Below are 71,260 nucleotides of genomic sequence, written 5' to 3' on the forward strand. Positions count from 1 at the left end.
ACTGCTGATGGATTGCCCCACTCAGGCCCATGCCCGCCAGCCCCCCTCCCCATCCCCTTGGCTTACAAGGATTTTACACCCATTAAAAACCCGTGTTTTTTTTTATTGCCCAGAGGCAGAAAAAATGGCAAGAAACGACAAACGTGTTTTTCCACTTTCGGGTGCCATCCACGAATGTGGCATAGCTCCCTATGTGACGCCTTACACAACTCAGCTACAGATGCCTCAAAACGCTAGGTAGCCTGGTTACAAGCTATGTTTCTTCCTAGCGCCGGACACACCAGTGAGCCTGAGGCATGGTCTCGAGTTATTTCAATCTCCTCCTGTATGTTCCAGCTTCACTAGCGATACTCTATCAATGCACCAATCAGAAACAAGCGGAGGTATACACCCCCTCCTCAGCCCTCTGAATTATACCTTTGATGATCCTACACTGAGTTTTAATTTCAAATTTCTCTGCATTATATTCGCACCACATATTGCTCTCCTACATGACATCTCCGCCGCCTTCATCCGCCTTCTCGCTGCAGCATTGAAGACCCATAATCTGGCATATTCCTTTTTTCATCTCCATAGATAAACTTTAGGGTATTCATTAGGGATTATCTAAAAATTGCAAATAAAAATCTCATTATAAAATACATACAAGTTTTCTTACTCACTTTACGCATCAGTAGAATTTTTTACATAAATGTGACAAACAGTATATATGCCACGTCTACGACCCTATGCTGTAATTTCTACAAGATTGATGGACTGAACACATCGACTCCAGGCTGAGGGACTGATTACCTCAAACTCCTCCTCTCCTTACACCTTTCTGCTTTATATTGGACAGATGAAGCCACTGTGTGGCGAAAAGTTTACTCAATAAAGATTCCCATATGTTGCATAAGTGTCTCAATCTTCAACTTGTCGGTTTTTTAAACAATTTATCATATCTACATATTATATATGTACTTCTCTCTTACATATTTAATTCATTCTTATTTCCTCTTAACAAGTTGTTCTCCAAATACCAGAGAAACCTACATAGGTGAGTCGTATCCCGCAAAATAAACAAGAAACAATAAGATCCTTAAATAAAAAACGAGGACCTCCTACCAGACTCGGACTTTAAATATTAACGTTTATATTTCCCGGACAATATTGTAATCAGACCTACAATTTTTTCTGGTTATGTAATACCGATAAACTTACAACAATACTTAGCTACAATATCGGAATACAATATTGAGGAGTGTATGAAAAGTACATAGTCATCTCACACATTCCTTGTTTAAAGTATATTGACTGTTGCATTTAATTTACCCAGAATACTCCCAATATATATATTTTAATACCATATTACTGAATATTATTTTTAATAATTAAAAAGCATATCGTATTCTACATTACACTTCACACACACACACACACACACACACGCACACACACACACACACACACACGCACACACACACACACACACACACACACACACACACACACACACACACACACACACACACACACACACACACATGTATGTGTGTGTGTGCACACACTCGCTAGCTAGATAGTGGTTGTATCTGATGACCTTGTTATTACAACTATTATTTTTTTTCCGGGAAACTCGTCAACAGTCTCGAGCAATTTGTCCAGCATCACAAACATGGCTCCTCTTCAGCGTCCAATCCAATCAGACTGTTTACATTATTTTAAACTAACGCATATATAAAAAAAAATAAACAGCATAGTGTTCCATATGTAAATAAAGAACAGGGAGGAAAACACCGAATGTGGAGTGTGTGAGATACTCGTTGGCAAAGGATAAAAATCTCTATCTGGAGTTTATCTGGAGAGAGTTTCGGGGGTCAACGCCCCCGCGGCCCGGTCTGTGACCAGTCCTCCTTAGGTCAGTGTCCCAGGATGCGACCCACACCAGTCGACTAACACCCAGGTACCCATTTTACTGATGGGGAACATAGACAACAGGTGGAAAGAAACACGTCCAATGTTTCTACTCTGGCTGGGAATCGAACCCAGGCCCTCACAGTGTGAAGCGAGAGCGTTAACCACCAGGCCACCAGAGCCCTAATTATATCATAAACAATTCACCTATTTTTTCAGACTTGCTTCTCTGCCATCATATACTGAAGGAAAAATGCGAAAAATATTTTGTATTCATGATGAATTAAACGCATATCCTGTTTAAAGCTGAGATTTACACAGGATATATATATATGTATATATATATATATATATATATATATATATATATATATATATATATATATATATATATATATATATGTCGTGCCGAATATGTAAAACTGGTCAATTAGCAAGAACTCATTTAAAATTAAGTCATTTCTAAAATTTTCTCTTATACGTTTAAAGATATATTTTTTTCATTAATGTTAATGTAAACATTTTTAATTTTACTTCAAAATGAACTTAGAAAACTTACCTAACCTTATTACAACAAGAACCATTTATTTTAGCCTAACCCAACTAAATATATTTTAGTTTTGTTTACAATAATTTAATACTAAACAAACACAGTGAAATATATTTTTTTCGTTAGGTTCAGAATGATTTTGGCGAAATTATTGCATACACAAATTTTCACTTGTCCTATATGGCAAGATGAGCGTTGCTATATAAGCCAAGATCGCAAGTTCTGCCTATTCGGCACGACATATATATATATATATATATATATATATATATATATATATATATATATATATATATATATATATATATATATATATATATATATATATATATATATATATATATATATATATATTAATGCATCGACGAACATGTGGTTGCGTGTAGTTGTACTCACCTAGTTGTGGTTGCAGGGGTCGATTCACAGCTCCTGGCCCTCCCTCTTCACTGGCCGCTACTGGGTCACTCTTCCTGCTCCATAAGCTTTATCATACTTCTTCTTAAAGCTGTGTATGGATCCTGCCTCCGCTATATCACCTCCCAGACTATTCCACTTCCTGGCTACTCTGTGACTGAAGAAATACTTCCTAACATCCCTGTGATTCATCTGAGTCTTCAACTTCCAACTGTGACCCCTTGTTGCTGTGTCCCATCTCTAGAGCATTCTGTCTCTGTCCACCTTGTCAATACCTCTCAGCATTTTATATGTCGTTATCATATCTTCCCTATCTCTCCTATTTTCCAGTGTCGTCAGGTTGATTTCCCTTAACCTCTCCTCGTAGGACATAACCCTTAGCTCCGGGACTAGTCTTGTTGCAAACCTTTGCACTTTCTCTAGTTTCTACGTGATTGGCTAGGTGTGGGCTCCAAACTGGTGCTGCATACTCCATTATGGACCTAACGTACACAGTGTACAGGGTCCTGAACGATTCCTTATTAAGATGTCGGAATGCTGTTCTGAGGTTTGCTAGGCGCCCGTATTCTGCAGCAGTTATTTGATTGATGTGCGCCTCAGGAGACGTGCCTGGTGTTATACTCACCCCAAGATCTTTTTCCTTGAGTGAGGTTTGTAGTCTCTGTCCCCCTAGACTGTACTCCGTCTGCGGTTATCTTTGCCCTTTCCCGATCTTTATGACTTTGCACTTGGTGAGGTTGAACTCCAGGAGCCAGTTGCTATACCAGGCCTGCAGCTTGTCCAGATCCCTTTGTAGTTCTGCCTGGTACCCGTCCGATTGAATTCTTCTCATCAACTTCACATCATCTGCAAACAGGGACACTTCGGAGTCTGTTCCTTCCTTCATGTGATTCACAAATACCAGAAACAGCACCGGTCCTAGGACTGACCCTTGAGGAACCCCGATCGTCACAGCCGCCCACTCTGACACCTCGCCACGTACCATGACTCGCTGCTGTATTCCTGACAGGTATTCCCTGATCCATCGCAGTGCCTTCCCTGTTATCCCTGCCTGGTCCTTCAGCTTTTGCATTAATTTCTTGTGTGGAACTGTGTCAAACGCCTTCTTACAGTCCACGAAAATGCAATCTACCCACCCCTCTCGATCTCTCTTGTCTTACTGCTGTCACCCTGTCATAGAACTCCAGTAGGTTTGTGACACAGGATTTCCTGTCCCTGTAACTGTACTGGTTGTCGTTGATAAGTTCATTCCTTTCTAGTGCTCCACCATTCTACTTTTGATAATCTTCTCCATGAACTTTGCATACTATACATGTCAGTGACACTGGTCTGTAGTTTAATGCTTCATGTGTATGTGTGTGTGTGTGTGTGTGTGTGTCTGTGTGTGTGTGTGTGTGTGTGTGTGTGTGTGTGTGTGTGTGTGTGTGTGTGTGTGTGTGTGTGTGTGTGTGTGTGTGTGTGTGATATTCCTTGCATATTTCAAAGATTTTTCACAGCTCGTCTCACCAATTTTATGCCAATAAATTATATTAGGAGTGTTTCTGGTTCAAGTACAGCCAAGAGGTGAGAACTTTCTGGGCAGCTCGTCACGTGATCTTGTGTCACGTTGGTGTTGGTGAGGGTGGTGGTGAGGGTGGTGGTGAGGGTGGTGGTGAGGGTGGTGGTGAGGGTGTTGGTGAGGGTGGTGGTGAGGGTGTTGGTGAGGGTGGTGGTGAGGGTGGTAGTGAGGGTGGTGGTGAGGGTGGTTGTGAGGGTGGTGGTGAGGGTGGTGGTGAGGGTGGTGGTGAGGGTGGTGGTGAGGGTGGTGGTGAGGGTGTTGGTGAGGGTGTTGGTGAGGGTGTTGGTGAGGGTGTTGGTGAGGGTGGTGGTGAGGGTGGTAGTGAGGGTGGTGGTGAGGGTGGTAGTGAGGGTGGTGGTGAGGGTGGTGGTGAGGGTGGTGGTGAGGGTGGTGGTGAGGGTGGTGGTGAGGGTGTTGGTGAGGGTGTTGGTGAGGGTGGTGGTGAGGGTGTTGGTGAGGGTGGTGGTGAGGGTGGTAGTGAGGGGTGGTGTCGATGGTGTTGGTCATTGTTGATTAGAGACTGTGAATGTTGGTGAGTCTTAACGAGGGTGTTGGTGAAGAGGGTGTTGGTGACAGTATGGGGTCAGTGTGTCAGTATGGGTGTTAGTGCTGGTGTTTGTGACTGTATTAGTTAGGGGTGTTGGTAGTGGAGCTAGTGCTGGTGAGTGTGTTGGAGAGTGTTAGTAAGAGTGTTGATATTACTGCTAATCGCAATAGTCCTCTACTCACAAGGCTTCCTCACCCACTGTGTGACCTGTAAATCATCCACGTGTTTGTCCTTCAATAGATCTGAATTAGATCAGCTCATATGCAAAAAGAAAAAAAATTAGGTTATGCAGGTGTCACAAGTAGAATCTTCCACATCAACAACCTCCACCTGTAACATTGCTTTATTGGTAACGACTTATTTACAACCACAAAGAGTCAGAATAAATCACCTATCAACGTCACTGTCAGTAGTGGTATCGACGATTTCAAGGGGAGACTTACGAAGAACCTTGCAGGGAAAGCCACAGAAAGGGCACAGAGTGACTTTGAACTGTTTATATAATACTGAGCCACATGTAAACAACGTGCAGTTATTAAATTTTCGAACGCGAGACTTGTGTCCTAGACTTGATTTGTAGTAGATAAATTCTTATTTGTTATTACAATAATTGATTACCTAATTGTAATTATAGGTACATAATTAATTTAGAGTCACAAGCTTTGTTTCTATTAATAAATTAATAATATCTGTCTCTAAGATTTGCATTTTAAAAGTTGTGGTTTAATTATCTCTGTACTTATTTTCTTGTATTTTGCCCAAGAGATTGGTTTGGAAATAGGGTAGTTGATGAATGGAACAGTCCACCTAGTTGGGAGATTGAGGCTAGGACTTTGGGTAGTTTCAAACTTAGGTTGACCTGTGGCATTTTGCCAAGAATAGGTGTTGGTAATGAATGGTTGTCCAGAGCAATTGGTATTAATTGTTGGCTGGATAAACACTGTAAGGATAATGCAGTACCATTCATTGACAACTGGGACAACTTCTATGGCCGAAATGACATGTATGCCGGGGATGGGGTTCACTTATCCAGGGCAGGTGTGGGTTTTCTTGCTAACTCAGTTGAGGGGGTTGTTAGGACTTTAAACTAGGATTAGTTAGAGGTATGGGTTTAGAAATGATAAATAATGAGTATGGATATATTGACTTATGCTCTGATATTAAGAATCTTAATAGTAACTGTCATGGAGTAACTCTGGGTAATGATAATTTCAGAAATTGTGTAAAAACAAAGATGAATAGGAAAAATGTGCAGAAGAAAAAACATATGATGGTATTTTATGCTAACAGTCGAAGTGCAAGAAATAAAATTAATGAACTACGTTTGGTAGCATGTGCTGGGAACTTTGATATCATTGCATTAACTGAAACGTGGTATGATTTAAAGAGTCGGGATATGACTGCTGAGTGTAATATTCAGGGATTTAAGTTGTTCAATGTGGATAGATGTAATGGGAAGGGGGGAGGAGTTGCATTGTATGTTCGAGAAAATATTAATTGTTGCATAAAACAGGTAGATGTTAAGTGAATGTATAGGAGCCTTTGAACCAAGTGAGAGAGTAATTGTGGTAGGGGACTTGAATGCTAAAGTAGGAGAAACTTTTAGAGAGGGTGTGGTAGGTAAGTTTGGGGTGCCAGGTGTAAATGATAATGGGAGCCCTTTGATTGAACTTTGTATAGAAAGGGGTTTAGTTATAGGTAATACATATTTTAAGAAAAAGAGGATAAATAAGTATACACGATATGATGTAGGGCGAAATGACAGTAGTTTGTTGGATTATGTATTGGTAGATAAAAGACTGTTGAGTAGACTTCAGGATGTACATGTTTATAGAGGGGCCACAGATATATCAGATCACTTTCTAGTTGTAGCTACACTGAGAGTAAAAGGTAGATGGGATACAAGGAGAATAGAAGCATCAGGGAAGAGAGAGGTGAAGGTTTATAAACTAGATAGAGCAGTAACAGAGTCTGTTTGGGTTACAGGAAAGTGGGTGCAGGAGGGAAGAGGAGCGATTGGTGGAATGATGATGTAAAGAGAGTAGTAAGGGAGAAAAAGTTAGCATATGAGAAGTTTTTACAAAGTAGAAGTGATGCAAGGAGGGACGAGTATATGGAGAAAAAGAGAGAAGTTAAGAGAGTGGTGAAGCAATGTAAAAAGAGAGCAAATGAGAGAGTGGGTGAGATGTTATCAACAAATTTTGTTGAAAATAAGAAAAAGTTTTGGAGTGAGATTAACAAGTTAAGAAAGCCTAGAGAACAAATGGATTTGTCAGTTAAAAATAGGAGAGGAGAGTTATTAAATGGAGAGTTAGAGGTATTGGGAAGATGGAAGGAATATTTTGAGGAATTGTTAAATGTTGATGAAGATAGGGAAGCTGTGATTTCGTGTATAGGGCAAGGAGGAATAACATCTTGTAGGAGTGAGGAAGAGCCAGTTGTGAGTGTGGGGGAAGTTCGTGAGGCAGTAGGTAAAATGAAAGGGGGTAAGGCAGCCGGGATTGATGGGATAAAGATAGAAATGTTAAAAGCAGGTGGGGATATAGTTTTGGAGTGGTTGGTGCAATTATTTAATAAATGTATGGAAGAGGGTAAGGTACCTAGGGATTGGCAGAGAGCATGCATAGTTCCTTTGTATAAAGGCAAAGGGGATAAAAGAGATTGCAAAAATTATAGGGGGATAAGTCTGTTGAGTGTACCTGGTAAAGTGTATGGTAGAGTTATAATTGAAAGAATTAAGAGTAAGACGGAGAATAGGATAGCAGATGAACAAGGAGGCTTTAGGAAAGGTAGGGGGTGTGTGGACCAGGTGTTTACAGTGAAACATATAAGTGAACAGTATTTAGATAAGGCTAAAGAGGTCTTTGTGGCATTTATGGATTTGGAAAAGGCGTATGACAGGGTGGATAGGGGGGCAATGTGGCAGATGTTGCAAGTGTATGGTGTAGGAGGTAGGTTACTGAAAGCAGTGAAGAGTTTTTACGAGGATAGTGAGGCTCAAGTTAGAGTATGTAGGAAAGAGGGAAATTTTTTCCCAGTAAAAGTAGGCCTTAGACAAGGATGTGTGATGTCACCGTGGTTGTTTAATATATTTATAGATGGGGTTGTAAGAGAAGTAAATGCGAGGGTCTTGGCAAGAGGCGTGGAGTTAAAAGATAAAGAATCACACACAAAGTGGGAGTTGTCACAGCTGCTCTTTGCTGATGACACTGTGCTCTTGGGAGATTCTGAAGAGAAGTTGCAGAGATTGGTGGATGAATTTGGTAGGGTGTGCAAAAGAAGAAAATTAAAGGTGAATACAGGAAAGAGTAAGGTTATGAGGATAACAAAAAGATTAGGTGATGAAAGATTGAATATCAGATTGGAGGGAGAGAGTATGGAGGAGGTGAACGTATTCAGATATTTGGGAGTGGACGTGTCAGCGGATGGGTCTATGAAAGATGAGGTGAATCATAGAATTGATGAGGGAAAAAGAGTGAGTGGTGCACTTAGGAGTCTGTGGAGACAAAGAACTTTGTCCTTGGAGGCAAAGAGGGGAATGTATGAGAGTATAGTTTTACCAACGCTCTTATATGGGTGTGAAGCGTGGGTGATGAATGTTGCAGCGAGGAGAAGGCTGGAGGCATGGTGAAAGTTTTTCTTTTTCGGGCCACCCTGCCTTGGTGGGACTCGGCCGGTGTGATAATAAAAAAAAAAAAAAAAAAAAAAACAGGTATAAAAATAGATGGAGCAGTAACAGAGTCTGTTTGGGTAGAGTTCGTGGAGGGTCAAGAAAAACTAATTCTAGGTGTAATATATCGACCTCCAGGCTTGGATCACGATAGAGGGAGACTTCTTTGGGACGAAATTGTTAGGGCTTCTGGACACAGTAACATAGTCATAGTAGGGGACTTTAACTTTAGTCAAATTGACTGGAATTCTTTGACAGGTAATCTAGAGTCCAGTGACTTTATGGAAACAGTTCAGGACTGTTTTCTGAAACAGAGCGTAACTGAGCCTACCAGGGGTAATAATTTGCTAGACCTAGTCTTGTCAAATAAGGAAACACTCGTGAATAATCTGGAGATCACTGAAGAGCTTGGCGCAAGTGATCACAAATCCATCACTTTTAGCATTAATTGGGAATGCAAGAATAATGATAATACAGTAAAAATCCCTGATTTTCGTTCTGCCGATTATAATGGACTTCGGGAACATCTGTCTAATCTTGATTGGGGTTATGTAGCTAATGATTTTATTGACGATAATCATACTTATGAATATGAAGGGATCTGCTTTTATGATTATTTTCTTAATAATGTACACAGTGCCCAGAGTATATACATTCCCTAGAGAGAAATTAGGTCTAATAATAACGATCCCAAATGGGTTAACAGGAGGCTAAAGCATCTATTAGGGGAGAAAAGGGGAATTTATAGGCGCATCAGAAGAGGAGAGGTTAACCTTACTGACCAATATGTTCAGCTTAAAAGAGAAGTAAAAAAGGCGATTAGAAAGGCTAAACGTGACTATGAAATTAGAGTTGCTAATGAATCAAAGACTAATCCAAAGGGGTTCTTTCAAGTGTATAGGACGAAGGTGAAGGAAAAAGTAGGACCTCTGAAATCTGGGAATGGACAGCTGACGGATAATGAACTGGAAATGTGTTCCTTATTTAATGACTATTTTTTGTCAGTTTTTACACAGGAAGATGTAAATGAGATTCCAGTAATTAACAATTATTTAGTTCCTGATGAATTTATGTTAACTAATATTACTGTCACGAGGGACATGGTTATTAAACAGATAGACAAACTGAAACAAAATAAGTCCCCGGGACCCGATGAGTTGTTTTCAAGGGTACTTAAGGAATGCAAGATGGAGCTTAGTCAGCCATTAACGAGTGTATTCAAAGCGTCCATCCTTACCAGTGTTGTGCCAGAGTTGTGGAAGATGGCTAATGTGGTTCCTATATTCAAATCAGGAGATAAGTCCACTCCTTCAAATTACCGTCCAATAAGCCTGACATTTGTGATGAATGGTTTGAAAAACCGACAAGTTGAAGATTGAGACACTTATGCAGCATATGGGAATCTTTATTCAGGAAATGTTTCGCCACACAGTGGCTTCATCAGTCCAATACAAAGAGGAAGGCGTAAGGAGAGGAGGAGTATGAGGTAATCAGTCCCTCAACCTGGAGTCGATGTGTTCAGTCCATCAATCTTGTAGAATGTACAGCATAGGGCCGTAGACGTGGCTTATATACTGTAGTGAGGTGAGGTGAAGCAGGTGGAGGCGGGGTCATAGTGGTACCATCCACTAGTCGAAGTAGGTCTTCGTCCATAGGTTGAACAAGTGTTGAAGAATTCTTTGTAACAAGATCCCATGATGCTGCAGTGTCTGACAGTTGTGATGAATGGTTTGAAAAACCGACAGGTTGAAGATTGAGACACTTATGCAGCATATGGGAATCTTTATTCAGGAAACGTTTCGCCACACAGTGGCTTCATCAGTCCAATACAAAGAGGAAGGCGTAAGGAGAGGAGGAGTATGAGGTAATCAGTCCCTCAACCTGGAGTCGATGTGTTCAGTCCATCAATCTTGTAGAATGTACAGCATAGGGCCGTAGACGTGGCTTATATACTGTAGTGAGGTGACGTGAAGCAGGTGGAGGCGGGGTCATAGTGGTACCATCCACTAGTCGAAGTTGGTCTTCGTCCAAAGGTTGAACAAGTGTTGAAAAATTCCTTGTAACAAGATCCCATGATGCTGCAGTGTCTGACAGTTGTGATGAATGGTTTGAAAAACCGACAAGTTGAAGATTGAGACACTTATGCAGCATATGGGAATCTTTATTCAGGAAACGTTTCGCCACACAGTGGCTTCATCAGTCCAATACAAAGAGGAAGGCGTAAGGAGAGGAGGAGTATGAAGTAATCAGTCCCTCAACCTGGAGTCGATGTGTTCAGTCCATCAATCTTGTAGAATGTACAGCATAGGGCCGTGGACGTGGCTTATATACTGTAGTGAGGTGAGGTGAAGCAGGTGGAGGCGGGGTCATAGTGGTACCATCCATTAGTCGAAGTAGGTCTTCGTCCAAAGGTTGAACAAGTGTTGAAGAATTCTTTGTAACAAGATCCCATGATGCTGCAGAATATAAGCCACGTCTACGGCCCTATGCTGTACATTCTACAAGATTGATGGACTGAACACATCGACTCCAGGTTGAGGGACTGATTACCTCATACTCCTCCTCTCCTTACGCCTTCCTCTTTGTATTGGACTGATGAAGCCACTGTGTGGCGAAACGTTTCCTGAATAAAGATTCCCATATGCTGCATAAGTGTCTCAATCTTCAACTTGTCGGTTTTTCAAACCATTCATCACAACTGTCAGACACTGCAGCATCATGGGATCTTGTTACAAAGAATTCTTCAACACTTGTTCAACCTTTGGACGAAGACCTACTTCGACTAGTGGATGGTACCACTATGACCCCGCCTCCGCCTGCTTCACCTCACCTCACTACAGTATATAAGCCACGTCTACGGCCCTATGCTGTACATTCTACAAGATTGATGGACTGAACACATCGACTCCAGGTTGAGGGACTGATTACCTCATACTCCTCCTCTCCTTACGCCTTCCTCTTTGTATTGGACTGACGAAGCCACTGTGTGGCGAAACGTTTCCTGAATAAAGATTCCCATATGCTGCATAAGTGTCTCAATCTTCAACTCTTGGGTATCTTTTTTTGAGGAAACGTTTCGCCACACAGTGGCTTCATCAGTCCATACGTAGGACAAACTTGAAGAACAGGAGGAGAATGAGGTAATCAGTCCCTCAACCTTGAGTCGATGTGTTCAGTCCATCAATCTTGAGTAGGATACGGCATATGAGCGGAGAAGCAGCTTATAAACCGTATGGCAGGAGAGGTGTAGCAGTCATAGGTGGTGTCACATTTGTTCAATGTGGAAGTAGGTTGTGCCCAAGAATTAGGCAAGCGAAGAATTCCTAAGTATTAAGATCCCAAGAAGTTGCAGTGTCTGACAAGTTTGTAGATGGATGGTTCAGAGAACCGACATGTTGATAAAATTAGACACATGTGCAACTCTTGGGTATCTTTTTTGAGGAAACTTTTCGCCACACAGTGGCTTCATCAGTCCATACGTAGGAGAAACTTGAAGAACAGGAGGAGAATGAGGTAATCAGTCCCTCAACCTTGAGTCGATGTGTTCAGTCCATCAATCTTGAGTAGAATACGGCATATGCGCGGAGAAGCAGCTTATAAACCGTATGGCAGGAGAGGTGTAGCAGTCATAGGTGGTGTCACATTTGTTCATTGTGGAAGTAGGTCGTGCCCAAGAATTAGGCAAGCGAAGAATTCCTAAGCATTAAGATCCCAAGAAGTTGCAGTGTCTGACAGGTTTGTAGATGGATGGTTCAGAGAACCGACATGTTGATAAATTTATCAAAATTTATCAAACTACTGTCATTTCGCCCTACATCATATCTTGTATACTTATTTATCCTCTTTTTCTTAAAATATGTATTACCTATAACTAAACCCCTTTCTATACAAAGTTCAATCAAAGGGCTCCCATTATCATTTACACCTGGCACCCCAAACTTACCTACCACACCCTCTCTAAAAGTTTCTCCTACTTTAGCATTCAGGTCCCCTACCACAATTACTCTCTCACTTGGTTCAAAGGCTCCTATACATTCACTTAACATCTCCCAAAATCTCTCTCTCTCCTCTGCATTCCTCTCTTCTCCAGGTGCATACACGCTTATTATGACCCACTTCTCGCATCCAACCTTTACTTTAATCCACATAATTCTTGCATTTACACATTCATATTCTCTTTTCTCCTTCCATAACTGATCATTCAACATTACTGCTACCCCTTCCTTTGCTCTAACTCTCTCAGATACTCCAGATTTAATCCCATTTATTTCCCCCCACCGAAACTCCCCTACCCCCTTCAGCTTTGTTTCGCTTAGGGCCAGGACATCCAACTTCTTTTCATTCATAACATCAGCAATCATCTGTTTCTTGTCATCCGCACTACATCCACGCACATTCAAGCATCCCAGTTTTATAAAGTTTTTCTTCTTCTCTTTTTTAGTAAATGTCTACAGGAGAAGGGGTTACTAGCCCATTGCTCCCGGCATTTTAGTCGCCTCATACGACACGCATGGCTTACGGAGGAAAGATTCTTTTCCACTTCCTCATGGACAATAGAAGAAATAAAGAAGAACAAGAGCTATGTAGAAAAAGGAGAAAAACCTAGATGTATGTATATATATATATGCATGTGCATGTCTGTGAAGTGTGACCAAAGTGTAAGTTGGAGTAGCAAGATATCCCTGTTATCTAGCGTGTTTATGAGACAGAAAAAGACACCAGCAATCCTATCATCATGCAAAACAGTTACAGGTTTCTGTTTCACAGTCATCTGGCAGGACGGTAGTACTTCCCTGGGTGGTTGCTGTCTACCAACCTACTACCTACCTATCAATCACCACTAATACCGTACCGGAGGGGTTCAAGGAGGCCAGAGTTACTCCTATCTTCATGAAAAATAGTAGGTCTGATGTAAGCAACTATAGGCCTGTTTGTATACTCAGTATAATATCTAAAATTCTAGAGAGGGCGGTGTATCCTCAAGTAGTTAAGTACCTTAATGACAACAACATTCTCCATAGCTATCAATCGGGCTTTAGAAGATCCTACTCAACCGACGCCTCCCTTATTAATCTGATGGATTACCTGAGAACTGAAATGTCAAAGGGGAACCTCATAGGTATGGTAACCTTAGACCTGCAAAAGGCCTTCGATACTGTCAACCACAATATATTATGTAATAAACTTCAAGCTATCGGTATAGGTTCTTTAGACTGGTTTAAGTCCTACCCTAGCAACAGGAGACAAATAGTCAAAATCAACAAAACAGAATCAGAACCCCTGCCGATAACATGTGGAGTTCCCCAAGGTAGTATTCTGGGTCCCTTATTATTCTTATGTTATGTCAATGATATGCCTATCAGTGTCAAGTGCAAACTCCTACTGTATGCAGATGACAGTGCTCTGTTAGTGTCAGGTAAAGACCCACAAGATATTGCTGATGTTTTAACACTGGAACTGGAGTCCTGCAGCAAATGGTTAGTAGACAACAAACTATCATTACACCTAGGGAAAACTGAAGCCATTCTCTTTGGCACGAAACATAAACTGAGAAGGGTAAATAATTTTAATGTTCAGTGTAATGGGGAGCCCAACACTTTGGTTTCATCAGTAAAATATCTGGGAATCCCCTTTGACCCATGCATGTCAGGAGAATTGATAGGGAACAGTGTAGTAAAGAAAGCGAATGCCAGACTGAAGTTCCTGTATAGACAAGCACAGTGTCTACCTACTGAGGCTCGCAGGACCCTATGTCTAGCCCTTATACAATGCCATATGGATTACGCTTGCTCTTCTTGGTACTCTGCCTTGACAAAAAAACTGAAAGATAGACTGCAAATCACCCAGAACAAAATCGTAAGATTCATCCTGGGGCTGGGACCAAGAGAACATGTAGGCCAGGATGAATTACAGCAGTTGGATATGCTGAATGTTGAAGACAGAGTAAAACAATTGAAGATAAATAATGTTTATAAAATTGCTCACAAACAGTGTCCAGAATATCTTGCTGTCAATTTTGTCAAGGTTGGGAACCAAAGCAATCATAGTACTAGGGGGAGAGAGCACAACTTTTTAGTACCCACAGTCATTGGCCAGGCTTCAAACACCTTTTATTGTACAGCAATAAAGGAATGGAACAGACTGCCCGCACATGTCAAAGCCAGTCATAGCATGAACCAGTTCAAGAAGAGTGCCAAAAGGTGTCTGATGAATGTAGCTACAGAAAGGGAGGGGAATGATTTTCTATTTTTTAGCTAACATACGTGTAAATTTTACCTTATTCCTAGTAATGACCCTCGTATTGTAGATAGTCTTAATGACCCTCGTGTAGTAGATAGTCTTTTTAGTATGATAATAAGATGTTATCTTCATTGTAGAATAATAAGAAAATATTATAACCTTCATATTATAATAATAAAGTAAAAGGACCCCAATGGAAATAAGTCACTCTGTCTGACTTTTTTGGGTTATCCTAGGTTCTCTACACATATGCTGCTATGTATGATAATTCTATGTAACTGTATTTGTGTATACCTGAATAAACTTACTTACTTACTTACCTTAGGCTTTGAGTCTGCAAAATGTTTGGTGCAGTGTCCCTGATGTTCTCTTGCGTATATAGAAAACTAAAGATGGTTGTTATCTTAAAGAACGATGGCGTGGAGAGGCTATACTATTGGTAAAGGTCAAGTTTCGGCTTTTAAGCAAGTTTATTCAGATATACACAAATACAGTTACAAAGATTATTATACATAGCAGCATTTGTGTAAAGAACCTGGGATAACCCCCCCCAAAAAAAAAGACTCAGAAAAAGTCTTTTTGTTACTCTTATTTCCTATTTCTTTTCCACGTTCATTTTGAATTTTCTTCTACATTTTATTTTTTATTAACACACCGGCCGATTCTCACCAAGGCAGGGTGGTCCGAGAAAGAAAAATTTTCATCCTCATTCACTCCATCACTGTCTTGCCAGAGGCGTGCTTACACTACACTTATAAAACTGCAACCTTAACACCCCTCCTTCAGAGAGCAGACACTGTACTTCCCATCTCCAACTTCTCTTCAGAATCCTTAAAAAGAATGATGTCACCAGAAAAAAGCAACTGGGCTAGCTCATACTTTCTGATTCAGTATCTTTCATTCCCACTTCCCTTCCCAACACACTAGTATTAACTTCTTTCACAACACCATTTACAGATATGTTCAACACCTCTGGGTAGGATGACCATCCACCTCCGTGGCGCAACAAAAGACCCTTGTGATATCTCAGCGGAATAACGTTGCCTTCTACCTCCAGTTGCTTTCTGAGATGGAATATGAGGGAACCAATTATGAACAGTTGAAAAAAACCATACCACGGATGGGGTTTGATCCCGCGGTCAGAGAGTCTCAATCGTGTCATTACGATTTCGTGAGTCATGAACAGTTTTGTAGTATGAATTAAAAACTTACAAATTTAGTCGCCTCTTGAAATACGTCGTTACGGATAGTTAGCATAATGTCACAATTTTAGAGTGATCTTTCGGTTTATGACTGTACTCAAATACCTCCAGTTTATTTAACAGAATATCGGGGCCCAGTTCCTCCACACACTACAGTATGTATTTGTCTCTGCAAATGGTATACAGTTACCGCCCAAGAATGCGATACAATACAGTCGACAAATACTTAGGCACTTATTCAATGCTAGATGGGAAAAGTGGTAGGTTTAAGAAGACTTGTTAATACGTCTTGCCCTCGCGAAGATTAAACCCAAGCCTCTCGACAGTGAGTCGACATGAGTTCAAAAAAATCGCAGCATCCCACAGGACGGATTAGAGGTGCATAAGAAATTTATGAAAAGCAATGCGAATGAACATGGAATGAAATGCAAAATATATACAAAGTGGAAAAGCAAAGTAATTTACCGAGCATATACACCTAGAGGGATGTATTTCCAAGTGAGTAAACATAGATTTTACTTTGAAAGTTAATTAAAAAATAAAGTAATCATGATGCTAGTGTACAGATAAACTGGGGATTAAATAACTCTTGTGTAGTCTATAGGGTTTAAACCTTACCAACTAACTCAGGTTATTGAAAAGAGAATCAGTAACACAGAGCATAAGAGTATGAGTTTTATCAATTACTTGCAAGGTGTCATTCTTACCATACCATAGGTAATGTATCATGCCAGGTTGATATAAAAAGAGGAAGAACAAGATGAAGATGCAGAAGAAGAAGAAGAAGAAGAAGAAGAAGAAGAAGAAGAAGAAGAAGAAGAAGAAGAAGAAGAAGAAGAAGAAGAAGAAGAAGAAGAAGAAGAAGAAGAAGAAGAACAAGAAGAAGAAGAAGAAGAAGAAGAAGAAGAAGAAGAAGAAGAAGAAGAAGAAGAAGAAGAAGAAGAAGAAGAAGAAGAAGGAGAAGAATCAATAAATTAGCAAAACTTCTGTCAGACTTATTTGTCCTCTCTCTGTCTGTGTCTCTGTCTCTGTCTGTCTGTCTGTCTGTCTGTCTGTCTCTCTCTCTCTCTCTCTCTCTCTCTCTCTCTCTCTCTCTCTCTCTCTCTCTCTCTCTCTCTCTCTCTCTCTCTCTCTCTCTCTCTCTCTCTCTCTCTCTCACTACTACTCACTGAGTGTTCCTTGGTTTTAGTTATATAGCATACAAAAGGATGAAAAAATATTTGCAAGTTTTTACTAACTCGTTTCAGAGAATAAATTTAGAAGCAATTCACTCCGTCAAGTTCCGTCATTAACACAGAGGGACTTGTATGTGCAACCTAAAAGAAATTATACGATGTTATTTTCCGTAATCAAGGGGTTTATGTGTGTGCTCTCTTGTTGACGTCATAACGTGGCTGAGAGGTCACCATGGCAACGACAGAAGCTCCTGTTGACATCCAGGTGAAGGATGGATCGCTTCAAAGCTTCCGGATTTTGGCACTGGATTGTTGATTGTTCTAATTTTTTGGTGTGTGAGATTATTGTTGCTGGTATTATACGCGATGGAAAGCGCTAAACTCATAGGGATCCTACACCACCTTGGGACTGGTAAGTAATCAGGCTGAACTCAGTGAAAGGGAAGAATAGGTCTACTAAATCAAGAACCTCTCATCGGGCATTAAGGCATCTCTAGTGACAGGTGATGTGTGAAAGCACGAAAACAAAAATGAGTAATATAAATATTTTTCATTTCGGTTTCACTATTTCGTACATGACGTCTCAGTTCACTATCTACTCTGCTATGTCTTGCACTCAAGCAAAGCGACCATCTTCTAATCTATCCCAGTCCAAGTTTTTCAGTCAACTGGGACCTTACTTAGTTCTCGACTTCTTTTCTTATAATTAACCTGATTTTGATAAAGGAATAATTAAGCTGCTTTTTCAACTAATGTTCGACGTTTAATTTTATTACGAGATTTGGAGACATAAAAGTTAGGGGAAGAGGTCATATTGGTCAATGTTTATGTCAGAGTGTTAAGGAGAATCGTGTAAATAGCAGAAAGTGGAGAGAGAAGATCCATCCAGAGAATAGACTGAACCTAGGTGACTCTATTTTGTTTTTATTCTTTCATGTTTGTGGTACGGTAGTTAATTTGCTGGGGGATCTTTCAGCTTCCAGCTCGAGTCCTAATAGTACTTAATATCTTATAGTAGCAAATTTTTACATAAAAGAGGAACGTAGTACCCTACTGTCAAACAGCAGAGGGGAAATATAACCGTCCTGCAGTAAAGCAGATGGAAGCATTTTCGTCCTGTGGGAGAATGACATTTACAAAAGGAAGATATATATGTCTTAACTTTGCTTATGTCTTTTACCCACAAGCTATGTGCATTAATATTCCTGTACTTGTAGTTTTATCGCCATTTCATCTAAGAGAATAATGAAACATGTTAGAAGTTAATTAGTATTACACAAAAGACAAGTGCTAAACCCATATGAGTTATACAAGTTTGTTCATCTTTAGTTTCTGTATCACGATGGAAGATGGAAGACATCCTACAAAACTACTTAATATTCAACATACACGTATTATTACCTTCCCGTGTATCTTAATAGTTACTGGGCTTCAACTTTCCAATTCACCTGAGAAAAATATTTAGACCTTTTCATTGCCCATAAGCAATGCGTGTCATTAATTACAAGCGACTATTGAACGTAAAAGTGCGTCACCACAGTTGAGCTATTGGGCCATGCCAGTAGAGTTTCTTTGAAGCTACAGCTATGAGTAGCTATAAGAATGACTGGACAAACTCTTCAAGCACCGGGAGGCCTGGTTATGGACCGGGCTGTGAGGGCGTTGGTCGCCGGAATACCCTCCAGGTAGGTAGACTAAACGTAGACCATTTTTATAGCTTCCCAAAAGTCTAAGCTTCAGAGATTCTCCACCGGCATAGCCCAATGAACTAACTGGAGTGCTGTACTTAGCTTCTCACCTGACCTGTCACTCCTATATAAGCATCCTCCTTCCTCTAGTGTTTATACTACTGATAAGGACTCCATTTAGAGGTCGAATATCCGGGCTACAAATACGTAAAGCTCTCATAAAAAATTATGAGAATACAGAAAGCTTAACTCTATCATGATGTGAAGGATAATAGTGCACATAAAAACATTTATGAAATAGCTAATGATTTAAAATACCCAAAACATTTAGGTGATAAAATGTTTTAAAATTGATAGAAATATTTTTTAAAACTCTAAAATAAACAAACAATCTCATTCAACTAAAAATATGTTGGTTTTACCTTACCATTAAAATTTTCTTGATACACATCTACTCAAGAACTTTAAGGTGTATAAATATACCTAGTTGGATGAGTCTTATTGTAGCCAGCCGGCCCAGTGGCTATATATATATATATATATATATATATATATATATATATATATATATATATATATATATATATATATATATATATATATATATAAACCATACCACGGGCGGGGATAGAACCCGCGATCATAGAGTATAAAACTTACCTCCTTTTTCCCGACTTACACACAAAACCATCCTTGTGGTTGATTTTAGAAAGCAGGGGATTAACCACACTGATCCTTCTCGACTGATTTACCTGGTCGAAGGCTTGGGTTGGCACAGGAAGAAGTTTTTGTAGGTACTGGAGCAATTATTTTTTTGGACTTGCTGATAAAGCATTCAAGTAATTGGAACTTCAGTTTTTATTCATCTTTAAATTAGATTAGCTGTTTGATGTCACGTGATTATATAATCATTTGCGGATTATTTTTATTTAATTAAAATCAAGTTTTTTTTATTTATTCTTTGTAATTTTTTGTATAATTCTTTGAAAGAGGAAATTATTACAATATGCATTTACATGTAGTGCCTTCCGTGTGACCTGCTGGCCTTAGTGCCATCAGCTTGCCACACATACACACAAACTCTCACACTCCGGCAGCACACAGTCAGGGCGGAGCCTCACTAACGTATTTAAGAGGGGACATCCATCTCGCTGCATTAGGGATCTGCTCACCGTTGGTGCTGGAACACTGGTGCTCAAGGTGCTACTGAAATCACAAACATTTGTATTATGTGAACAATCTCTGTTGTTACATAAACGAAGAGTTTTAGTCCCCCAGTTACAAGTGAACTTTTCAATGGCGATGACATCTAGCAAGAATGGGCTCAACTACAGAAGCACTACTTACCTTTTTAATGACAACTTTAAAAATAAAGCAAGATTCTCTCTGAGGAGAATGAATAGTTTTGACTGCAGCTACGAAGATACAAGTATGAGGGTGGAGAGAATCAAGAGGGAGGCGTCTGCGGAGGGCCGACTACGAGGAGACCACTTCCAGTACACACACTCCTCTACGGGCTGCTTGGCTCCTGGACAAAAAATGTTGAGGTTTTCCGATGAATGCTGGTGTGGGCCCGCAGTGGAGCACAGCTGCGACTCACCAACCAAGTTAAAACAGAGAACAGTATCCAAGCTGAACTCTGGTGCAAGTGTAGAAAGACGGACAAATAGTCAACGGTCCCTGACTGAGAGACGCAGCCTCAGCCCTGCTAACAGTAAGGATGTTACTCACCGTCACAATCGCTCTTCAGACAGACACTATTGCAAAACTTGCTCCATTATGGAACGACGAAGACAGTTTTGTTCCTCTGTCAGCCTACCCTCAACTTCCAAACCACCATATGAAGCAGTCACCCCCGTCAGCAGCACACCAGCACCGTCTACTGCAGTCTCCACAGAGGGTCGCAGGCGTCGCTCTCAGTTCCGGAGGGCGTGGTCACTTTTCACTATATCGTGTGATAAGGATGTTCAACGCCGCGAGAAGTCACCGCAACCGAGCATCCTACGTGCACCCACCCGCCACATATACCGTAGGGGACTCTCTGGCCTTCCCATCCAGTGCTCCTCAAACACACTAGGCCTAGCCTACTGACTTTCTCTTTTCCCCCATCCTCTCTGAATTTTTCCCCGTGATAATGGACACATCAAATTACGTTTACAAATATTGCTATTATAGTGTTTGTGGTGTGTGGAAAATCACTGGTGCAGAAAAATCACTGCTACAGAAGAATCACAGCTGCAGAAGTGGCACTGCTGCTGATAAATCAACAACGGAAAAGCATCACTGCAGCAAGAGCAGCAAAGATGCAGAAAATCATTGATTCTGAGAAATCAACGATGGAAAATATTCACTGTTGCAGATGAATCACTGTTACACAAGAATCATTGCAGCAAGAGAATCATTTCCTACAGAAGAAGCACTTACAAAAGAATCACTGTAGTATAAGAACCACCGCTGTAGAAAAATCACTTATACAAGAACCCCTACAGCAAAAGAATCACTCCTACAGAAGAATAACTACTGCAGAAGATTCGCTGTTGTTGAATCTCTACTGCAGAAGAATCGCTGCAGCAAAAGAATCACTGCTGCTGAAGATTCACACAAGAATCGCTGCTACAAAAGAATCACCGCTACAGGCTGTTGTCGAATCACTGCTACAGAAGGAGCTATATTTTTTAATCACACGAATGTATTCAAGGTCACTCCCAGTGAAAGACTTATTAATTATTAATTATTAATTATTAACATGATATGATTTACCTAATCTCGTTCACCAATAATTTCACAATATTCTTATTTCCTTGATTTCACCCTCTTGCCGACTGCTAAATTGTTGATGTTTGTTTTATAACATATACTCTGAATAAATCAACGAGTTATGTAATACTGAGAAATATCTATACAATATATTTTTGCAAATTTAACTTAAAAGGTCCAAGAGACTACGAGTGTTGTCGTTCTCTCGGTACGAACGCTTCAGGTTCTGTGATCAGAGAATACTCTTTTACATAGGTATTTCGTAAATGTGGTAAATATTACATTATTTTTTTGTATGCTCAACGATATTTCTTAATCCTTGCTAAAAGAAGTTTGTATATTTTTGCAAATCTTGTATTTGACACGACATTCACATAAAATATATGGTAATATAAAAATTGTGTTTTCTTCCTGAAACATTTCTTCCCCAATTGAAAAAAAAAAACACTGTATTGAATTTCAATACTTGCCGATAACTTATGTATAAAGACAGTGCCTGAAGAGAAAGTCGATATTTACAGACTACGTTTCGCTTTAAATTATGTTTCATCGAGTAAGCTGATTGATGAAGCTCGATGTAGAGCGAAACGTCGTCTGAAAATAAAGGTTTGTGAATGGTGTGTGAGTTTGACAGTTTGTGTACCTGTGATGTGTGTGTCTGAGAGTTTGTGTACCTGTGATGTGCGTGTTTGAGAGTTTGTGTACCTGTGATGTGCGTGTTTGAGAGTTTGTGTACCTGTGATGTGCGTGTGTGACAGTTTGTGTACCTGTGATGTGCGTGTCTGACAGTTTGTGTACCTGTGATGTGCGTGTCTGACAGTTTGTGTACCTGTGATGTGCGTGTCTGACAGTTTGTGTACCTGTGATGTGCGTGTCTGAGAGTTTGTGTACCTGTGATGTGCCTGTCTGTCAGTGTATATAAACTGTTTATGTCAGGATGAGTGCTCATCTTCCGCTTGTTTGCATCAACGTGTGTGTGCTCATCAGAATGTTTGATTTTATGAGTGTGCAATTCAATACATACAGCAACTTATAATACCCACTTGATTACTCAAAATAGCATGAATTACCGATAAGAAACATATTCTCTCTCTTTCTCTCTCTCTCTCTCTCTCTCTCTCTCTCTCTCTCTCTCTCTCTCTCTCTCTCTCTCTCTCTCTCTCTCTCTCTCTCTCTCTCTCCCTCTCTCTCTCTCTCTCTCCCTCTCTCTCTCTCATTTATTTTTTTTTCAAACTACGAGATGTTATTTTACTTGAGTCATTCTTAAGCTCTCAGTTGCACCCTTCAGTGCTTTATATTTCTCTGTCACCACTGACTGGTCAATGTTTAATGTATATGATCTGTCCTTAAGTGAATATGACCTGACCTGACTAGGTTGGGTTATTGGCTTCAGCCGGTAGGAGACTTGGACCTGCCTCGCATGGGCCAGTAGGCCTGCTGCGGTGAGCTGCTACGGTTTATAATTGGTGGGAACACCAGCAGTGAGCCGCTCCGTTATTATTTATAAAGTTACGTGGTGGGAACATATAGAATATACAACCTGCTCTATTCTATATCTATATTGTGAAAATACTCATAGTTTGCTGCTAAACGATTTTCTATAAAAGTTACATAATGGGAAAGAAAGCAATGTGCACAGAGGATATTCTTTACAATAGTTGCATTACCAGGATTAATGTTTGGAAGGTGACCCTGGAATATTGCATCACACAGGATGAGCTTCACTCGTGATATGATAAAGTTTATGAGTGAGAGAATTTAGGTAGATGATAAGGATATCGTCAGTTATCCTCATGTGGGTTCAGCGGCTACGACAACTTCAAAGATTTCCTTCCAACATAGCTGGAGTTGCTCTTACATGGTAATTACCACCTCTCAAGACACCCCACTAATTATAAAAGATTGGAACTGATCAATATTTCTTCATGCACACACACACACACACACACACACACACACACACACACACACACACACACACACACACACACACACACACACACACACACACACACACACATGACATTTGAGGGTAGGAGGGATAGGGAGGACATGATAGTCATAGGAATGTTAGGAAGTATTTCTTCAGCCGTAGAGTTGTCAGGAAGTGGAACAATCTGGAGAGTAAAGTAGTGGAGGCAGGATTCATAAGTAGCTTTAAGATGAGGTACGATAAGGCCCTTGGAGTAAAGAGAGAGAGAATGGACCTAGTAGCAGCTAACGAAGAGGCGAGGCCAGGAGATAAGAATCGATCTCTGCAACCACAAACAGACGAGCACAATTTGGTGACAACACACACGAGCCACGGGTATGTTAGGAAATATTTTTTTTCGGTGTTAGGGCAATGATAGAAGATTTAGATTTAGATATTTGCCTCCAAAGTTATTAATTTACTTTGCACCTGATATCTATTCTGAACTGTTGTACAAGATCATATGGATGCACGATAAACCTAGAATTAGTCCCCTAAAGGGTTAAAAGGAAGACGTCTGGATCTATAACTACAATTAGTTTTAACAACTATGAACAAATTTACGATACTTGTTTAACATGTCAAGTATCATATTTTCATTTATACGATACCTTGACATATCACATCGTTTATTATATTATCTCTATATTCCTCAGGAAGTGCACAACCGTGCACATAAAATTAAAGGAAAAAGGTAACTATCGTGATAACCACATATTTCACATATAGTTTGATGATCATCTGTACTCCTGCCAAACTACCAGAAGTACTTATAAGCAAGCCTAAGCCTGGAGTCAGGCTACAACATTAGTCTGTTCACATTATAAGTTGCTCCGTAATATACTTATCTATGTTCATGTTATCAAAGTGATCTATAGATTTACTCAGGCTTCTAACTGCATTATTATGACTCAGATTCATTATTTATTTTTCTTCTAATATTATTCCTAATGTGGAAAAAAAAACACTTATGTACAGTTCAAGATATTTATTAAAGGAAACGTTTCGCCACGAGTGACTTCTTCAATCCTAATACAGAGATTTAGATAGATTTTTTTTATACAGAGAAAAGTAAGAAAACGAGTATATATAATGGCAGGAGTCAGGTGGAGAGTCGCGTGGGTAGAGGTAATAGTAGTAGTTGAACTAATGTGGTGAGATTGGTGGATTAGAGAGGGACGTGTTGACATCATGTTACAGTATTCTCCAGAATGGGTAACATCTCACCACATTAGTTCCACCACTAATGTGGTGAACTAATGTGGTGAGATTGGTGGGTTAGAGAGGGACGTGTTGACATCATGTTACAGTATTCTCCAGAATGGGTAACATCTCACCACATTAGTTCCACCACTATTGCTACTACCACCTCTACCCTCGCGACACTCCACCTGTCTCCTGCCACTATATATACTCGTTATCTTAGTTTTCTCTGTATTAGGACTGAATAATTCACTCGTAGCGAAACGTTTCCTTTAATAATTGTCCATAACTGTTCATAAGTGCCTTTTTCCACATCTTGTAGGTATCACCATACCATTTCTTCATTATTCCTAATGCTTGACACAGATATACTCTTCAGGGCATTTTGGCAATTTTTTTATCTTTATTATGAAGGAGTAATTCGGTGTGCGATGGAAATCATAAGAAGAGTACATGAATTTTCTATTTTTCAGATGTTTTTAGCATCTGTACCTGGTTTCTTTAATGGCCATGCTGTTAGTTATTATGGTAGTCAAATGCCTACAGTGATGATAGAAAAATCGGTAATAATCAAAGAGTCAAGGTCAGTGTCAGAAGTTAAGTTTATTTGACTCACGAAATCGTAATGACACGATTGCAAACAAACCATACCACGGGTGAGGTTAGAACCCGACGCGTTAGCCACTGGGCCAGCTAGTAACGATAAGATTCATCCTATTAGCTTTGTGACTCTGATCACGGGTTTTAACCCGTGCCAGTACGATGGTAAACAATTCAGTTTGTAGTGTAGAAGCCCAGAGGTTATTTATTATGCCTACTCAACACAGTTGTTATAGTTCTTATCTATGGAATTGGCAACAAGAGCAAATACAGAAACGTAGAAGAGGTAAACTCAGCACACGGTTTCAGGAGTACGTATGATAGGGCTCATGAGACCAGGAACCAACAATTCCGTCGATTGTTGTTAAACGACGCGGAGCCGAGAGATGAGATTCAATCCCATCAAATGCAGCTTGGTGAGTATACACACACGTATATGGACGTACACACATACACACACATACATACACACACACACACACACACACACACACACACACACATACACACACACACACACACACACGCACACACACACACACACACACACACACACACACACACACACACACACACACTCACACACACACACACACACACACACACACACATACACACACACACACACACACACACACACACACACACACGCACGCACACACACACACACACACACACACACACACACACACACACACACACACACACACACACACACACACACACACACACACTCAAACAAGAAAATACACACATCCACAAGTGCATAAGTTCTCGCACGAATAAATTCACAAATCGGATCATAAATTCAGCGGACTGGATACACACACCGAGGTAGTCTTGACTGTTGGTGAAGAGGTTACATGCAGCTTAAATGACCCTCGTGTAGGTAATATTTTTTAAACCCAATTAACCAATCAGCCAATCATTAACTCACACGTACACGTGGCTCGCCGGCACGCAGAAACACTCACAAGACGCGGTGTGTAAACAATGGCATAAGCAGACAAGTGCTAAAAGAGAATCCTTTTATGGTGGTACTTGAAGCCCAGGCATGATCGAAACGCTATATAGAAAGGCAGAAATCTAAAGTCATGACACCAGTGCTCATGTGTGCGCAACAAGGCTAAGAGATTACTAGGATAGATTTCTGCTACCAGTGTCTTGGTTCACATTTAGATCAGTGATGCACACCTGGCGCCTCATGAGTAACACAACTGTGACCCTCAGTGCTCTGTGTAGGAAAATAAAATTCAAAACACAGTGCGAATCACAATCCTGAAAAAAATATGCAGGAAAGACTTGATGTCTTTATGGCGCTGGTTAAACCAGCGCCATAAAGACATCAAGAACGTAAAGTTACTGTAGCTGTTGAGCGAACCTGTTTGTTATATAAATGTTTCGGAAAATCGGTAAGATTATGAATGAGACACTTGTGAAACATTTGGGGATCTTTATTCTGGAAACATTTCGCCAGCCAGTGGCTTCTTCAGTCCGAGGAAGGGTGACCCAAAAAGAAAGAAAATCCCCTAAAAGAAAATACTTTCATCATCATTCAATTCACCTCACACATAATCACTGTTTTTGCAGAGGCGCCCAGATACAACAGTTTAGAAGCATATATAAAGATATATAACATATCCCTCCAAACTGCCAATATCCCGAACCCCTCCTTTAAAGTGCAGGCATTGTACTTCCCATTTCCAGTACTCAAGTCCGGCTATATAAAAACAACCGGTTTCCCTGAATCCCTTCACTAAATATTACCCTGCTCACACTCCAACAGCTCGTCAGGTCCCAAAAACCATTCGTCTCCATTCACTCCTATCTAACATGCTCAAGCACGCTTGTTGGAAGTCCAAGCTTCTCGTCCACAAAACCTCCTTTACCCCTTCCCTCCAACCTTTTCGAGGACGACCACTACCCCGCCTTCCTTCCCCTACAGGTTAGGTTAGGTAAGGTTCGTCAGGAAACAGGACAAATGTTTCCTGACGCGGGTCTTAGAGTCAGATGATGACCCGCCTTTGGAGCTTTTGGTCATCTGACCGAGGCCTTCCGCTGGCTTACCGGTCCACCCCTTTAAAAATTATGGTCATTTATAACCATTTACAGTATTATTTTTACTTCCCCTACAGATTTATGCGCTCTCCAAGTCATTCTACTTTAATACATTTTCTGTAAATGGCCAAACCACCTCAACAACCCCTCTTCAGCCCTCTGACTAATACGTTTATTAACTCCTCACCTTCTCTTAATTTCCACATTCCGAATTTTCTGCATAATATTTACACCACACATTGCATATTTAATTCATCTAAAACAAACAATTGAAGTACTTCAGAAGACGCATAGTCAAGATACTTTACAGAAAGCAATACCAAACAATTTTAAAAATAAAATGAGCAAACCGACACCAACACACTAATTCAACAGCAATCCCAACTTTTTTTCTAAATGTTATTACTAGAGTTGAAAGTATGAAGCCGATGAGAAGATGCTGTCTCAAGTTATCGCATGAAAACCTGTACATACCAATAGTTGCATAAATCTCTTCAAAGTTACGGTGCACCAGCGTTGAGAATTTGAAATTTATTAGATGAGTTGGCGACTGTAAAACGAAAATCTTGGAGAATATTAAAAAATAATTGTCAGTCACTTAATACCTCTTCGGAGATGCCCAACAATCCTACCAATAACTACATGGTTTCAGTCACTGGGCTACGCAATGTACACAAAAGGAAAAGGTAAGTGTAGCATACTTTTTTAATGTATTTCAATGTTATTAATGAAGATTTTAAACAAATCAGAGGGACCACAATTTATCGTGAGGAAGCTAATACCTTAATAAAATGCTTAATTCACATTTACACAACCAAGAAACAATTGCTGCTTCTATTAAGGGTTAATGGTAAACCAGAATAGGCATTCCTTAATTGTAGCACAGAGATGATTCCGAAAATAATCCATCACTTGAATTAAAAACCACACACAAATTGCATTCCTGAGTTTTCGTCACTGAAGATTTAAAGCGGATCTGATGAGGCATTCACAAATTATCGCATAAAAACCAACTCACAGGAAACCGAACGTTTAATTTATAACCAAATTTTCAATAAAACTGACAAATTAGCTCATACACAACTTAAAATCCACCCAAATCTTTGTTTAATTAAGATACACTGTTGTTAGGGGTTAAAGCCTATTAGAAGAAGTATTCTGGTGTTAACAGTCACAGCAGTGGTAGTCGCAGCAAATGTAGCAAAAATAATCAAATTCAGCAAGGAAAAAAACTACTGAAACCTAGTTTTGTTTCACGAGTGGTATTAGCAACTTCCAAGAACAGAAAAACCATTGTAACTCTTTTCTGCAAGAATAAAACATGCAACAGAAATGTTTTACAGATCTAAAACAAAGAAAAAAACAGCAGATGCCCCTGAAATTAGAACTAAAATAGAAGAGCTTATAGAAAAACCGAAAGTTAACAAAGGAGAATATCGTAATTTTGAATCATAAATTTAAAATATAATGTATTCAACAAAAGCATCAACATGAGCGAGTTATGGATTCCCGTGTATCCACTGTGTGGATTTTTATCTTGTTTGTGTGTGTTAAACAAGTGTTGGTCATTTAGCGCATTTAGCGTGTGCGAGACGCACACGCTGTCTAACGAAGCATCCGAAGGATCCCTGTCCGCTGTGAGAAGCAACAAGTATCCACCGTAATGCCTCGACTCTGGCCAGTATGCTGCTGCATCAATGAGTTGCGCGCACACGTCAGTGTGCTAGCGGAGTGTAGCTGAAGGAATGCAGCAGAGTGATCTACTTGAGGACAAAGAAAATACATTTGAAGAAGAATTTTAAGATACAGCTTTAGGGATCGATGGATATAAAATAAATAGTTAAATAAATGATAATTTCCCGCAGATGAGACAATTATTTGAAATTCAACTTAAAAGAGTGGTGATATGTGCTAGGAGTGTTTAATAGAAGAGCTCGTTCTCTGTTAACACTAATAAGACTGAGAGAGCATGTAGGCTAGAACAGTGTCACACACTGGTAACTCACACCACGCAGGGGGCGTGGCTCCCGCCAGGCACGTATATAGAGACGGGAGCAGCTGGCACGCTCAAGAGAGCGTGCTGTGAGTTAGCAGTCTGCCGCTGGCTTCGTGAGAATTTCTGACTCAGTTACTCCAGAAAAACTATAGACGTGTGTGAAAGAGGGGCGTGTTGGTTTAGTGACACGTATTGCTATCATGGCTACGAACAAGATTGCTATGAAATTTAGAAGCATTACTTATCCTAATCACGAGACTTCTAGTCAGAAAAAGCAACGAAAAAGGCTACAGAGAATGCAGAGCTTTGACTTTACTCAGAGCGAGTCTCCGATGGTGCCACCGAAGTCGAGCGTCAGCAGGAGGGAGGTCTCAGCAGAGGGTCGGCTGCGAACACAACAGTTTCAAGATACACACTCGGTCTCTGCTACCTTAGCTCCAGGGCAGAAGTTACTGAGGTTTTCTGACGAATGTTGGTACAGTCCAGGAGAGCAGCCAGGCCGCTCACATGAGGCAAGCGTGAGCTGCCTTACCTCACCCAAAAGCAAACCAGGAACCGCCGTCAGGATTGGCGTGAGCAGCGTGGAAAGATTGGTAGACTGGCAGCGACAGTCCCCAGAGAAACACACCATCAGCTCAAGCAACAGTCAAGACCACTGCCAACGACACAGCCGTTCTAAAGAACGTCGTACCGATCGCGATTCTCTAAGCAGCGAGCGACGTAGCCACTACTGTACTTCCGTCAGTCTTCCACCTCCAGCCAAGTCGGCCGAGCAGACTACCACCGTCAACACACCGACAACTCCAACAGTTACCTCTGAGAGCAGAGGACGACGTTCACAATTCCGTCGGGCGTGGTCACTCTTCTCTCTTACCTGCGACAAAGAAGTTGATCGAGATCGCAGGGAGAAGTCTCCTCAGCAGAAGATCCTGAGGCCACCCACACGCCATTTCTACCGCAGAGGTCTGTCAGGTCTCCCCATTGAGTGCTCTACTAGATACCTCGGACTTGCCTACTGATTTTCAGCCGAGGCGGACCCATCGAGCCGCCCTGGACCGTGGACACGTTGAACTTGTGAGAAAGAAGCTGGTCTTCGCGCACATCGACTTTTTTTTTCCCCCGCACTCTGTGCACATGGAAGAATTACATCGAACAATGTTGAGTGCTGCCCTGCACGCAAGTTGTAGCTGCTTGCCACAAAAATAGTGTGTCTGAGGCATACTAAGTGGTGTAGTATTTCTCGTGTTGGGTGGTTGACCGCCTCGACGCTGAAGGAACACTGGAATTGTTTCCCGTGACATCGAACTGATCGATCATGCATTTCAGTCACTTCGATGAGTTGGCTGTGTGAGTTAGTTTTGTGTTTCCAACCTGAGCTCACCAAAGATATCTGTGACCATTGGCTAGATAAGTTTTTATTGTAACATAAAATGCATCTTGTCTTCAACCTTTAAAATCCTTTACAAGAACTTTTTCAGTCTTAATAATAATAATAATAATAATAATAATAATAATAATAATAATAATAATAATAATAATAATAATAATAATAATAATAGTATAATTTGGAATAAGCGTTGATAATTGGCAATATATAACATGTTCCAACTGGGCATTCTGTAAACAAGTCTTACTGTGATTTTTCAAACATTCTAAAAACAGGAGTTTCACAAACAAGAAATGTGATGCTCCTTGCCTTCTCTTGGTGTCTTCTAGCAGGTGGACTTGTATAAATATATAAGTGGCCTTCTACATGCTTGATTTTTTTCACTAAACCAAATACAGTTATTAGTATTTGGAGGACATAGGACGTGGTCCTACCTTGTACCTTGACGGTATTCTCTGCTGTTAATATAATGATATACTATGTATGGATAACTGCATATGTGTACCATGTATGTGTTTCTAAAGTTTTGTATATAAACATTTAATATAATCGTTGAATAAAATTTGACACCAAACGCATATTTTAAATTCTCCTCAAATGAACAATTTTCCATGAATGCTAAATACAATATTCAGCACTTCAGAATTTCGTTTGCAATAATATGGTGAACGTTCAAGACTAGAAATGATGAAGTTCGTTAAAATCACACCTGAAGAATTTTGTCAACTGCGTCAGTGACTCTTCAAACAAACACTAATGACCAATGATCTGTCGAATTACATGGTAAAAAAAAAAAAGGGGGGGCGGCACCATTTTATTTCCAACGAGGCAAATTGTCCTTATTTCATTTATTTATTGAATTTAGGGTAAAGCGCTAAACCCGTAGGGGTAGGTCATCGGGGGGGGTCATGAGGTTTCAATCCAAGGAATAGGAAGGAAAATTTTTCCAGTTTCTTTGATCAAGAGTCCCCTACGCCAGCATCAAGGAACCTTCCTACAGACTCTTTGTTCACTGTGAATAGGAAACCTGATGACATGATGCCAGAGATACATTTCTCGTGGGTGTAAAAGGTGACCCAGTAAAGCTGGGTACAAGAGTCGTGTAATTACGGTATCAGGTAGCTGCACGACCAGGTAGTCACTACACCTGGTAGTTCATTCAGAAGGTAATTAGAGCACCAGGTAGTTACATTAATAAGTAGTTCCATCAACAGGTAGACACAACAGCACAAAGTTAATTCAACAGGTGCTTAAAGCAGCAATGAACTAGAACACAAGACAGATGCTACACCAGGTAGCAACTACTCAAGGTAACTGTAAATAAAGGAACTGATGACACTAAGTAATTATAACACCAGATACCTGTTACACCATGTAGTTATAACACAAGGTATCTACAACGTAAGGTACTAATAACACAAAGTAGTTATATCGCCAATTGTTGATAACACCAGGTAGTTACAATACCAGGTAACTACTACACCATGGATGGTAATTACTTCACGAGGAATTTACTACGCCATTTAGCTTCAAAACTTGCTGGTTTAAACACCATATACTACACCAGGTAGTTACAACAATTAAATATTACATCAAGGAGCTACAATACAATTAGTACCAAAACCAGATGGTTACTACACCAGGTAGCTACACCACGTAGTAACTACAACAGTTAGCTACTACACAAGGTAGTTACAACACCAGGTAACTACTACACAAGTTACAACATCAGGCAGTTACAATTCCAGATAGTAAATACACCAGGTAATTACTACACCAGGTAGTTGCAACATCATGTAGTTTCTACACCTAGCTACTTCACCACTTAGTAACTACACTAGTTAGTTCAACACTATGTAATTACGACATCGGGTAGTTACTACACCAAATATTTAAAACACAAGGTAGTTACTAAACTAGGTAGTTCTTATACCAGGTAGTTACTACACCAAGTACTAGTTACAACTCCAAGTAGTTGCAACATAATGTAGTTATTAAGCCACGTAGTTACAACACCAGGTAACTAAAACAGGCAGTTACATAACTAAATTGCTACTACATCACGTAGTTACTACATCGCGTAGTTACTACATCACGTAGTTACCGTAGAAGGTGCTTACAACGCTAGGTAACCACTACTGCAATCTCGTAATTCTATACATTAATGCAAGCATTTTTCTCTTTGGTGTTACACATTTTTTGTGTGTGTGAGGGAAGGCACAGCCATTACTGGCGCTCTCATCCATTATATAAACTACTGAAGTTTGTGTTACCACTTTACCTCAAAATCCACATAAAAGCTCGTAGACTTAAGAACCTTTTTAATTAATATTTCCTTTACATGTTAAAGGATACTATAAAACGTGCCTGGCTCTTCTGCCACAGCAGGATGAGATTATCCGTCTTTAAACAGGAGAGGATGGGTGCAGCCACCTTGGTGGTGATGGTGTTGTGTATGTACTCACCTTTTTTGGTTGCAGAGGTTGATTCACAGCTCCTGCCCCCATGTAAGTGTGTGTGTGTGTGTGTGTGTGTGTGTGTGTGTGTGTGAATAAATTTGATACTAAGATCAAACAATATTTGAGTCTTCCTGCTATTTATCGCTGGGAAATCTCATAACTGGGTTTCTCTTCCTCGTTTTTTTTTCACCGTGTTTTTCTTGTTCACTTTTCACTACTTTAGTTGTGTATGTGACGTGTCTTAAATCCCACTTAATTTTCACTCATTTTTTTTTTTGCACTTTTGTTAATCTTTTAAAACATGGGTCCGAATTGCAATTGGGCAAAAGTTTTTTTATTTTCGGTAAATTCATATAGCACCTAGAGAATGGAAGGTAAACAGGTAATGGGAGGAAACGAAATATTGTTAGAAATGTCTGAGTCACGTACCATGAGTATTAAAAATTATTTGTTGTGGTCCTGAAACAAGAATAATTAAGAGCTCCAGTAAACACACCTCACAAATGCTATGCCAGAAGCAGAAGTCTCACAGCCTTGTAGCCCCTCAAGGGAGGTTCCTTGATGCTGGTGAGGGGCTCTTGATCTAGGGAATTGGATCTGTGCTCCAGTTCCCTGAATTGAGCCTGAATGCCTCCCATCCCCCCACATGCGCTATATAATCCTACTGGTTTAGCGCTCCCCCATAATTATAATTATAATAATCACAGTCTTGTTCTCTGGTAAACAAAAAGAATAATTCTGAGTCAATTTTCTGAAAGTCTAGAATTTATTTTTTTGTGTATAAATTTCCCAAAAGCAGCCAAAAATACCGAATGATTATTTTGATAACCCTCTCCTATTTTATAACTCGTAATGTGTCTGTATTACGTTGTAATTATTTTCACTACCTTCACAAATAAGATACAAAGCTGTAAATAATGGTATAAGTAGTCCCTCCCACTGCAAATTATAAAATATTTTTATAATAACGTGTTTTTAAATATTTACAATTATAAAACACTCCTTAAAAATGTAGTTATTAAATATTTGGGAACCTCTTTTAAAATTAAATGAATCACACACATCTGCTGATCAGTGGCACGAGAGAAAGAGAGAGAGAGAGAGAGAGAGAGAGAGAGAGAGACAGACAGACAGACAGACAGACAGACAGACACAGACAGACAGACAGACACAGACAGAGAGAACGAGAGATCATTGTAAGGAATTAAGTTGTAACCATGTTTTCAAAATCCTTGTATAATCACTTGGTTTTATGGGCAGCGTTTAGTGAGACTGATAAACACTCGTCGGTTCATCGTCTCTTCTCTGCCTACAAAAGGAAATCCCCGTAATTAATTACTCTTCAATTAAAATATATGTTTTTCGAATATTCGGTGGCTGGTTCAAAGGAGTTTTATATTTATATTTAGTAATCCCACATTTTAATTATTTTATAAGTTGGGAGAGAGAGAGAGAAATAGAGTTAACTCTCTCTTGTGATATGCCTGGTTAAGGGGCAAAATAAATGGGAACCGGGTATCCATTACTCAGTCAAAAGGGTACTAAAAAAAAAGGTCTCATTGAAGCACATTTAAATACCCTGTTTAGTGCAAGAATTATTCCAAAATTTTTTTTTAGTTAATTTCTTAATAAAAATATTCAGTACGTGTTTTAAATGGAACATTGTGTAATATAATTTATCTTAAGTATGTGGATGCTTCTCTGTGCATATGTAACATTGCTTTATGCATCTAAAATGGCTGTCTAGATTCATTCATCTCATTTATATAACTTTGTATATGTGTAAATATATTACTCGATATACCAATAATTCTGCCTCGTGCACCAACAATATTACGGTAAAATCACTCTGCGTTTTTATAATTCACTCTGCAGCTACAATTTTCATACGTAGTTTAAAGCAAGAAATACACTGCGACGGGTCGGAAAACTGGTTAAACTCTTAATTACACCACTATGCCACCATGGCATGATGGCATAGTGGTCTGACTCTAAGGCATCAGGAGTTTAGTTTCTTGGGAAGCTGTACGACAACTAGCCTCAATTCCCAGCCAGATACAGTATGCTCTTCGTAACTTTTTGGTGATACACCTATCTGGTGTTCTAACTTCCCGGTGACGTAACTACCTGTTGTTGTATCTTCCCGGTGTTGTAAATAACGTGTGAACTAAGTATCTTGTCAAGTAACTTCCTGGTTACAACCTGGGGTTGTAACTACATTGTAAAGTATGTGATGCAGTAACTTCTTGGTGGTGTATCTGGTGTTCTAACTGCTCGGCGGAGTAACTACTTGCTATTGTTACTATCTGAGGTAGTAAATAACTTGTAATATAACTACCTTATGTTGTTACTTCCTGATGATGTAACTTGATAAATTAGATACATATGCAACACTTGGGTATCTTTATTGCGGAAACGTTTCGCCACAAAGTGGCTTCATCAGTCCATAGAAAGGAGAATGGTGAAGAGCAGGAGAAGTTTGAGGTAATCAGTCTCTCAGCCTTTCGTCGATGTAGTCAGTCCATCAATCTTGAAAAGAATACAGCATATGTGCAAAGTAGCAGCTTATATACTGTAGGCAGGAGAGGTGCAGCAGTCGTAGGAGGTATCACATTTGACCACTGTGGAAGTAGGTCGTGCCCAAGGGTTAGGCAAGTGAAGAATTCCCTGTATTAAGATCCCAAGATGTTGCTGTGTCAGACAGGAATGTATGGACTGATGAAGCCACTGTGTGGCGAAACGTTTCCTCAATAAAGATACCCAGGTGTTGCATATGTGTTTAATTTATCAACTTGTCGGTTCTCTGAACCATTCATCTACATGATGTAATTTGCTAGTGATGTCAATATCTCATGCAGTAACTATTTGTGTGTAACTACCTGGTGATGGAAGTTCATGATGTTGTGATTCACTAGTGTTGTAACTAACTGGTGTTATAGCTAAGCGGTATAGTAACTGTCTAGTGTTTTACCTACCTGGTGCAGTAACGACCTTGCGATGTAACTACCCGTTGTTGTAACCTCTTAGTGTTGTAACTTTTCAAAGGAAGCACCTAGTGTTGTGACTACATGGGGGCAGTAACTGCCTTGTGATATAACTACCTGATGTTGTTTCTTCCTGGTGTTGTAACTACCTGGAGCAGTAACAACTCAGTAACATAGACCGTTATTCCGGAGAGGAACAAATGGTCACCTTGTGGTCCGTCCTGGGCTACTGCTAAGTAGCGAGAAAATAGTAGCCACTAATGTGACATGTTACTGTGGCAACGTTTTGCTCTCCAGGAGCTTTGTCAAGCTTCTGACAAAGCTCCTGGAGAGAGAAACGTTGCCTCAATAAAAGTTACATTAGTGGCACATATTTCCTTTTACCGAACGTATTTATTTTTAATAAAAGAGAGACATCATAAGATACCAAGCTAGTGAAGGGGAAACTCTAGAGTCCAGACAAAAAAAATAATCTTTCGTTTTTGCATCTGGTGAGAAAATAAATCAGATCAAGAGCAGAAAGAAAAAGGAAGAAAATCCCATAATTGAGATGATAAAATGTTTAGAGAAATTCTGTATTAAAGCCTTTGGAGTGGAATATACGAGAACCGGAAAATATGAGAATGGTAAAATCGGACTGCTGAAAAATAACGTTCACACATGTTAAGCAACTGTAGCAATGGCTTTAGAAAGCTTGTAACATAAAGAATCTGTAAGAGGACAAATAGATTAAATATCACCTTTCAAAAGAGGACAAGTAATTTTAAAGGAATTTAAAAGGTGAGGAAGAGAAAATGATTTACAGGGTAACGAGGCCAATGCTCTCTGACAAGTGGTTTCTCAAAGATACGAATATGGGATAGTAACAAGACTAAAAGGAATGAAAATACAAAAAGAAACAATTATACAAACATATTTAAAAAATATATATACTAACACAGCTGGAGTAATTTGGAAGAGACTGTGGCTAAGACACATTATTCATTAAATGAAACGTGATATTGTCTAACTGAAGCTGAACTGGGAAACCATATACTTAACGAGGCTGTTTTCGATGTGACTGGGAGAGAAGGAAGGCGACTGCCAACTCAAATAATGTGGAAATTTTAGTGGTAGAAATCCAACACCTAATAAGACTTGGGAGAAATAAGATTTTGAGTATCACTCAGATCTAAACCAATCGAAAAAAAAGAAAGGCGGTCAGGTTTGAGCCTAGTAAAAGGAAGAGGTATATCCAAATCCTTAGATCAAAAGCTCTTCACTAACATCAAGTTACCGCCCCATAGAATACAGCTGAGGCCACGATCTAGATTCCAAACTCCGGCAGTTACCGTCGATGAGAGGTAGACTTCATTTTATGCAAATGACAACTGCTCTGCATTGATGATAATAAAAGTAAATGCAATTATATTACAACAAAATGTAACAATAATAATAATAATAATAATAATAATAATAATAATAATAATAATAATAATAATAATAATAATAATAATAATAATAATAATAATAATAATAATAATAGTAGCAGTAATAATAATAATAGTATTATCATTATTAATGCTAATAGAAATAGTGTCAATAAAGAGATGAAGCAGTCAATTCACAGAATGAAAAAATAAGTGAAAATCCGACATGACTGGACCACCAGGATGCACTCCACACTTTAAAGTGTTCAGTGTTCTTCTTCCTCATTTGTCTCAACTTTGTCATTCCAGGATGTGCAACTCGGTCTAGTATCTACGCCCTTAAAAAAAAAAAAGGTCAGCTTGAATACACCTGGGTACGTATTTAAAAATTATATTTTATGAGACAGTGTACTGTATAACCGTTTCAATCTCGAAATTTGTACAGAGAGGCCACAGAGTTGCATTACAAAATTCACACACACACACACACACACACACACACACACACACACACACACACACACACACACAAACACACACACACACACACACACACACACACACACACACACACACACACACACACACACATACACACACACAAATAAAGATCGTTAACAAGCTACAAGCAATATCAACGTATAAACGATGTTTGCATAAGCTTCAGTGCATGTTGACATAGTATGCTCTAATTGACATGGTATACCACAAGTGGCGCTTTTTTCATTTCATTGTCCACTGTTTAGCATTTGACACAGTTTGCCGCTGCGTCGTTCAACCCAGTCAACCACAGCCATTTGTTTTTAATGTGTGTTGTTTATTTTTTGCCTGATTTTTATGAGGCTTTTGAGGCGTTGTGACCTTTGGTTTTACCAAGGTCACTTCTCGTGTGGTGAGGTATGGAAACAGTGGAGAGAGAGAGAGAGAGAGAGAGAGAGAGAGAGAGAGAGAGAGAGAGAGAGAGAAAGAGAGAGAGGGAGAGAGAGAGAGAGAGACAGAGACAGAGACAGACAGACAGACAGACAGACAGACAGACAGACAGAGCCAGAGAGGAGAGATAGACAAAGAGGGACAAAGAGAGTCAGCTACGAAGAGAGAAAGAGAAAGGGAGAGAGAGAAAGAGAGAGAGGGAGAGAAAGAAGAAAGAGCGACTGAGTAGAGGAGACAGGAGGTCAGATTGGCTAGCCAGGAAAGATCGATTATAGTGTAAGTATCCACCGAAAATGAACCGCGATCCTGAACTTCACTTCATCGTGCCCTAAACACTCTCTTGTCAAGCTACAACAAAATTTAAATAACCCTTAAGATTGGTTTAGGTTTTTCTCCTTAAATATAATAATACATTGCTCTAGTTATAAACAAGAATGCGTTACTTTCACAGTAAGTAAAACTTCAACCTGAGTTTTGGAGGCGAGACGTACGGTATATATACATAAAGGATTGTGGGGATATTACGGTTTGTTAAGTCTCTGGGTTGTTACGTCCGTGTACGTTATTGTGTATGCCGAGTGCATATATCAGACCCTATTCAGCTTCAGTGAACATAGACGAGTGAGGAATGGACTGACCTCAAGTTATTCTAGGATCTGATTTCCAGTAGTGACCTAACTTGCAAATATTTTACAAGAATTACCACCTACTTGATTGTTTATTAACCTCCAGTAAACTGAAGTTTTGGGGCTGATGTAAGATGATTTGATTCAACAATTCTCCTTTTTTTATAGAATTGCAATATTTAAACTCTAACCTGAAAACATAAATTTCTATATTATGGGTGTAATATCTCACAAGACAGATAACAGAACAGTGCTCACTGCGTATTCTATTATCCCTTCTTTTTCCTCTAAAACCTCTTTCAAATTTCTTCTCATTTAATTTGAATTAAAAATCTGCTGATAATGTTATTTAATACTTTGAGACAAATCTGTTATCTTATTTAGCCTTTAACTAGCAGCAAAATGAGACTGTGAAATGAACCAGTGCACATGTTACATATTCATACATATATAATTCTCAGAAAAGTGAAATAGTACAATTTCGGTACAATTTCGGTGGGGATGCCCGGGTGTTGTGCATGTGTCATTTCATCCTGTCGGTATTATATACAATTCTTGTACTACTACTACTACTACTACTACCACTACTACTACCTCCACCTCTTCCTGCCTATATATAGCCGTCCTGCTCCTCCTCTGTTAGTGTGACTTTGTCAATGGTCCAAGTCGGACCGAAACGTCGTCGTAAGCTTCTGTCTTTTATGTGCGGGTTATTTGTGTATCCTGCTGAATTTGATTAAGTGAAGATCGTTTAATATATCCATGGAGGTTGTGAGGCGCTGTCCTTCAGGCCTCATCAGCAAATTTGATCAGGAAGTAATATCAGCTGCAATAATTTAATCTCAAAGTACACCATAAATGAACTGGCTAAGAAAAAACTGAGACTTCCCATAGGAACTCAACAGGTTTGCTTATGATAAGTACTGTTGAACGTAAAGATGTTGCCTGTAACATCACCTGATTATCTCATTTAATCTCTTGCTTGATATAGATGCTGGTTGGACGAGACTATACTGATAAAGTTTGATTGTTATCTGTATATTATTTAGAAATTCGGTCTTCAGGAAACAAGTTGTACGTCAGAGAATTTTACATAATCCGAAGAAGAAGACTTTAATATTTGTAGTTTGGGTAAACCATACATGTAGAGTTAAGACGCATTCTTAGTGTTGAATTTTGCATCTAGTTTAAATTTCCTTCAAACTGTATATAAATATTTGTTAAAATATTTAACTTAGTATTTTGTAGGTCTGCGATATAAACTTTTATGCGACCCCGATATCACTGAATAATCTTATACATTTGCGTTGTAAACTGTCTAATCTAAAGTTACTAACTGATATGTTTTGTGCGAAATAATAATAATTTCTCTTTATTTTTAGGTCCTTAAATGCAAACTGGAATGAAGAATAAAGCCATAATACCGTGGCTGCTCCCACTCACCAAACATCCGCACTGAGGAGAAAAATGTTTGGATAGCGAGTTGGTCTGTCTTGGACCATTGTCAAATTACAACTTGTGATTTGACACAGGACTGAAACACAATCCTAAAGTTTTTCTTCTTACCTGGAGAGGGTTTCGGGGGTCAACGCCCCACGGGGCCGGGTCTGAGACCAGGGCTCGTCGTGGATCAGGGTCTGATCAACCAGGCTGTTACTACTGGCATCACGCAAACTGACGTATGAACTACAGCCGGCTGGTCAGGTACTGACTTTAGGTGCCTATCCAGTGCCTTCTTGAAGACAGCTGGGGTCTATTGGAAATCCCCCTTATGCATGCTGGGAGGCAGTTGAACAGTCTTGGACCACTGACAGTGAGTTTTTTTTTTAGCAAAATGGAATCTTTTCGAAATGGAACACAGTAGAACTGTAAGATAAATTAAATCGTCTATTATGTAGAGATTGTGGATGAAACGCATAAAGATTTAACCTAGAGAAATACCATTTACATCAGTCCTTGTATATAATTGACGAGATATAATTTTAAAATTGAGACCTTTCTCAGCAAGTAACGGTGATTAATTGACTTCGGTTATCAAACTGGTTTCACTGCCACCGTATTATTTTAAGGCAATGAAAGGCAAGACAAATAAGTGACCTCAACCAATATCTCTAAAAAAAAAAAAAACGCCCTAAATATTTAAAAAAAAAATTTTAATGTGGGCCAAACGAGAACACAAATAGCCTAATTAAATGAGAGTATTTTTTTAGGAAGAAATACACCCAATTACATTTGCTAGACTGGGTGGAACAGCCGAGTAGAGATGCTCCACACATACTAACAAACAATATTTTACTAATGGCAAGAATTCACAGATCAGCCACCCGGAAAACCAGGTAAATTTAACGTAGTTACCCTTTTTGCAACCTTTCCAAATAACACAAAATGGATGAATGTACTAAGAAAATGGTACGTAACCTTGACCCCGACTAAAACTAATAACTAATATTTAGAAAGCAGTACAATATTTTCTAAGAAAATATTTCTAGTTTTCTGTTCCCACTTTTTGACTATAATTTTCACTATTATAGGCTATTATTCAAATTCACATTCTTCTGAATTTCGTGTTTTAAGAGGGATGAGTTCCAAAAATTATGCTGAGTATGTTCGAAGTCAACTGGAAGTTCCATACTTCACAATTGCAAAAACGAGTTCAATTCCCGTTCAGAGTGTCTGTCATGTTCATGTACTTTTGAGCTATCCTCATGAGTCTTCCGTTATTTCCCTATGCAGATATTAACGTACGAAAATGTAAAATGAAAGAGTACAAATTTCTTTTTCAAACACGAGAACTGGAAAGAATTAAAAATTGTTGCTGTTCTGTAACAAGTCAAAATTTTATTGCAGAGTCTACACAATAATATGCCATAACCTGCATTGTGTATCTTATTTGCATAAAGTCAGTCCACTCCCATTGTATTACAGTATAGTAAGACACTGAATGACTTTTAAAGAGTTTGGCCCTTTTACTTGACTACCCGTTGAGGGTGCAGTTGAAAGGTTCTTGATGCAAGGAAGTGGAGTTACCCTCCTCCTCTTTCCTGAGTCAAACCTGATTGCCTCCCATTTCTCAGTAGTATGGCTCCTAATGGGGGTTAGTATATTCAAGGGGGGGGGGATAGGCAATGGCTTGAATGTATGTTTGTATGTCCTTATTTGCTCCCTAAATAATTATTTAAAATATATTAAAAGCAGGAAATTTTAATTTTTAAATAAGGAGGACTTTTTTCATTTTTGCATTTAGAATTTTATGCAAAGGAAGGACTGGGGCGTTAAGATAAGGACCAACTGAGATATGGGGCGCCACCTGAAATAAGTGTAAGAACCACAGGCTTAGCGGATCCCGTAATTATTATTATTATTTCTCTCGAATAATAATAATAATAATAATAATAATAATAATAATAATAATAATAATAATAATAATAATAATAATAATAATAATAGTTAATATCTGCTAAAAAGCCTGTAAAAAAGCAAATCATATACTTCACAGCATTTTGTAAGCATTTCAAGTTGTGAAGGATCCTTTCCATCAATCGACTATATGTATATTACAAATAGTTTATGGACCCAAACAAACGAGGAGCTGCCACTGGTGTTATAATGAGGTTTAAAGTGATTCTCCTTCAACACTGAGCATGAAAGTGGATCGCGGCGTCAGTGACGTCAATCTTCGTCAAGTGCTCTTTACACCAGCATTTATCGTACTCACTCAGGCCAATTACGACGGCTCGAGAATTGTAAGTACGAACGAATTACGAGGCAAAGCTAATGAAAGGAAGATAAATATTTAGTAGTATAAATTATTTATTTTTTAAAACAAGTATTAATTTTTCGTAGGAAAATAGATTCAGAAGAGAGTTTATCTATATACTTGCCTATATTTGGTTGCAGGGATCTAGTCTTAGCTCCTGACCCAGCCTCTTAACGCTTGCCAGATTCATCTTCCACTATACCTGCTCATAAGACTATGAACGGAGTCTGCCTCCACTTCTTTTACAAGGTTATTCCACTTCCTGCCCTCCCTGAGGCTGGAAAAGTACTTCCTGACATCAATTTGACTCATTTGCGTCTTTAACTCCCAGCTATGTCTCCGTTATATCTGTTTCTCGCTTCTCAGACATCAAACAGTCCATACCTGTCTATCCTATCGGTTTCCCTGAGAATACTGAGTGTGTCATGTTTCCCTTTCTCTTTTTATTACCGTTGTCAGAATCAAATCCACTAGCCTCTCCTTATACTTTATACCCTTGAACTAGGATCAAACTTACTGCATACCTCTGGACTTTCTCCAGTTTCTTGACATGCTCAAGGTAGACTGACATATGTTGCATAAACATACGTGATTGGCTCCTTGTTCAAATTCCTGAAGACTTTTAATCTCAAAGTGATACAGTAATATTTTACGTTATATAACTGGGTAATACTTTCTGAAAGGAGGTTGCCCTGATGCTGGTGAGGGGCTCTTGATCCAAGGAATTGGAAGTATCCTCCTTTTGCTTGAATCAGATCTGAATACCTCCCGCCCCACAGGGATGATATGATTAAAATAAAACATTTGGGAACGTCATCAACCCCTTCATGACGGATGAAATGGATGAAATGTTTCTTAGGTATAGGCTATGTAGGTGCAAATTTTGATGGATTCTGTGCAGTAATTTTATAATGCATTTCATGGTTAGATTTAAACTTTTCGTGCTAAAGTGTTTTCTTCACAAGAGGCTTCCTCTTGATTTTAGATTGTTCAGGGTATAATGTACAAATTTTAATATTCAAATTGTTTCTGTTCAATCACTGGAGAATGTTTATGATCGGTAATACGTCACGGTGTTTGACTTTACTGGGTTATTTTGGGTTAATTCGACATAATGTACTTTTATATGAATAGAACACCTGTATACCCTCATGACCATTGTAAAAAAAATGTAAGTTCAAAACGTATATGTAAGTTCAAAGCTTAAATAAAACTTACCTGAAAACTGTTAAGCTTAAAAGCTGGCAAGTGTTACTGGTTCATCTCTCTTCTTGTCGCGTCCTTAACATGATGACAAAATGTTTTCTCTAATCACCTCCATTATCTTAGCTGTCCGTGTTTCAGTTCTCTGATGTCGGTCTTAGTTCTCCTAGTCAATTTCTTTGTGGCTGAAATCACTTATGAATAATTACTTCCCTTATCTCTATGAGCTCTCCTTTGCTGTTCCCACTAAGGTGTAAACCATTGCCTTGATGTTTTTATATTCCTTTCTGGTCTTCTACTGTTTTGTGGAGGAATGTAAATTACTATTACCACTGCTTTCGGTACCCCGGTCTTGACTGTACCAACTAAATAATCAATTGGTTCACTTCCAGTTTTCTTTATCATTTCGTTAAACCCCATTGATGTTTGTCTAGCAAAGCCACTCCTCCACCTCCTCTGTTTCCTTTTCTTTCCTTATGACTTGTATCCTGCTAAGAATATGGTATTAGCTATTATTTCAGTTAGCTTTGTCTTTGTGATATCTATGGTGTCTGGGTTTACATTTGCTACCCGTTTTTAAACTTATCGTTCTTGTTCCATAATAATCCATCCGCATTTATGTACCACACTCTATGCGCACTCCATATCCAAGCTCTGCTTACTGTTGTCTAGTCTTACTGTTTGTCGAGCATCTGTGTGGAGTGGGGTAGGTAAAGTGTTAGGTTGAGTCTTGAGGTAGTGCTATAGGAGAGCGGTTGTGAGTGAGGTCTAGAGGAATTTCTTCAAGCCTAGTGTTCCTTAATCCTGCTTGTCTTTCTTCCTCTCTGTTTCCTGTGTCAGACGGCATTGTATGTACTCTCTCCGCTGTTTCCTCTCCATCTTAGTTTTGTACTGATTCTGACAATCATAATCATATTGTTTTAAAGGGGTGGATCGGTAAGCCAGCGGAAAGGCAACAGACAGAAGACCAAAAGCTCCAGCTGTGGGTCATCATATGACAATGACCCGAGTCAGGAAACACTTGTCCTATTTCCTGACAAACCTTACCTAACCTAACTGATCCAGGAATATACGTTAATAACACGTATCTCTCAGGCTTGCCTCGCTGACTCAGGACACTGTTCCGAGCTATATTTGGTTACAAATCAAGCCTGAGCGGACGTTGTTTGTCGCACGAGTACCTACAGAGCCTCTGAAAAATTTTCATCTGCTCAATTTCTTCTCCTGTCCTCCTACACACCCAGTGATCGATACAAGCTCACGTTCCTCCTCGTTCCATTCCCTGGTTCCCTCCCTCATCAGCCTCCTGGAGTCCATAGATCATTGTGTGTGTGTGTGTGTGTGTATGTGTTTACACTTACCTTTATGTGGTTGGAAGGGTCGAGTCGCATCTTCTAGCCCCTGTGTGTGTGTGTGTGTGATTGTGTGCCATGTGTTGGCGTGTGCTAGTTAGTTGCTAGTTGTCAAAGGCACCTGTCGATCGACATTAGGCCTTTTTGTTTGCGCTTGTGTGTGTGTGGAGTTGCTTTTTTCGGTGTAAGTGTATATGTACTCACCTAACTGTGGTTGCAGGGGTCGATTCACAGCTACTGTGTGAGAGAGTATGTATGCATGTGGACAAACTCGAGTCATGGATAATAAACAAAGTGAAATTGTGGTCATAAAGTCCGTAGACTACTTGACGGTTCCTCTTGCCTGCAGCACACTGGTCATGTATCTAATTTTGCTAAAAAAAATAATATATATAAAACCATTATTATACTCTACAGTGTCTGGAGGCCATTGAAGGGCTCTTCTTCCAGGGAATTGGATCTACCATTCACTTGGATCAAACTTATTTGCCTCTTGTATCCCTACCGGTTTAGCGTTTCCCAGTAAGTATAATATTTATAATGATATGGAGTATTATGTATCCACCTTAATACATTATTCATTGCCTTGATGCTGCTAAAGGGCTCTTGATCAAAGATACTGCAGATATTAGTTCCTCGGATCAAACCTAATTACACCTCACCACTTCTCCCACCCCAGGCGCTGTATGACCCTCACATGTTTTGTGATGGGCCAGTAATAATAATAATAATAAAATGTATATGCAGTGATGACCAGAAAAAAACAGGATAGATTATAAAAACGTCCAAAATAAAGGAAATAATGCCAATGGTGACACTGTTCAAATTATACTCTCTCGCTTAGAGTATTGTTTGACGTTGACGGCTCCTTTCAGAGCACGAGAGACACAGGGCCAATAAGCCTTCAAAGCACTGGGAACACATCGAGGTACTCGGACTGAACTCTCTGGCGTGAAGAAGAGATACCAAGCAATACATACATGGAAGATACTTGAGAGTCTAGTACCAAATCTACACAGTTATATAACATATACCGAGCGTGTATGTGTGTGTGTGTGTGTATATGTGCTCACCTATGTGTGATTGCAGAGGTCGAGTCACAGTTCCTGGCCCCGCCTCTTCGCTAGTCGCTACTAGGTGACTCCTCACTCCAAGAGCCTTATCATACCTTTTCTTAAAGCTGTGTATGGATTCTTCCTCCACTACTTCACTCTCCAGATTGCTCCGATTCCTGATAATTACTGATACTCATTCGAGCTTTCAACTTCCAGTTGTGTGCCCTTGTTCCTGTGTTCCATCTCTGAAACATTGTGGCCCTGTCCACCTTGTCAATACCTCTCACTATTTTATGTCATCATGCTGAATTCCATTAGCTCTACTAGTCTTGTTGCAAACTTTGGTACTCTCTCCAGTTTGTTGACGTGTTTGACCAGGTGTGGTTTTTATACTGTTGCATACTCCAAAATGGGCCTGACGTACACTGTGTGCACTGTCCTGAATGACTCCTTACTTAGCCGTCGAAACGCTATACTCAGGTCTGCCAGGCGTTCATGAGCTGCAGCAGTTATTTGGTTGATCTGCACCTCCGTATAATGCTCACCACAAGATCCTTTTCCTTAAATGAGGTATGCAGCCTTTGGTCCCCCAGGCTGTACTCCATCTGTAGTCTTCTTTGTTCTTCCCCAAGCTTCATGGCTTTCCACTGTTTTGTGTTAAACTCCAGAAGCCATTTGTCCGACCAGGCTTGCAGCCTGTCCAGAGCTTCTTGTAGTCTTACCAGGTCCTCGTCCGTTTGCATTCTTCTCATTAGTTTCACATCATCAGCGAACTGGACCTACGACTGATTCTTGTGGAACCCCACTCGATACATGGGCCCACTCTAGCACCACATCACGTACCACCACTCGTCGCTTCCTTCCTGTCAGGTATTCCCTTATCCATTGCAGTACTTTCCATACTATTCCTGTTTACTACTCTATTTTGTGTGCATGTGTGTGTGTGTGTGTGTGTGTGTGTGTGTGTATGTGTGTGTGTGTGTGTGTGTTCGTGTGTGTGTGTGTGTGTGTGTGTACTCACCTAGTTGTACTCACCTAGTTGAGGTTGCGGGGGTCGAGTCCGAGCTCCTGGCCCGGCCTCTTCACTGATCGCTACTAGGTCACTCTCCCTGAGCCGTGAGCTTTATCATACCTCTGCTTAAAGCTATGTATGGATCCTGCCTCCACTACATCGCTTCCCAAACTATTCCACTTACTGACTACTCTGTGGCTGAAGAAATACTTCCTAACATCCCTGTGATTCATCTGTGTCTTCAGCTTCCAACTGTGTCCCCTTGTTAATGTGTCCAATCTCTGGAACATCCTGTCTTTGTCCACCTTGTCAATTCCTCTCAGTATTTTGTATGTCGTTATCATGTCCCCCCTATCTCTCCTGTCCTCCAGTGTCGTCAGGTTGATTTCCCTTAACCTCTCCTCGTAGGACATACCTCTTAGCTCTGGGACTAGTCTTGTTGCAAACCTTTGCACTTTCTCTAGTTTCTTTACGTGCTTGGCTAGGTGTGGGTTCCAAACTGGTGCCGCATACTCCAATATGGGCCTAACGTATACGGTGTACAGGGTCCTGAACGATTCCTTATTAAGATGTCGGAATGCTGTTCTGAGGTTTGCTAGGCGCCCATATGCTGCAGCAGTTATTTGGTTGATGTGCGCTTCAGGAGATGTGCCTGGTGTTATACTCACCCCAAGATCTTTTTCCTTGAGTGAGGTTTGTAGTCTCTGACCCCCTAGACTGTACTCCGTCAGCGGCCTTCTTTGCCCTTCCCCAATCTTCATGACTTTGCACTTGGTGGGATTGAACTCCAGTAGCCAATTGCTGGACCAGGTCTGCAGCCTGTCCAGATCCCTTTGTAGTTCTGCCTGGTCTTCGATCGAGTGTATTCTTCTCATCAACTTCACGTCATCTGCAAACAGGGACACCTCAGAGTCTATTCCTTCCGTCATGTCGTTCACAAATACCAGAAACAGCACTGGTCCTAGGACTGACCCCTGCGGGACCCCGCTGGTCACAGGTGCCCACTCTGACACCTCGCCACGTACCATGACTCGCTGCTGTCTTCCTGACAAGTATTCCCTGATCCATTGTAGTGCCTTCCCTGTTATCCCTGCTTGGTCCTCCAGTTTTTTGCACCAATCTCTTGTGTGGAACTGTGTCAAACGCCTTCTTGCAGTCCAAGAAAATGCAATCCACCCACCCCTCTCTCTCTTGTCTTACTGCTGTCACCATGTCATAGAACTCCAGTAGGTTTGTGACACAGGATTTCCCGTCCCTGAAACCATGCTGGCTGCTGTTGATGAGATCATTCCTTTCTAGGTGTTCCACCACTCTTCTCCTGATAATCTTCTCCATGATTTTGCATACTATACATGTCAGTGACACTGGTCTGTAGTTTAATGCTTCATGTCTGTCTCCTTTTTTAAAGATTGGGACTACATTTGCTGTCTTCCATGCCTCAGGCAATCTCCCTGTTTCGATAGATGTATTGAATATTGTTGTTAGGGGTACACATAGCGCCTCTGCTCCCTCTCTCAATACCCATGGGGAGATGTTATCTGGCCCCATTGCCTTTGAGGTATCTAGCTCACTCAGAAGCCTCTTCACTTCTTCCTCGGTTGTGTGCACTGTGTCCAGCACTTGGTGGTGTGCCCCACCTCTCCGTCTTTCTGGAGTCCCTTCTGTCTCCTCTGTGAACACTTCTTTGAATCTCTTGTTGAGTTCTTCACATACTTCACGGTCATTTCCTGTTGTCTCTCCTCCTTCCTTCCTTAGCCTGATTATCTGGTCCTTGACTGTTGTTTTCCTCCTGATGTGGCTGTACAACAGTTTCGGGTCAGATTTGGCTTTCGCTGCTATGTCATTTTCATATTGTCTTTGGGCCTCCCTTCTTATCTGTGCATATTCGTTTCTGGCTCTACGACTGTTCTCCTTATTCTCCTGGGTCCTTTGCCTTCTATATTTCTTCCATTCCCTAGCACACTTGGTTTTTGCCTCCCTGCACCTTTGGGTAAACCATGGGCTCATCCTGGCTTTTTCATTACTCCTGTTACCCTTGGGTACAAACCTCTCCTCAGCCTCCTTGCATTTTGTTGCTACATATTCCATCATCTCATTAACTGGCTTCCCTGCCAGTTCTGTGTGTGTGTGTGTGTGTGTGTGTGTGTGTGTGTGTGTGTGTGTGTGTGTGTGTGTGTGTGTGTGTGTGTGTGTGTGTGTGTGTGTGTGTGTGTGTGTGTGTGTGTGTGTGTGTGTGTGTGTGTGTGTGTGTGTGTGTGTGTGTGCGTGTGTGTGTGTGTGTGTGTGTGTCTGTGTGTGTGTGTGTGTGTGTGTGTGTGTGTGTGTGTGTGTGTGTGTGTGTGTGTGTGTGTGTGTGTGTGTGTGTGTGTGTGTGTGTGTGTGTGTGTGTGTGTGTGTGTGTGTGTGTGTGTGTGTGTGTGTGTGTGTGTGTGTGTGTGTGTGTGTGTGTGCGTGTACGTGTTCGCGATTACCGCAAATCAATAAGTGCCAGGTGTCGGGGTCGTCCCGCCAGGTGCAGCAGACAGGAGCAGCGAAGAGACATCCGCGAGGGGACCTGACCCATGCTGTATTCCCCTCGCTGCTATTGTTACTCCTCTTCTTGATGCTGTTGCTGTTACTCCTACCCTTGTTCCTGTTGCTGTTACTCCTTCTCTAGCTCCTGCTATAACTCCTACTCGAGCTGTTGCTGTTACTGCTGTTTACCGTGTTCCTTGTCCTGCTCCCTCTCTGTTCCATCCTGTTTCTGCTCTTCTTTCTGCTCCTCCTCCTCATCCTTATTCTTGTTCCTCTTAGTCTTTCTCTTTGTTTTCCTCTTCTACCTCTTCAATTTCGATTTTCTTTCCCCCTTCTTTTTTCTCCTCCTCCTCCGCCTTCTCCTCCTGGTCCTCTTCCTCCTCTTCGTACTGCTCTTATGTCTACTAATTTGATTATTGTTGTTCAGGAAATGTGAGAACAAAACATCAACACACACGCAAGCATCACAAAACATCAACATAAACGCAACCATCACAAAACATCAACACACACTCAAGCATCGCAAAACTTTAACTCACACTCAAGCATCACAAAACTTCAACACACACTCAAGCATCACAAAACTTCAACACACACTCAAGCATCACAAAACTTCAACACACACTCAAGCATCACAAAACTTCAACACACACTCAAGCATCACAAAACTTCAACACACACTCAAGCATCACAAAACTTCAACACACACTCAAGCATCACAAAACTTCAACACACACTCAAGCATCACAAAACACCAACACACACTCAAGCATCACAAAACATCAACACACACTCAAGCATCACAAAACACCAACACACACTCAAGCATCACAAAACACCAACACACACTCAAGCATCACAAAACATCAACACACACTCAAGCATCACAAAACATCAACACACACTCAAGCATCACAAAACTTCAACACACACTCAAGCATCACAAAACTTCAACACACACTCAAGCATCACAAAACTTCAACACACACTCAAGCATCACAAAACATCAACACACACTCAAGCATCACAAAACATCAACACACACTCAAGCATCACAAAACATCAACACACACTCAAGCATCACAAAACACCAACACACACTCAAGCATCACAAAACACCAACACACACTCAAGCATCACAAAACATCAACACACACTCAACCATCACAAAACACCAACACACACTCAAGCATCACAAAACTTCAACACACACTCAAGCATCACAAAACTTCAACACACACTCAAGCATCACAAAACTTCAACACACACTCAAGCACCACAAAACTTCAACACACACTCAAGCATCACAAAACTTCAACACACACTCAAGCATCACAAAACTTCAACACACACTCAAGCATCACAAAACTTCAACACACACTCAAGCATCACAAAACTTCAACACACACTCAAGCATCACAAAACATCAACACACACTCAAGCATCACAAAACACCAACACACACTCAAGCATCACAAAACACCAACACACACTCAAACATCACAAAACATCAACACACACTCAAGCATCACAAAATTTCAACACACACTCAAGCATCAGAAAACATCAACACACACTCAAGCATCACAAAACACCAACACACACTCAAGCATCACAAAACACAAACACACACTCAAGCATCACAAAACTTCAACACACACTCAAGCATCACAAAACACCAACACACACTCAAGCATCACATAACACCAACACACACTCAAGCATCACAAAACACCAACACACACTCAAGCATCACAAAACACCAACACACACGCAAGCATCACAAAATTTCAACACACACGCAAGCATCACAAAATTTCAACACACTCAAGCATCACAAAACACCAACACACACTCAAGCATCACAAAACACCAACACACACTCAAGCATCACAAAACATCAACACACACTCAAGCATCACAAAATTTCAACACACACTCAAGCATCAGAAAACATCAACACACACTCAAGCATCACAAAACACAAACACACACTCAAGCATCACAAAACTTCAACACACACTCAAGCATCACAAAACACCAACACACACTCAAGCATCACATAACACCAACACACACTCAAGCATCACAAAACACCAACACACACTCAAGCATCACAAAACACCAACACACACGCAAGCATCACAAAATTTCAACACACACGCAAGCATCACAAAATTTCAACACACTCAAGTATCACAAAACACCAACACACACTCAAGCATCACAAAACACCAACACACACTCAAGCATCACAAAACACCAACACACACTCAAGCATCACAAAACACCAACACACACTCAAGCATCACAAAACACCAACACACACTCAAGCATCACAAAACATCAACACACACTCAAGCATCACAAAACACCAACACACACTCAAGCATCACAAAACATCAACACACACTCAAGCATCACAAAATTTCAACACACACGAATCTATGAATCACTGAAGTAAATAAGCTCTTATTACCAATGTTTCCTATTAGTGTATCTTACAAGTAACCACTAAAACTATTCTACACTGCATTTTCCTATATATTCCTCAGATATATATTTTTAGGCAGCTTACATAGCACATCACTTACGTTTTAATATTGTTTTTCTCATGCTGCATCACCCTTGAGTCCCCTCTTAAAGAGGGTAGACTGGTAGCGCCTGTTAGTCTTGCCTCAGATACGATACAAGAAGCATGTACGAGGGAAATTTGAAGTTAAAAAGTATATGTAATAGAAAATCGAGAAGAATAAGTAACCGAAATCGTTAACAACACTTCCTGACAACACTATGTGTTGTTTAAGAGGACGAATTTTAATATTTTTTTAATATGTTCCAAGATGTACTGGTGTTAGGCTGTTGAGGATCTAGTTCTCAGGTCTTTTGTGTATCTATAGGATAGGTAGCGCAATAAGTTAGCTGCTTGAACGCCAAAATCTAAATCTGATTAGAAGTCATACTTAGATTGTGATTCAACTTTGTGGGTTCTTTTATGCACGAAATATTTGTATTAAAAATGTATCTTGACTCACAAAATCGTACTATCAATATTACCAGGGATAATACCAAAACCCACACGAAACTCAAAACTTCCCAAATGGTAAATCCTACCCTTCCTATTTGCAAGCAATTTGGGTTTGAAATAGATTTTTTTTTAAATTAGAATGTTGCTGCTGGTGGCTAGCAGGCCACCAGCAGCTACAACCTGGATGACCAGGCAGGCACCAAACGAGCCTGGCCCTAGCAGGACTACGGGAAAAGGAATAGGGAAAACTCTCGAACCCCGACAGAAGTAAATCAAAGGTATACAGGCAACAATTCCTTTGTGTCTGGGAATATCTTCACAAGGCCTTGTCTATCACGTCTCAAATTTTGCAGTGTTTGATAGGGCAGCTCCTCAGACAAAGGAGAATGTTGACTGACAACTCCTGCACCACCTGAGGATATTGGATTGCAGCTCCTGGGCCTCTTGACAGTGTCGAGTATCAGCTCCTTTGCCTCTTTATGATTTTATGCTGCAACTTCTGGGACTTGTGAGGGAATTCCTCTGCCAGTCGTGCTATAGATCTTGAATTTCTTAAAGAAAACTTTCGGTCCTGTGACCTTGATCACTTCTAACACAAAGAGGTTAAAAAGGCATTGTATATATATATATATATATATATATATATATATATATATATATATATATATATATATATATATATATATATATATATATATATATATAGGTGGACAGTGCTCACGTGTCTTTTTCAAACAATTTGTCGGTATCTATTACCAAGGCTTATACCAGCTCTTCTGCTTCTCGTGTTGGGTGACACCTCAGTGAATGTTATAGTGCTGGATTCGTCCAAGACGAGCAAAGACTGAACTAAAGCGTTTTTCTCAGCGTAATCTTTAGTAAATCTAGTTGACGGTGCCGAGGCCTTGCGGAGAGCACCTCAAACATGGATTAGCAGCTGCTTCAGAGAGGGGATTGGAAAAGAAGAGGTAGCTGAGATTGAAGAGAGGGTTGAAAGAGAGGTGGAAGAAAAGGAAGAGAGACGGGTGAAAAAGAGGGGGGGGTTGTAAGAGAGAGAGGACTAAAAGAGACGTAGAGTTGGAAGAAATAAAGAGCTGGAAAAGAGAGTGGGTTAGAAAAGATGGGAAGAGAGAGAGAAAGAGGGGAAGGGGTTGGAAAAGAGAACGAGGATTGGAAGAGAGGGTTGAAATAGAGGACTGTAAGAGAGAAAAGGGTTGGAAATAAGAGAGCTGGAAAAGAGATGGGTAAAGAAAGGATAGAAAAGAGAGAAAGAGTGAGAGAGATGAAAAAGAAAGGGTAGGGAGGGAGAGTGAAAGACTTCTTGACAGGATAGAGAACAAGTGTAAGATGGCACATCTCTCGCTTGGACCCGGCCTGGACCGATCTGTCATTTCAGCAAAGGCAGAGTCTTCAACACTGGAGGGATGTAGGTGGCCTTATTGTTACGTACAAGGCCGACAATGGGACTTCGCTCAACTCTGATAACAGAGAGAAGTGAGCTTCTACACAACAACGGGCAGCAAGCAGCAGCATCACTTCATATGACATGATTTATTCCTAGGATGGCTCGTGTCTGGAACATGTTTGTACAGTATAACAACATGAACAAAACAGTCAGTTGAGAAATGAAATCACTGGTCAATTTTATTCTGTTCAGTATTTGTATATCTCATAACAATAAAAAGGTTTTTAAATAAGCGGATGTAGGTAACAGCTCTTGGCTTGTAAATAAAGTCAGAAGCTCTAAACCTAACCCTGTAAAACCCGGTGTGTAAAAGAGAGAAAAAGAGAGAGATAGATAGATAGATAGATAGATAGAGAGAGAGAGAGAGAGAGAGAGAGAGAGAGAGAGAGAGAGAGAGAGAGAGAGAGAGAGAGAGAGAGAGAGAGAGAGATTGAAGAGAGATGATTGGAAAAGCGAGGGATGAAAGAGAAAAGGTTGAAAGAGAGGCTGTTGTCAGAGGATTTGAAAGAGAGAGGATTGGAAGAGCGATGGTTGATGAGGGAATAGTGGAAGAAAGGGATGGAGGAAAGAGAGTGGGTTAGAAGAGAGAGGGTTTGAAGAAATGGCTTTGAAAGTGAGAGGGTTGGAAGAAATGGCGTTGAATGGAAGAGGGCTGAAAGACAGAGGAATGAGAGAACTGAAAGAAAGAGTTAGGTAAAGGCAGGATTAAAAAAGAGAGTAAGGTTAGAAAAGAGTTAGAGAGGCGTAGAAGAGAGTTAGAGAGGGTTAGAAGACAGAGAGGAGTAAAAGATCGATTAGACAAGAGAAGGTTAGAAGAGCAATGGCTAGGGAAAAAAGGATTGCAAGAAAACTAGGAGAATGAGAGTAGAGTGGAGAGGTATGCAAGAGTAGAGGGAAAAGAACAACGGGGATTAAAATCTTTGAGTTATAGTTGGAACAAGGCCTCTCACAGGATGCCAGAAAGGCTATTCGACCCGACCACTAAGTTCAAACAGACCTTCCACTTAATTTATTTTATTTATTTTTATGCACATATATTTATATATTTATAATTTGATAAGTTTCACAACTTTAGTTCGCAGCCAAATCATTTTTTTGGGGTTGGAAGGGGGGCTATCACTGATTAAGTATCTGACAGATGAGTTGATGACAGCCTTCCTACCAGGGATTTAAAGGCTCAATCAGGTTGAGGTGATGGTGCTCTGGTGGATGGTAGCTGCTGGTATAAACCTTGATAGTAGATATCGACAATCCTTACCTAACCTAACCTAGAAAGACAGGTGTTTAATCACGTACCTTACAAAAAAAAAAGTTGTGTCAGTAACCTCTGGTATGGCAAGAGTAGCGTCACATTAAGTGCTGCTCGTTTTCAGGACAGCTTTTAAATTATAATTTACATTCAAAAATTCAAATATTAATATTGAATAACTGAATAAATGTAACATAAATATCATGATGAAGTGACTTTAATAGTTAGCAAAATTTAAAAATGAGATTATTTAGGAGTATCCAAAAATCCGCCCCCTCCCTCATTGTTGATATTGACTATAAAGCTTCTTGCTTCTCAGTAAGGTCTCATTACTCATTAAACAAGAATTATTTGGATAATATGTGTAGCGAAGTTTGGGTTCTCGCAACTAATTCGGGTAAATCTGGTAGTTCAACAGCAATTAAGATATACTTTCAGCAATGAACAGTGTTAGCAATCTGAAAAGATCTCAGTGAAGAGTTCATCTTCTTCAGGCAAATATATTCCACCAACTTTAGTTGGAGTGAAAACCAAAATAATTATTTACTGAAATGATTGATCATGAATTCCCAATTGTTTTACATGATTTCACAAATGCAGTGCACGCTTTTTGAAAGTTTACCAGTTAAATTAGTTGAACAATTATCAAAGGTCCTCTGAGGGTCGAGAACGCTTCAAAAGGCTTTCCCTGATGAACAACTACTGTGATATTACAAGAAAGTTACATTTTATTCGTATTAACATGGTCTTTGGGGAAAAAAAAAGGAAGACCCTAATGAATTAATACTATGCTCAAATTCTGTTAATTTTTATTTTGATCATTATATTGTTTTCATGACCGAAATATATTTATAATTAGGGGGGCCATGGAGAGACAAAAGTAGACTGTCTCAGAGGTCGCTCGACCTCTAAGAGAGTCTACTTTCGATTTATACTTTTTTATAAGTGAAATTACCAATTGATGACGGGACCGGATGCTTGAATAGTCACTTGCTACTTATGACCAATACGTCTCAGTCATTTAGTGATACATCTCAAAAAACATTTTAACCCTTCAAAGGGATGCTCCCCTTCTCCTCATCAGACCTGATTACCTCCTCTTTCCTAAGCGCTATATGAATCTAACGTGTTCAACGCTTTATCATGAACATTATAATGATTTATCTTAATCTCCATGTCTATACTTTCCCCTCTTGAAACATGATTTACCATTCGATATTTATACAGGTTGGTGTTCAAAGGCGAGTCATCGACCAGGCCGGAACCCCCAGCTACGTACAGCCAGTGTGTTAACTTCTACATTAAATTCATTCACTGTCTAACCCTACATATATTAAGTGAAAGCAGCAACCTAACATACGTCCCAAAAAATCATACAAACGTATCAGTGATGCGCAGCATTTAATAATTTTATAATTATTTAATAATTTTATAATTTATGTTTCTCTTGAAAACTAATATAAAATAAAATACTCGAGCGTTTACCCCGTTATGAAGAATATTCCTGAAAAATTACATAGGTATAACTTGGAAGTTGGAATACAATCACGTGAATCCTATCTCTTTTAACCTTCTTTCTCCTGCTCTCTTGCAGTCCTCTCTTTGAACCCACTTCTTTCTACCTTCTCTTGTTAAGTCGACACTCTTCGTACTCTCTTCCAAACCCTTTTCCCCTTTATTCCCTTCTCTTCCAACTAATCTCCTCCAACCATCTCTCTTCTCTTAGTGATAGAATTGTAGTAAAGCAATCATAGTTTCCTGTTAAATTTCCATGCCAGTTACTTTTTATTATCTTCTTATTTTTTATTTGTTTATTATTTTTGGTTCAGGGAGTATGAGTTGAGGGTTGTGGGTAGGATTTTCTACTTTTCAGACGTGAACTGACGAGTCCAGAAGTGTTGTACAGCGATAGGACGGACCGTAATGATCGTGTCACTACTGAGTCAGCCGGTAAAGTACGTAGTTGCCGATGTACCGTGGGTCGCCATAGGACCAACGCCTTCCACATTCGCCAGTGTTAGTAGGCGCTGCCGTCGATAGAATAGCAGGTCAGCAGTTGCTTCTTCTCGAAGTACCGCCACAGGGCCAACAGCACTACTGAGCGGGTCACCACGTGACGGGACCTCGTGTCAGAGGATTTTCTTTAATGAATGCAATAACAGCATTAACTCGCTCTACCATCACCCCGAGGTGAGCCAGTATTATGACTAACCTTTGCTTCAGACTAGTGCATCCAAACTAATACTTGCAGTGCTGCTGACAGCTGCCGGGTATTTTCACATGCTCATTTCCGTCAGTTATGTTCAAATGAAACAGGAAGTAAGTATTCAGGTCACTGAACATGACTAGCATCAAAAGACCGAAAGTTCACAGAAATTCAACGTTCTTTCAAGTGAATATTCTTTGTAGGTAGATTACGGCATTTTAAAAGGTAGCGAAATAAAAGGAATATTTTTCTGAAGATATTGACGAGACAATAAAATTCGTGTTTAAATGCGATGCTAACAAATACAAAATAAGAAAAAGCACTCGTGTAATCATTATTTGGATATTCAATGAACTTGTACTGTAATGTAAAAGTTTCAAGAATGATTTCTTTCAAAATGAAATGTCTTTGGCTCGGTGACGATCATGTCTTATTGTCTGGAATTTAAAAAAAAATGGCAAGAGGTAAGACAGCTGGTAATATCTTCCTTTCAACTTAACTTGGTTCGAGTATCACAGTAGTCTCGGATTAAATTATGAAGACGATAATCAAACAACTGGATCGTAAGATTTTGCAATTTCTGCTCAATAAAATGACAATAAATGTTAAAAAATGTAAACTACTGTATAAAAGGCATCTTGCAAATATTTGGCATAACCCAACTATCCAAAGTGGAGCATGTTTATGTTACACAGTCTATTCCAAACATCTATATGTATTGAGCTATGACGGAAAGGTTTATACTGCTAAGTCCATCAAATCTTCATACGATGCCTTTACCAGGCCCAGGATTCGACTGCATGTCTATTTTCTCCTTTGGCACAAACTTCTTGACTAGATTAACGAAGCAGAAGCTCTATACCTGGATATCCAGAAAGTTTTGGTAAGATATTTCCATGAAAGATATCAGTCGCAAGTAAAGGTGTATTGTATGATAACCACATTCAATATATCTATATATGCAAAACAACCACTCTGAAAGAATAGAGAAATTCCAAGCGCTTTCGTGACTACTCACATTATCAAGGAACTATGAAAGTAAAGTTCCTTGATAATGTGAGTAGTCACGAAAGCGCTTGGAATTTCTCTATTCTTTCAGAGTGGTTGTTTTGCATATTCTGAAATCACCTGTTTACTGTGATCTTATTGCATATCTATATATATACATATATATAAAGAGAGAGATAGATAGATAGATAGATAGAATTAGAGACACTGAGAAAGAGAGGGAGATGTTGGGGGAACAGAGTCCGATAACATAAAGTAGACATCGACCTGAGTTGTGGTTGACTTGTCTGATGAGGTTCGTTATGTTATTGAGGCTCCAGTCCTGACGAACACGAGACATGAGTCACGTATTCCAGCATGGCGTTGATACTGATGACCTTATTATATTATTATTATTATTATTATTATTATTATTATTATTATTATTATTATTATTATTATTATTGTTGTAATTATTATTATTATTATTGTAATTATTATTATTATTGTAATTATTATTATTATTATTATTATTATTATTATTATTATTATTATTATTATTATTATTATTATTATTATTATAAAATTATTTCACTAAAGCAGTTTTGTTACAGTTATGATCTTGCACTATTTCCAGAAGCATTTTATTGCTGCTTCAGTTTTCATTTCCTTTACAAATATTTTACCCAATATGACGGTAATTATAAGCTTAAAATTTTGGTACGTGCTTGTATCAGCATATTTTATGAAGTGTCAAGGTATTTTTGGTGATGTAATTTGTTTTTTTGGACAAACATGAGCTGTTGCCTAGGCGCGGTTTTGACTTATATAATTACGTCCTCCATAGAGATTTTGATCATTGTACCGAAGCCTTCCGCTGGCTGACCGGCTCACCCTTTGATGCCACAAAAAATGTGACATCTTAGATTCTCAACACTGTTTTGCTCCACAAGATGTTACATACTAGTTTCAGACCGGGCCGCGGGGGGGGTTGACCCCCGAAACCCTCTCCAGGTATACTCCAGGTATACTCCAGATATACTGTACTATGGGTGGAAAGACGCGAGGCTTTCTCGAAGCTTGTATTTACATATTAAGAAATCAATAGTGCCTAGCATCTAACCCGTATCGCTTTGTTTGTACTATATTATACACGTTTGTGTATAATATAGTACAAGTTGACATTAACCTAATGCCCAGTATTAGGTTAGTGCCAATTAAATGCTGTAAATATATACGTTAACATAAATGCTATAATGAATAAATTCATTACTAGGTTTTGAATAATTTAAGAGAAGCTGGAAACCACCAGAAAACTGAGGACGCAAATTTCCTCCCCTCCCCCCTCCCCCCCCCACACACACACACAAAAAAAAAATCGGCATCATCGTCGTTTTTTCCACGATTTTAGCCACTGTTAAAAACGTGATGTTTAATGTGGAGCTTTACCAGCCATCGAGTGTTATATAAATCTTAAGGGTTTAGCTCCCCATAAACATGCATGCCGGAACTTTGTTCAACATGAGGCCAATATTTGGTGATTATAATTATTATAATTATTATACTCTTCAATGGGGGGTTGAGTGGAACTTGATGTCAGTGCAAGGTTGCTGACTCAGGGTTGAAGTCCCTTTCCCCTTCCTCGGATCAAACCTATCTCTGATTCCCCAAGTGCTGTGTGATACTAAGGGATTTAGCGCTTCTCCGTGATAGTAATAAATAACATTACTATATTCATGGGTAAGCACTAAACCTTTATGGGTCATACAACGCCTGAGGACTGTAGGGTAATCATTCTTGATTCAAAGGAAGGATGGCTCCAGTTTCTCGGATCAAGAAAGATTGTGCAGTATTTAAATAAAGCAGAGCTGAGTGTTAGTCAAGGTTCTGTCACCACCAGTCGTCGTCAGTAGCTCGCGGAAGTTTAATTACATAGAGGAATAGCTTCCTTCTTTCACTCCTTTACAAAGTTTCAAAACAGTTTTCAAACTTGCTCAACCTGAGTATCAATGTACACTTCTTTATTCTAATTCTAATTCAGTAAAGAGGGTCACCTATTGCTCCCCTGGGATCCTAAAGTTTTTAAGGATTTTCACTTGCCCCCTGGGGCTCCTGGCTCTTCTCTGGTATCGCGGCTCTTCTAAGTCTTCCTTTTGCTCCTAAGAGCTTTCTCTTCCTACAAAGATTTTCCTCTTGCTCTCGGGGGTTACAGACTCCGCGACCTATTACTGACTACCCCGGGTGTTCACCTTTAAAAGTGGATCGAGTACACGGAACCACTAGCGGGGACGAGGTGCGAACTCGCTGCTACGTTATGGTTTTGTACAGTAACTTCACGTCAATAATTCTGAATATGTGATTTAATAACAGAACTTTAATTATCTAAATAAAAATAGAAAGTAAAGGCTTTCGTGCTAATGATCTAAAATACATAAAATACTTAATCGATAAATCCATTAAAATTGCTAGAAATACATTTTGCAATTCAAAACAGGACAAACACTCATATTCAGGCAAGAATATATTGGTTCCCCCTTACGATGAAAACCTTCTATATATATTTCATTTATATAAATTTATTTTTTTGCTAAAATAATGGCTACAACAAATTTAAACACGAATAAAAATGTTTAGAATGCCGCTAGACCAAAGAAGAGAAGTTACTTGGAGTGGTTATTTTCACTATGTCATTTCCAGTCATGTGTACCAAAACTAACATAATACCAGATATCTTAGCAAGAAGTGACTGCAGAAATATTGTCACTTAACAATACATTTATTAGCCTGAATATTCTGCTTCGCTGTGATCCAGTTATATATACAAAATGATTAACTGGATAATTATTATTATTATTATTATTATTATTATTATTATTATTATTATTATTATTATTATTATTATTATTATTATTATTAATTATTATTATTATGTTTATTATTACTATTACTATTATTTTAACAATAATAATAATAATAATAATAATAATAATAATAATAATAATAATAATAATAATAATTATTATTATTATTATTATTATTATTATTATTAAAAATAATAATAATAATAATAATAATGATAATAGTAATAATAATAATGAGATCTAAGCTAAGCAACTGGATGGTAGCTCAAATTCCTTAAATCAAGAGTCCTTTACCAGAAACAAGGCATCTCGCATTCCCCCTCGAAGATTCTGATACTCTTACACGGAGAAGTGACTGAACTGGAACCATTATTTAAAAAAAAAAAATAAAAAAAAAAGTTCAAAGAATTTAACCTGTTTTTTTCCCTACGAAGCGTAAGGCACAAAGGATATCGAATTTAACCTTTAAGATAGTAAGAAAGATGAAGTCAGTTGATCAAATGAAAATGCTGGCCCACAGATGGCTCCAATTTCATCCTGTTCCCTACTTGTATGTCTCATAACAATAAAAATGCTTTTAAATGAGCTGATGTAGGTAACAGCTCTTAGCTTGCCAATAAAGTTAGGAATCCTTAACCTGTAAATAGCTTGTCAATAAAGCTAGGGATCCTTAACCTTGTCAAACCCTGTGTAAAAAAAAAAATTAAAAGTCAGAGAAAGAGAGGTGTCTGATGTGCAAGGCGATACCACAACCTAAAACTGCAGTACGAAACTCGATAAGATGTAGGAGCAATAACCTGCAAGAGGGCGAGGAGTTGCCTTGATGCTGAGCGGACCTTGACTCAAGGAAGTGGAGCTGCAAGTTATCTTCGTTACAAGACAACTACGATTTATTCCTGGGCGCTATGCTATACCTATTGCTATCCCTATGAAAAAAATAACCATGTAAGTGGAATATACATGTGAGTGTCCTTCAAGATACATGTGAGTGTCCTGCAAGATACATGTGTCCTGCAATATACATGTGAGTGTCCTGCAAGATACATGTGAGTGTCCTGCAAGATACATGTGAGTGTCCTGCAATATACATGTGAGTGTCCTGCAATATACATGTGAGTGTCCTGCAAGATACCTGCAAGATACATGTGAGTGTCCTGCAAGATACATGTGAGTTCTGCAAGATACATGTGAGTGTCCTGCAAGATACATGTGAGTGTCCTGCAAGATACATGTGAGTGTCCTGCAATATACATGTGAGTGTCCTGCAAGATACATGTGAGTGTCCTGCAAGATACATGTGAGTGTCCTGCAAGATACATGTGAGTGTCCTGCAATATACATGTGAGTGTCCTGCAAGATACATGTGAGTGTCCTGCAAGATACATGTGAGTGTCCTGCAAGATACATGTGAGTCTCCAGCAGGACACTCAAGTTAGCTTCCAGGGAGTGAGGTGCAGCTAGAATAGAATATCAGTTGCAGTTAAAAATATGTCACTGATTAATTTATAAATTCTTGTTCATGGGAAATATATCTCGTGTGCTCACGACCCCCATTATTAAACCATACCCCGGCCGGGATTGAACCCGCGGTCAGAGAGTCTCAAAACTCCAGACCATTATTCTTATTTTCACTCAGAAACTTGAGCTGACAGATTTCAACACTTCAGTAGGGCAACAAGGATATAGTCAAGTATTTCGTTAAAGGATCAACAGCTACGGGAGCTTTTAAGGTTTCGTCCCAGCAGAACTGGAGTTACTAGCGCCTGAAAATTACGTTTTCTCAGAATAGCCTATCCCATATATAATAGAAATGGAATTTTTTTAAGATGGTATCCCCATCATCTCAGAGTGGGGGAGAAGAGAAATTATATATTGGAGACAGAGGAAAGAGAGGAATTAGGCGAGAGAAGTTTGTATGACATAATGTATCTAACTATATTCATATAACATTATTATGCAACAACTTAGAGTCATTATAAGCCAAAGAATATTTAATAACCCAGTGCTGCAGGCAGCACTGGGTTATTAAATCGAAATTTTGGTGGACGAAAAATACTTCTGGCAAGTACTTAAAGTAGCCTCTTTGGGGATACCTGCTTCCACAGCAGTTCACGAATAATGTTGGAGTAAAGTCCAGGTATAATGATAGGGAATATGAAGGTATAATGATGGTGTACAGTCCAGGTATAATGCAAGAACACAGTCTAAGTTCAGGTATAAAGCTAAAGGCATAGTCCAGGTATAATGCTTGGCTCATCCAAGTGTAATGCTGGGGGCAAAATCCATATATAATGCTGGAGTATAGTCCAGAAATAATGCTCTGAGTCAGTACAGTTATGATGTCAAGAACATCTATTACAACACCGGACAGTAGACATCTTTTTTAATTAAAAACCATTATTTGCTTTTATTTGATGAAAATGAGGAAACAGTACAAAAGCAATGTATTCTAGTTTACAGTGAAGTGTGACAAACAACTACAGGATGGGACTTGACAAGTAATTATAAGTCACACAAATCACACTGTGTGTGTTTCTCTCTCTCACACGCACACACACACACACACACACACACACACACACACACACACACAAACAAACAAAGAAAATCATCAGACTGGCATTGAATAGCTTCTCTGCGTCTGGTTCACTCCACCTGTGGAGTACGCACAGGTCGACGACCGTAGAAAGAAGAGTTGTCAGGAGCACGGAGATCACTGGAGCGAATAGATTTCTTTCATATTATTGTCTCTTGTGGAGGTGGATTCATCAGGACACACTTTGATGGCTCAATGTAATCCAGTTTCCTCCATTTTAACAAGTCAACAAATCTTCATGGTGAAGGATTCTCTGAATTTTTTGTCTCAAATTTTTGGATTTTTTAGACATTTTACAGTGATAGGGGATGAACATGAAAGTGGCTGCCCTTGGGTCCCTGGTGGTGTCGATGAGTCTGGAACCCAATTCTTTAAGGAAACGTGTGGCATTTTTTCCCCATGATCCCAAGGTCTCTGATCTCACTGGGACAAATTGATACTGTTGGCTAATGTCCCTGTACTTACTGATCTTGTACTCCTCCCTGTGGTCAGCAGCTCCTCCCTGTCGCCCCACACTGTGATGGATATAGGTGTCAGCCAGTGTGGACACACAGGTATAGTCTCATGCTAAGAGCTTGCCATTCTTCCAAGGATAGATGGTGATCCCGTCGGGGCGGTTTGCTGGGTTGTGGGTATTGTTTGCTGCAAGCGATCGTGGCTCCCTCTCGGCAGGGCATCCAGCTGTAGCAAGGGTTCTCTTAATGATGTCGTTACCTCATTGTGTCTTGCATGCCAGCCCTTGGTTTTGGAACAGTTAAGACCATGTAGACCGTATTGGTCTGCTTGCACTTCGCCGCAAATACACATATATTCTGTGTGAATTGGGGCAGCAAGGCGGAGAGCCACTGCAATACTGAGGGACTTAGGGTCGAGTCGCGTTCCCATTGCCGATATGGGAACTGTTTGGAGGAAGTCCCCGGAGTGAGGTGCACTCACAGCCTGGAGACGGGCAATCTCCCTATCCGATGTTGCAGCCCTGAGCATGTTGGCAAGCACCTTTTCAGCAATTGGGCCATCCCAGCTTGACTGTTTGTGAGCCAGTGCTGCACTAGGGTTTGGTGCTGGAGCAGCAAGGGTCTCCCATTCGGTGATGGCACTGCTAATAGGTTTCCCTGAATTCTTTCATAACTGTCACTTTGCTCACACTCCAACAGCACGTTAAGTCATAAAATTCATTTGCCTCCACTCACTATTGTCTAACACGCTCATGCACGCTCGCTGATAGTCTAAGCTCCTCACACACACACACACACACACACACACACACACACACACACACACACACACACATACACACACACAATCCTACGAGTGATAACCAGAGTTATTAGTTAAAAAAAGTCGAGAGGAAGCCTGAAATCTTTAATATTTCAAAGTGTCAAACCGTTAGTGGATAGTAGGCTTCTGTTGCTACACAGATTCAAATATACAAAGATTCAAGTGAGTGTGGAAGCGGGTGTTCAAGAATTTCGAGAGATTGGATAACAAGTGAAATGTGGGGCACCATACAGTGAGAGTGAAATAATTAATAAGCAAAAGCAGAAAGGAAAAATATAATATATAACAAGGAAAGTGGCATTTAGGCCTGCTGAATCAGTGACGTCACAACAGTTGTGTGACATTACATATAAAGTGTAACACCGAATGTGAAGTGTATTCCAATATAAGTGAAGTGTACTCTATCATAAGTGACACTGAGGGACGCTGGGATGCCTGAGCATATCGGTTATAAAGATCACAGGTGAAGAATTTTCAAAATAGTGATAGAAGGCTACGTCATCAGCATCTGGCAACTTGTCATCGCATCACTGCCAGCTTAAGTATACTCACCTGTTGGGGTTGTTTTGGGGGTCCTGAATCCTGCCTTGAGTCACTGTTAGATACTGGTCACTCACTCCTGCAAGCTATTACCAGAATTAGAGCAGGAATAGCATAGATAAGGTGAAGATAGGGGCTGATCAGTGGGCCAGGTGGCATGCGCTGGAAGCAGGAAGCCTAGTGAGGTGACGCGACACTCCTAGGAAGCCTGTGACAAGATAAATTTTACAACCTAATTACTTGTGTTTTATAAGTAGAAGTGATATGCTAGGAACTACTGTTGCAGTTTTAGAATTTACTGGTATCTAATGTATTTATTAGCAGCATGAATACTTAGGAAGTGGGGCACACACACACACACACACACACACACACACGCACACGCACACGCACACACACATACACATACACATACACATACACACACACATACACACACACATACACACATACACACACACATACACGTACACGCACACACACATACACATACACATACAGCACACACACATACACACACATACACACACATACACACACACATACACACACACACATACACACACACACATACACACATACACACACATATGCACACAGGAACAAGCACTGTGTTGTAGTACACGCAAACACACATACACAGGATTTCAGCACCGTCCTGAGAACTGACCATCTGAACCTTTCTCCTCCCCTTTCTTCTACACTAAGTGACTTATTCTCACTCTCCTCACTCATTACCTATATCTCTCTCTCTACCCATCTCTCTCTATTCTCCCATCTTTCCCCAATATCTCTTACCTCTAACACTTCCCCTCTAACATCTTCCCTCTAACATCTGTCCCTCCCATTATCTCTCCTCCTCTTTCTCCCATCCTCCCCTCTCTCCCCTCAGCCTCTCTCCCTCTCGCCCTTCCATCTCCCCTCTTTCCCCTTCCTCCCCCATTTGTCTTCCTTTCTCCCTCCCTCCCTCCCTCCTCACTCTCTCTCTCTCTCTCTCTCTCTCTCTCTCTCTCTCTCTCTCTCTCTCTCTAGCTCTCTCGCTCTCTCTCTCGCTCTCTCTCTTGCTCTCTCTCTCTTGCCTCTCTTGCTCTCTCTCTCTCTCTTGCTCTCTCTCTCTTGCCTCTCTCTCTTGCTCTCTCTTGCCTCTCTTGCCTCTCTGCTCTCTTGCCCCCTTGCCCCTCCCTTGGGCTCTCTTGCCCCTCTCCCTCCTTGCCTCCTTGCCCCTCTCTCTGCCCCTTGCCTCTCCTGCCTCTCTTGCTCTCCTCTGCCCCTTGCCCCTGCCCTCTCTTGCCTCTGCCTCTGATTTTCTATTCTCTCCTGCCTCTTGCCCCTGCCTCCTTGCCTCTCTGCTCTCTCTTGCCTCTCTCTCTCCTTGCCTCTCTGCCTCTTTGCTCTCTCTCTCTCTCTTGCCTCTCCCTCTTGCTCTCTCTCTTGCTCCTCTCTTGCTCTCTCTCTCTTTGCTCTCTCTTTGCTCTCTCTCTTGCTCTCTCTTGCCTCTCTCTCTTGCCTCTCCCTGCTCTCTCTCTCCTGCTCTCTCCCTGCTCTCCTCTTTGCTCTCTCTCTTGCTCTTGCTCTCTCTTGCCTCTCTCTTTGCCTCTCTTGCCTCTCTCTTGCCTCTCTCCCTTGCTCTTGCTCTCTCTCTTGCTCTCTCTTCCCTTGCCTCTCTCTTGCTCTCTTGCTCTCTCTCTTGCCTCTCTCCCTTGCCTCTCCCTCTCTTGCCTCCTCTTGCCTCCTCTCCTCTCTTGCTCCTCTCTCCCTCTTGCCTCTCTTGCCTCTCTCTTGCTCTCTCTGCCTCTCTCTTTGCCTCGCCTCTGCTCCTCCTCTCTCTTGCCTCTCTTGGTTCTCTCTCTTGCTCTCCTGCTCTCTCCCCTTGCCTCTTGTTCCTCTCTCTCTTGTTCTCTCTTGCTCTCTCTCTCTTGCTCTCTCTCTTGCTCTCTCTCTCCTGTTTCTTTTCTTGCTCTCTTCTTCTGTTTCTCTCTCTTCTTGTTTCTCTCGTCCCCATTTTCCTTCTAACTCTCCTCCACTCTAAAAAAAAAAACAAAATGGTGGGGACTCTGCAGGACCCAAGGACTGTGATGGAGAATGGTTCGTAGGAGGAGTGGATGGAGGAGCAGTGGAAAAGGATGGAACAAGAGTGAGAGAAATTAGAGAGCTTTCTGAAAATGGAGAAAGAGCTCTCAGAAATTGGAAAGGTGGTTGAGAAGGAGACAAAGAATTGGGAGGCACAAGTCGAAACTGCAGTAGCTAAGATAAGGGTCCTAGTTGAGATAACAGGCTGGAGTGAGTTACAGGGCAGTGACTAGAGAAGACACAGCATATGAAGCTGCGTAGGCTGAACAGGAAGGAAGGAATTATGAATTATGCTAAGGTCACATCAATCTGCCAAGGAGGACCAGGAGTGAAAGGGAAGATCAACTGGTTGCAGATGGAGGGTGATATAGGTCGAATGCTGAGGCACAAATAAGCACAAGAGCCACTGGAAAATCAAGGGAGAAACTGACCACATACAGGCAGGATCCAGAGCCACTGTGGAGGGTGAGGCAATGCGAGGAAGAAAGGGCAAAATCAGTGTTATCCATTTGAGGAGAGAGAGGAGGCGACACACTGAAAGGAAGCAGGAAGAAAGGGAAGGAGATTGAGAAAATCATAACAGAAATAGGTGAAGAGAGGGACGAGATTGTAAATTTTCAGAGAATAGGGGGGTACTCGAAGGTGAGAAACCGACCAATCAAGCTGATTCTCAGGACGGAAACAGTGCGGAACAGGATCCTCCAAGAGAAACCACGATTGAAATACTCGGAAGAGTACAAGAGGGTGTTCCTAGACAGAGACAGAACAAAATCAGAACGACAGCAGCTGAGGGAGAGGACAAAAAAGCGAAAGGAGCTAGGAAAAGAGACAAGGAGGGAACCAGCAGAGGTCAGTCAGAGCAGGACAGAACAGCAAGGGCAAGCACACACACAACTACTCTCAGAACCATACAACCTAACACACCATCCCAACACACCCTACAATCCATACCCACAGCCTCCACCCAACACCAAGCTATAGAACCCCACAGTATGCCACCAGGTCTCCCACCCTCACAGGCTCCCCAAACCACAGTGTTGGAAAGGAAACTGAAGGTATGGTACACAAACGCTGATGGAATAACAAATAAGTGGGAGGAGTGGCAAGAAAGAGTCAAAGAAGCATCACCGGACATCATAGCTCTCACAGAAACCAAGCTTACAGGTATGATAACAGATGCCATCTTTCCAACGGGATACCAAATCCTGAGGAAAGACAGAGGGAACAGGGGGGGTGGAGGAGTGGCGTTGCTGATCAAAAATCGCTGGAATTTTGATGAGCTGGAGAGAGAAGATAGCGGAGAAGAAAGTGATTACATAGTGGGAACACTTCACTCTGGAGGTCCCAAGGTGGTAATAGCAGTGATGTATAACCCACCACAGAACAGCAGGAGGCCAAGGCAAGAGTACGACGAGAGCAATAGAGCGATGGTTGACACACTGGCTAGAGTGGCCAGAAGAGCTCATGCATGCAGGGCAAAGCTCCTGATCATGGGTGACTTTAACCACAAGGAGATAGATTGGGAGAACTTGGACCCACATGGGGGCCAAGATACTTGGAGGGCTAAGATGATGGAGGTGGTACTGGAGAACTTCATGTACCAACACGTAAGGGACACTACAAGAGAGAGAGGAGAGGATGAACCAGCAAGGCTGGACTTAGTATTCACCTTCAGTAGTGCAGATATCGAGGACATCACATATGAAAGACCCCTTGGGGCCAGTGACCATGTGGTTGTAAGCTTCGAATACACAGTAGAGCTACAAGTGGAGGGAGAAGCAGGAAGGCCAGGACGAATGAAGCCAAACTACAAGAAAGGGGACTACACAGGAATGAGGAACTACCTGAACGGGGTTCAGTGGGACAGAGAACTGGCAGGGAAACCAGTTAATGAGATGATGGAATATGTAGCAATAAAATGCAAGGAGGCTGAGGAGAGGTTTGTACCCAAGGGTAACAGGAGTAATGAAAAAGCCAGGATGAGCCCATGGTTTACCCAAAGGTGCAGGGAGGCAAAAACCAAGTGTGCTAGGGAATGGAAGAAATATAGAAGGCAAAGGACCCAGGAGAATAAGGAGAACAGTCGTAGAGCCAGAAATGAATATGCACAGATAAGAAGGGAGGCCCAAAGACAATATGAAAATGACATAGCAGCGAAAGCCAAATCTGACCCGAAACTGTTGTACAGCCACATCAGGAGGAAAACAACAGTCAAGGACCAGGTAATCAGGCTAAGGAAGGAAGGAGGAGAGACAACAGGAAATGACCGGGAAGTATGTGAAGAACTCAACAAGAGATTCAAAGAAGTGTTCACAGAGGAGACAGAAGGGACTCCAGAAAGACGGAGAGGTGGGGCACACCACCAAGTGCTGGACACAGTGCACACAACCGAGGAAGAAGTGAAGAGGCTTCTGAGTGAGCTAGATACCTCAAAGGCAATGGGGCCAGATAACATCTCCCCATGGGTATTGAGAGAGGGAGCAGAGGCGCTATGTGTACCCCTAACAACAATATTCAATACATCTATCGAAACAGGGAGATTGCCTGAGGCATGGAAGACAGCAAATGTAGTCCCAATCTTTAAAAAAGGAGACAGACATGAAGCATTAAACTACAGACCAGTGTCACTGACATGTATAGTATGCAAAATCATGGAGAAGATTATCAGGAGAAGAGTGGTGGAACACCTAGAAAGGAATGATCTCATCAACAGCAGCCAGCATGGTTTCAGGGACGGGAAATCCTGTGTCACAAACCTACTGGAGTTCT

General features: G+C 40.4%; 2 protein-coding genes across 2 annotated transcripts; both read left to right on the forward strand.

The window, feature by feature from the left end:
• The first annotated feature begins 20,110 nt into the window (after positions 1-20,110).
• On the forward strand, positions 20,111-22,056 carry LOC128691996 (uncharacterized). Its single transcript, XM_053780977.2, has one exon. The coding sequence runs from the start codon at positions 20,234-20,236 to the stop codon at positions 21,026-21,028; it is 795 nt and encodes a 264-aa protein (XP_053636952.1). The 5' UTR covers positions 20,111-20,233; the 3' UTR covers positions 21,029-22,056.
• A 7,457-nt stretch (positions 22,057-29,513) lies between these two features.
• On the forward strand, positions 29,514-31,484 carry LOC128691997 (uncharacterized). The gene has a single exon (XM_053780978.2). The coding sequence runs from the start codon at positions 29,724-29,726 to the stop codon at positions 30,540-30,542; it is 819 nt and encodes a 272-aa protein (XP_053636953.1). The 5' UTR covers positions 29,514-29,723; the 3' UTR covers positions 30,543-31,484.
• The last annotated feature ends 39,776 nt before the right edge of the window (positions 31,485-71,260 follow it).

Source organism: Cherax quadricarinatus, chromosome 15 (genome assembly GCF_038502225.1).
Source record: "Cherax quadricarinatus isolate ZL_2023a chromosome 15, ASM3850222v1, whole genome shotgun sequence".
Classification (NCBI taxonomy): domain Eukaryota; kingdom Metazoa; phylum Arthropoda; class Malacostraca; order Decapoda; family Parastacidae; genus Cherax; species Cherax quadricarinatus.

Coding starts and splice junctions, on each gene's coding strand:
- LOC128691996 (XM_053780977.2), top strand. CDS start 20,234: ATGGCGATGACATCTAGCAAGAATGGGCTCAACTACAGAAGCACTACT.
- LOC128691997 (XM_053780978.2), top strand. CDS start 29,724: ATGGCTACGAACAAGATTGCTATGAAATTTAGAAGCATTACTTATCCT.